Here is a 72089-nt window from a genome sequence, read left to right on the forward strand (position 1 = left end):
AGCGGGGTACGTGTATTTCTGGGGTGCGCGTGAAGTTTCACACGCGATTTTGCTCTCAGAGCGGGGTACGTGTATTTCGGGGGTGCGCGTGAAGTTTCACACGTGATTTTGCTCTCAGAGCGGGGTACGTGTATTTTGGGGGTGCGCCTGAACTTTCACACGCGATTTCACTGTCAAAGCGGGGTACGTGTATCCAGTGTGGTGCGCGGGGAGTCCTACACGTGAATTGGCAGTGTGGGTCCTCCCAGGTGTCCCCTCTACCCCCTCCACGGCCCCTGCAGGCAGCCCACACCACAGGGGACTACCCTGCACACCTGGTCATGTCCCGCAGGCAGCCCATCCACCATGGGCATGCCCCCCAACCAAGCCACATGTCACGTTGCAATATGATCACCAACTCATGTCCCCCAGCACCCCCAACCCCCAGCAGTGAGGGGCACCTGCCAGCTGGCCCCCACTCATGTCCCACTCATGTCCCCCAGCCCCCCAGCAGTGAGGGGCACCTGCCAGCAGGCCCCCACTCATTTCCCCAAGCACCCCCACCCCCCAGCAGTGAGGGGCACCTGCCAGCAGGCCCCCACTCATGTCCCCAGCGCCCCAACCCCCCAGCAGTGAGGGGCACCTTCCAGCAGGCCCCCACTCATATCCCCCCCTACATGAAATAAAGATGCACAATCATGGCCCACTTCTACACCAAAATACCACAGCACGCCACCCCATTCTTGAGACGCAATGATTTCCCAATCCACCCCACATTGACATGCCTATCTCAAGACACAAACCAAAAGTCAACTATGTACATCAACACATGTCTGTCACAGACACACACTGGTTGGCATTGATTGTGTAAACCCACATTTTCACATGCATTAACCCAATGAGCGAATCCCACACATGGAACTAAAATATGAAAATGTATTATGTACAAAAATAAAGCAATGAAATGAAAGCATAACAAAATAGCAAACATGAAATGAAAAGCATGTGTAAAAGATGAGTAAATGAAAAGTATAACCAATCCAAAGAAATCCGAAAGAAAAATAGTCCAAACTCTCCCTCCACCAACGCAAATCCAAAGGAAACGTAAAAAGAAAAATTCATGAATCCATGGTGAAATCAAAAGAAAAAGTTCAAAATAATCCATTGTCCAACTATGTACAATCCATTGTCCAAAAGAAAAATCCATGGTGAAATCAAATAAAAAAGTTCAAATAAATCCATTGTCCAACTATATGCAATCCATTGTCAAGGGTTCAAGAGCCCAACGAAAGAAATGAAACCTACCTAAGAAACTACCTAATAAAAAAACTATATACAAATGTGTGTGGCATAGTCCATTCACCACAAATCAAAGGAAAATTAAAAGAAAACCTGGCCAGGGCATCATCTTACTCCTGCTCGATGTCCCGGAGGCGGTCCTCTTCCATGGCCCCAAGGGTTCACAGGGACGATGACATGAGGACCTCCAACTCCCTGCGAATTGCCGAAGCACTCGGCCCGCCTCAGAGTCCTCCGCATGGAGTTCTCCACCCTGACCATTGTGAGCCGTGCCTCTTCCGCCCGCTGCCACTCCGCATCTATGGCCTGGCCCAACCGCTGCCACACGGAAGACACTTCCAATCCTGGGTCCTCCTGCCCTCTGGCCGATGCCTGCCCCTCCGATGTTGAATGCCCCGAGGCATCATGGATCCCACCTTGTTGCTGCTGCTGCTGCTGTGCCTGTGCCCTGGCTCTTGCTGCCTGCACGTCCTCCTCCGGCTGGGGTGCAGTTGTTGAGGTGGCCACCCCTGCTGGACGTCTGACTCCCGACTGTGGCAGGGATGTGTCCTCCACCAGCCTGGCCGCAGGGTCAGAGGCAGCTCCACAGGGTACCCAGGTGATACATGGGTGGGAAGATGGCATGGAGGACGACTGGCGCATAGGGGGTTCAGGTGAGGAGGGGGTCGGAACAAGGTCCAGCAAACGGAGGAATCCAGCCCTGGTGACCCGTCCCAGTAGGTCAACACGGTCAACGAGGCATTCGAGATGACGTGCAGTGTCCTCACGAAAACACTGCAGGTCACCTCACATGCCCTGTGGACGCAACGCCATCCAACTCAGGACAGGCTCAACCCGGTCCCAGATAGCCACGTCCACAGGGAGAGGAAGGCCAGTTGTTGTAAGCGGATCCCCTCCCTGAAAATGGGTCTGGACGTAGGCATCCCTGCTGGTGCAGGATCATGCAGTCACAGGATCGGGAACAGGATTACACACAGGCACCTGCGCGGCGGCCTGTGCTGCCTCCTGTGCTGCCTCCTGCCCCTGCCCCTGCACTGCACCACTAGCACCAGTAGAATCCCCATCTCCAGACCCCGTGTCTGTCCCTAGCACGGCCTGCTCCTCCACCAAACCCCCCACCAACATGGATGACTCCGTGCCATCTTCCTCCGTTGGACCCTGTGGGGTCTCAGATGCCCCTTCTGCTGCTGAGGAGTCCAACTCTGACCTCTGCCTCTTGGAACTACCCTCGGCAGCTGCGGCCTGGGACGCGGCACCGGACTCCTCACTCCCTGACGAGATGACAACCTGGGAGGGGAGCCGGGCCTTGCATCTCCGGCTGATGGTGCGATCCCTGCAGCCTTGCTCCACAGCACCCTCTCCGCCCTCTTCATCAGTTGACGCTGCAGACAGGGAGAGATAGAACACAGGCATCAGGGCACTGTACAATGGACTGATACACACATGACAGTTGCAAATGAGTGGCAGTGTCAAACTTCAGAAATGGCATCACAATCCGCAACACACATGTCATTTCAACTCACACACATGAGCAATTCCACCGCAATATCGCACCAGGCAGCACCATCCATACACATACAACAGCATGAGCAGCCGAAGGTGAGCCTGACATCACATGAAACACAGGGAGTGCACAAGACATGCACACACGCCACCACACTTACATGCATGTGTACATCTCCACCAACTGTTGCAGTGATGAGATCGTCATCCAAGTCACATCTGGCATTCAGCCTTCTACATATCAGTGTCACATGCATCCATGTTGCATCACAGTTGAACACTTGTCAAATACACACACATGCACATGGACACAGTGCAGATACTTGCAGCTGGAACCAACATCCATGTGTGACACCACACCATGCCAACGTACATACACAGTAATTCAAACATGTGTGCTCCCACATCTGCATTTGGCCTGCATGCTTACCCACACATACACCATCCACATACACCATCCATGTGTCTCACACATGAGAGGACTCGCATGTGTCAGCCTCACACCCCTGTACATACACATCCATACATGGCCCTACAAAAACACATGTGCAACGTGCGCACTACTGGCACACCACGACACGCACAGTGTCCAATCAGTATGCATGTACACTTACCGCTCGACTCCAGACGGGTCTGCGTCTCAAGGACCTGGACGTAGAGCGCTGGGCATATGTGTTCCATGACCCTCATTTGGTGGTCGGACAGGTGGCCCCGGCGCCCCTTGGATTCGCTGCCTTCAAGAGGCGCCGGGCCTTGTCGAGGGTCCTGGACCTGAAGTCCTCCCCGCGCTTCTTGACATGTTTGATGTCGCGGACTGCCACCCCCTCCTCGTTGATGGCAGTCATGATGTCCATCCAGATCCTGGTCCGTCCTTCATAGTCGGCGCGAGAACTTCCAAAGAGGGCATCATACTGCCCCAGGACTTGCTCCACCAGGACACCAACTTCCCTGGCACTGAAGCTGGTTACCCTCTGCCTCTCTGGCTGGGAGTTGCCAGTGGTGCCGGATGGTGGTGTGCCCGACATGGCAACCCCATAGGCAGGTGTGGGTGGGCAACTGGGTCCTGGGGCTGGGGCTGGGCTGTGGAGCGATGGTATTCCAGATGGGAGTCTTCAGTTCCAGAAGGGGTGGTCACAACAACTGCACCCCTGCAGATGGATGATGAGCAGGCAGCAAATAGCAGGGCACGTGGGCAGCAGGAAGGCAGGCAGCAGCAGATGGAAGGTGGGAGGGTGCTCGGCGCTCTGGGGGCAATAATTCGGCCTCTGGGCAGGAGCGTGGTCTTCTGTGTGTTGTTGCGTGGCCAGCATGATACGGAGTGATTTGGCACGTGAAAATCTTGCACGTCTGTGTGTAAATCGAGGAAAGTCCCTTAGCGCATAAGTGCGTCTGTGACGTTACGCGCGCGGGCGTTTCCCTCGTGATGTGGGCATAGTGCTTCAGGGCACGTGAAAAAACTGCACGTCCGTGTGAATGCGTATAATCCGAGGAAAGGGCCTACACGTCTGTGACATGACGCGAAAGGGCGTTTCCCTCAACACGGGTGCATGTTCATTGTACACGTGCAAAAACTGCACGTCCGAGTGTCAGCTCGTGTAATTGGAGGAAAGGGCCTTAGCGCGTACATGCGTAAGTGATGTGGTAGGTGTGGGCCGATTTAAAAGGTACGTGTAGGACGCCATTTCCTTGTACGTGCTTTTCGTGGAGAGCGAGTGGGTGAATTCTGTACTTCTTGTCGGTTCACACGTGATTACTTCACAGGGTTTCAAGTTCGTACTCCCTGTTACCTCTGACAGCGTTCATTTTTTTGTTGGACCTGTTTCCTCAAACAGCGTTCACTTCTTCTTTTGTCCTGTCTCCTCAGACAGCGTACAATTCTTCTTTTGGCAGGGGTGTTGCCAATGCGCACATATGCGTCTTTTTCACGTTCTTTTTCCAGGCAGACGGTGAGTCGCGCACGTATTTACCAACTGTGCTTGCCCCATGTGTCGCGTACCCCTTCAGAGGTCATTCTAGGCTGCGTGAAACACGCGTACGCTTATTTTTGTGTTTCTGGGTGCCAGAGCGTAGTGCGGGATCATTTTTCCACGCACATGGTCTATGAGGGGTTGCATGCACATTATTTTCTGTTTTTGGGGTGCCTGTGCGTTGCGTGACCCGTCATCTTCCCCCAGGGGTCACAGATTGCCTTGCTAGAGCACTAGGGTAGGAATTCCATCTAGTACCTTACCCCTTTCACCCCCAATTGCCCAGGACAATCTTTTTACTGCTACTCCCATACACACAACAACATCAGTGCCATGGTTGGGAGGCGACCAAGCCGTAAGGGAGGCAAAGGTGGCCGACCTCCAAAGGTTGGGCATGGTGGGTGCGGTAGGGGACATGGCCAGGATTTGCAGGGTGCCCGTAGACCTCCATGTGTGGAGGAGCAGTCATGCCCCCCCATGGTTGTGGGAAACGTAGCTGACACCATCCCAGCTCAGCCCTTGTTGGACCAGCCCATTGTGGCACCTGAACCGGCACAGGATGACTCCCAGGCTGACTTCCAGGTCAGCAAGTTTACGCCACGTGTAGCGGTGCAAGTTGGTGTCACCAGGCCACGTGGATCTGGGGCAGCTATGTCATCTGCTGCCCCAAGTAGGCAGGGTGGGGAGGCTGCAGGGGCAGCTGCAGCTCTATCCACCCCAGCTCTGAGTCTCCCAGCTGGGACAGTGTCAGTCCCGGTCCATCAAACAGACATTGCCCCTACCAACATCACCCTGCAGCCAATGCCTGCACCAAGACCTATGGTCATTGTGCATTCGCACACTCCTAGTACCCAGTCCACCGGCGCTTCTGCCCCTACTGACCAGAGTGGCGTAAGCCACTCAGGATCCGCACCACCTTTGAAAAAGAGGAAGAAGTTGCTCTGGCACTACAGGCTGAGACCCCAGACATGGCTACATACTCCGGCACGTCAAGGAAGCCTAGCTTTAATGACGCGAACTAGATGCACTAGTGGCTTATGTGTCAGCATATAGCTGCGAAATGGTGGTGACTGCAGGGTGCAAGACCGTACCTGGTCAACGTAAGGCACACTGGCAGACCATCGTGGACATCATTAGTGCCCTTGGATTTGTGAGGCGCTCAGCTGATTTTTGCTACAAGCGGTGGAATGACCTGAAACGCAGAGCAAAGAACAAGCTGGCCTTAAATCATGCTTCTACTCTTTTGACTGGCGGTGGGTCTCCACAAGACGACAACCAACTCACTGAACATGAGTCTGTTGCTGGAACCTTCGTCGCAGAGAAACAGATCCAAGGCGTGGGAGACCTACCACATTACGACGCATTGTCCGGTGAGTGCCCATGCATGTGTGTGTAATCCATGTGTATGTTGTGTGGGTGAGGGGTTCTGATTGAGTGTCAGGTGAGGGTGTGTGCACCTGAGTGGTATGGGTCACCCATGTGCTTCCTCCAAAACGTTCACTGGCCTTGGATTTGGGTATGACACTATCCTTCTGTCCACAGTAGCCATTTAGCGCCACGTTACTGCAGTTGCCCTTGAACTGTCATCTTGCAACAACATTGTTCAGAATTTTTCAGTGTTCATTCAGGCTGATTGTTTTAATTCTCCCACTTTTGCAATGCATTTTTCAGCCCTATTGTCACATATGTGACATGCTTCTGTCATTGATTACACCCACATTGGCCCACATCTGTTACCTTGTTATGTGAATGATTAGACCATTCAGGCTGATTGAGTATTGGCCTGCTCACATTGATTTTTTGTGCCTGTTTGTATGTGGTACATGATAGTTGTTTCCTGTTACGTTTAAGTGACCAACCATTGATGTGTACATCTGCCTGCAATCACTGTATTCTTGTACACTGGATGTGTTGCAGTGAGTGGAACATGCGTATTTTGTCACACTATGTAGCATTTTTCAGCTCATCATGTCCATCTGACATGGATGGCTGACAGTACTCATTCACTGACATATGGCTGTACTTGTGAAATGTACCATGGCTATGCTACATGCCATCTGTGTGCTGGCATGTGTCATGCATGTGTATTGGACATGCCACTCACAGGCTAATGTGTGATGCCAGTGCTACCCAGAATGCAGCAAATGTGTTGCTTTTCCATCTTGGTGTCATCAGTGTCTGTTTTTTGCCTCCCCTTCCAACTCAGTGACAGTGCATGCATGCCAGGGTTATAGTCATGTGGGACATGTGTAAATCATGTACTGGATCTCTGGCTTGTCAGGCCTATGTGTTTGCTATGGTGCTAATGCCTGTTTCCATTTTTTGTCTTTCATGTTTTTGCAGGTGATGACGCACTTGATGCTGTTGAGGTTGAGGATATGGTGCAGACCCAGCAGGAATCTCAGGCACGACCGGGCACCAGTGGGGGACGTGGTGTGGTGGTGGGCGAAAACCCAATCTTACTGCAGACCATACTGTCCAGGGTTGCCTCTAGGGAAAGCTCCCCAGACCTCTATTCAGGTGCTGAATCGGATGATGAGACTTATGTGCCGTCGCAGGTGAGTGTTTCTGGCAGGGATTCTGTTCTGTCCAACCCACCTGCGCCAGGGGTAGAACCCTCTATGGGGATGCCAGTGTTGGTAAGTCCGCCTTTGGCGGTTACGGATGTAGGGTCACACTCCACAACATCTGATCCTGTTCCTGGGCCAGCAGATCAGAGGGGGAATGCAGTCCTGCAGCCTCAGGCAGTGCCAGCACAGCAAGGTGCAGATCGCCCTGCCCCGAACAGGTGTGGTGCCCGCCGACGCGGTGGCCATACGCCACCAGGCAATACTGTATGAGAAAACTACATGTACGGTATGGCAACCCAACAGGCAGCATCAGTTGAAATGATGGCTCAGGCAATGGAGAGGGTGGCCACTTCCATTATCCCCCCTGAAGGCAGATGGAGCAACAACAGCAGGCAACAGATCCATTTGCCAATTACACAGGGAAGACATGTTGGCGTCCAACAGGGACCGACGGGCAGCACTGGAGACTCTGCGGGAAGCCATTTCTATAGAGTCACAGGGCCACAGAGAAGCCCTGAGGGTAGAACTCCACAACCTCAGGGAGACCCTTTTTGAACTTGAGGCTTCCACAAATTTGAGGACAGAACAGCAGCTGGAGCGGCTCACACGTTCGCTCTCAGCTGAGCTGCAGGCAACTCGGGAGGAGATCCGGGCATCACGGGAGGCCATGCGTGCAGAAATGCAGGCAACCCGTCAGGTGCTGCATGGGGATCTCTGTACTATCATCCTCCAGAACGAGACCTTCCACACCCGCATGCTTGCTGCCATGGAGGACCATACCAGGGCATTGCGTGGGCTGCCTCCCATAGCACCACCACCCCCTGATGCAGCAGCAGAGGGTGATGAGAGCGACAGCAGCACTTCTCCCACAGTAGCGTAGTCGTGCAGGCCATGAGCCCATGGAGGTATTTTTTTTCTCGCAACATCCACACAGATGGGTGTTGGTGTGCACCCTGCCCTCGGACCTCCTGGGTGCCCCCCCCCCTCTAGCACCCACATGGCCATTTCTGATTTTTCTTTTTTTTTTTTACAGTGTGTTGCCTTGTGTGGCTCCCGTGGGCATCCACTGTTTATTCCGGCTGGGCACATGCAGGCTTGTCCTGTGTTTGGGTTAGATGCTTGGGTTCCTGACACACACATCCCTCCTGCTTCCCGTTTCCATGGGCTCGCAAAGGGTGTGACAAAGTGACAGTGACTTACACAGTTACACTGGGCTCCCATGAGCTGTGTGGGCAGTCTGTACTCATAACTGTGTGGACATCCCTAGTGGGGTTTGTTTTTGTATTGAACACTGCATGGTGTATTGATACGTGCTTGTGCATCCATGTCTTCCTCCTTATCCGCAGGTACCTTCTTCATGTCTTCACAAGGCCGTCTCCTTTGCAGATGCAGTTTATGTTGTATGCAGAACACTGACACATTTGCCTGACAGCAACACTCTGGATTTGGAAGGGGTCGATGTGCTGGCTTATTGAGGTTGTATGATTTACATTACTTTGAGTTTGTACTGTCATATTTTGGCAATGTTCCATGCTGTGTTGCTGTATTGTGTTGCTGGTAAGTATTTGGTCATGTGTGCTGTTTGTTATTGATTACTGCGAGCATATTTTCTGTGGCCTGTTTCCATTTGGGACAGTGCACTTTGTGACACTTGTGTCATGTGTTGTGCATTCCTTTGTTTGCTTTCACATTGCAGGACATGCCATGGTGTGTTGGGTGGCAGAGATGGGGAGGGGTTGGGTGACATGAAGCTATTTTAATGTTGTATTTTTCAAGGGGGTAGTCATTCATGTTGCATAAATGTGTCTTTTTGTGACACAGCATTGGTTGTCTTTGGGTAGGTAGGGATGCACACAATGTAACACTTGCAGGTGACCAATCTCAGGCTGGTCTGGTAGTGACAGTTGACTGTCCCTTATGTCATCATCATTGATTGTCAGCTGGTATGTGCCAGGGCTGTGTGCACTCCACAGGGGTGTGATTTTAAGTGAAGTAATTAGCCATGCTTGTGGTTTGGGATATGGGGGCACCACCATGTCCACTGGCAGGCCCCTGCGTGTTGCAACCTTGTGCAGGACAAATGCTGCCACTATGATCCTTCACACTACTGGGGGCGCGTATAGCAGCTGCCCACCAGAGCGGTCAAGGGAGCGAAAGCGTGACTTGAGCACTCCGAATGTGCGCTCCACTATGCCGCGGGTTGCAATATGGGCTGTGTTGTATCTTACCTCGGCTGGTGTGGTGGGGTTCCGAATTGGCGTCATCATGTGGGTGCTCAGAGGGTAGGCATTGTCCCCTGTGAGGTGATGATGGGTATCATTAGTGGGGTTGTGACATTACTCAGTATCTGACATGCATGCATGTGCAGGGGCATTTATACGCACCAAGCAGCCATGTATCGCCATTCCGCCCAGCTTCTAGGTCCCGGTTTAGGGTTGACATTCTGTAAATGAAACTGTCATGGGTGGACCCTGCATAGTTGGCATATACTGAGGTGATGATTCCCTTGGCATCACATACTACCTGCACGTTGATGGAATGCCAGTGATTGCGGTTTCTGTAGATGTGCTCAGTTGCCCTAGGAGGACGTAGAGCCACATGGGTGCAGTCAATGGCACCTAGCACTTTGGGGAAGTGTGCCACCCCGTAAAAATCCTGGACGATAGCCTGCCTTTCTGCAGGTGTTCTGGGCGGGTATATGTGCCTGTGGACTGATGGGCCAACACCTGGTGCAGGCAGCGTGACTGCGTGGCACCCCCCCACTATGGCACTTGTCCGATGAAATGAACCAGTGGCCAAGAAGTGCAGTACATTGAGCACCTTTCCCAAGGGGCTCAGTGCTTGGGAGCACAGGGTGGGTGATGTGAGGTCATCCTCCCACTCACTCACCAGGTCGAGTATTATGTGAGGTGGAAACCTGTACCTCCCATACACCTGGTCATCAGGCATCCCAAAAAGGCTGGTTCTGGGTGTAAAAATTCTGGCCCTGACTATCCTCCTCCTCCTCCTGCGGTATCCCACGACCACTGTATTCATCTTAGCGTCTGAGCTTGTTTATTGTTTGCGCGCACTTTTATGCTGCGCGGGTCCATGTACACCTGCTTCCTGCTGGCATATGTGTTTCCGGATTAGTGCGTCTTATTTGGTGCATGCTTTAGCCCCGTTCGATTCCATGAATAAGTTTTGTAGGCGCGCGTGTGGCCGTTCCGCGCATTTGCCTCCTGTACTTCCCCCGTGACGCCGACATTTTCACGCGTTGTTCCCCATTCCGCATGTTACGCACTGTGTTACGCCTACTTTTGTTGTGTACGCTGTGCTATGTGCGCTTTCGCTGTGCGCGTAGCGCACGCTGTTTGAAGACGTGTGTGCCAGCGTGCGCCACGCTGGATTTTAGCGCACATCCATGGATTTACACGCGCACGGACTTCCATGAATCGCTGTGCGCGGGTTTCGCTGCGATTTTCACACTTGTGCTGCGATTCGCACGCTTTCGCACGCTTGCGCAGAAATTTTCACCGCACATTAATTCCATGAATCGGCCTGAAAGTCTGCAAGATGGAGGACAATGACAATAAAGTCGGCAACATGAATGTTTGGCATGCTGAGCGTGGTGAGTCTTAAAGCCATCGGAGTACAAGTCATCATTGAGCCCGGAACAAAATATGTTAGTGGAGACAAATAGACTGGGATGCTAAAAGAGATGATTTCTGTGGAGAAACGCCAAAGTGTGCCAGGCTGAAAGAATTCCACTGAAGGGATGATGTAATGGAAATTTGGCGATCAGGACATCTCAGAGGTGCGGTCATGAAGATGGTGAACGCCATCAATCGAACAGTTAGTTGAACTTAATTGTGCAGCGTTGCTGGTGGAGCATAGCATTGTCCTATGTGACTGAAAATGGGAATAATGGAAACCCACAGGTTTGTTATTTTATTTCACTGTTTTAGTTAGTTATGTTAGTCATTTGTTTTATCTATTTATTTTATTTTATTGTTGTGTTGTCATACATGTACACTAATAAGAAATGTTGATTTCATACATATATAAAGACTATGATTGAAAAGACATTCAAACATACGTGGACACTTCGGTTGGAAATCTATGTGTACAATGTTCCGTTATACATGCACATGCACATGTGTGTGAGAACTGATGGCCCCATTTGGGATCTGTTTCGCTTTTGTTATGATTAAGCAATGGTTTGTTATGAAATATTTAAATATTCATTTTATTAATATGCTATTATTTCAACTGTGATTCGTCTAATAACAATGGAAAAAGAGAGATGTACATTTTAAGATGTTTCCTCCAATTATGGGTGTATTAGCCAGAATTGTCAGAAAAAGGAGGGTATGTAAGAATATATATGGGGATTTTATTGCCAGTATACAGTATGGAAGTGCAGCCAGGCCCAGTTTTTCAAACTGTAGGCATTATTTTTAAAAGCAATTAGTCTGTGGGCAGTATGCAATATCTAAATGTAGTCATTACAAAATAGATGCACAATAGGTGCACAGCAGTTTTCAGTAACAGCCAGCAGGCAATTTTTCAGAACATTTAGTAAATTTTTAGCACAGTGTGCTGTCATTTTAAAATGAAGAGGTGCACATTTTTACAAATTGGATATTTTCATGTGTGTGAACTGCATTAGAAATACACAATTTATTAACCTTATACTAACTGCCTTACTAATATATTAATTTCAACCCCTCTAACTTTATTAATGAAGTTTTTGTGCACAATGAAATGCATTATATGTTTTTACATGCAAGATTTGAAGTTCACTTTATTTTCCATGAAGAGATGCACACTCAGTTCATGTGAGCGTTTTTTTGTATTTTTCGTGGAGAACAGAAATATGCACCAGCAGGAAAGGAAAATTAAACAGTTATTTTGCGGGGCTGAAGTCTTCATTGTTCTAAACAGGCGAAGAACTAATGCAGCACATTTTTTTATTCTGATTGGTAGGGATTGGAGGTGGATGATACATGTCAATAGAGAGCTGACCTAGGGGTGATAGGCAGGTGGAGTTTTCTTAAGGAATAAACAGGGGGAAGCATTCAGATCATGCTAGGACAGAGATACAGACAGTGCTTCAAAAGAAATGCTGCTGGACTCCATGTGGGTGTGAGTGCTAGCTACAAACTTAAACAGCTGGAAGCTCCCCACACATGCGAAGGAGTTCTTGGCACTGGGTCTGCAAAGCGACAAGGTCGTACAGACAAAATCCTGACAATGAGAGTTTCAGACTTCACTGGCCTGGGTGAGTTAGTGCCAAGTGAGGAAAAAGTATGAATGGAAGGTGACTTAATTTGTTGGCAGTGCAGGGAGTTAAATACTGCATGTTCATATCTCTCTATATTTAAAAATGCTGAACACCAAATTTGTTTTTTTGCAATGTGCCTGTTTCTTTTTCTGTTCTCTCTTATATTTTGTAGGCGATGCTGTGATATCATGTGGTAAGATGTATTTCTGTTTATAATTGCTATTTAATACAGAGTGTAAAAAAAAACTAAGGCTGGGATTTTGGTGTCATTCATGCATCTGTGAATCATTTCTGTACAGGGGAATCACAAGGGTTTGATGTTTATACCAGAGCAGTAAAGCATTTGATAATTTATCACTGGAGCTAAAATAGCAAGCAACAAAAAGTGAATACATACCGGCAAGGTAGGAAGGCGTATGTAGGTGTTGTCCTTCCCTCATCTCCGACTGTCTGTCTGCTATCCAGGAATGGTGTGCCGCCAATGACCTCTGCCTTAATGCCAGTAAGACTGAGATTCTACTCATCGGTACACCCACTCCGTCCTTCCCTGCAGCGCTCTGGCCAGCCTCTCTTGGCCAGCTTCCTGCTCCTACTTACAAGGCAAAAAACCTCGGGTCATCTTCGACTCCACACTCTCCTTCTCTCCTCATATATCTGACGTCTCTAAGAAGTCACACTACCAGCTGCACCTCCTCAGAGGTATTCTTCCCTTCCTCTCCTTCCCCCAGAAGCTCACGGTCTCCAGAGCCCTGGTTCTCTCCAAGCTGGACTACTGTAACAGCCTCTATCTTAATCTGCCTGCCTCCACTCTCCGCCCTCTGCAACTCATCCAGAACAGGACTGCGAGACTTGTCCTTGGCCTCAAGCCCAGGGACCGTGTCTCTCTAGGACTGAAATCTCTAAACTGGCTCCCTGTGGCTGCGAGGATTAAGTTCAAAACCCTCTGCATTGTCCACAAGGCCTTCTGGGGCCTGGGGCCTAAATACCTTCAACTCTCTCTTCCTAAATATCTTCCTTCCCGAGCCCTTCGCTCATCTGTCTCCAACTCCCTCAGGGTCAGCCGCTTCTCGAAGCAACGAGCTGGGGGTAGATCTCTCTCTGCTGCAGGGGCCTCCCTCTGGAACAGCCTTCCTGCCTCCCTGAAACTTGAGGAGAACCATCTTCGGTTCCGGAAGCACCTCAAAACCTTCCTCTTTGCTTCTGCTTTCTCTCTCCCTTTCCCCTGCTAAATTCTTCACTGAAACTGCACTGAACCTGCACCTGGGCCACTCTCACCGACCTCGGTCCTTGGCCCAGCCACTCTCCACTTGCACTGCCTCCCTGGCAACCCCTGAACTGCGGGACTGTCTCTGCATCACTACAGCCCCCCCCCCCAGCACTTGTCTGAATTACCTTGCACTTGCCACCAGCTGGCCCTATTTATTTATTTATTTTTTATTCTACTTACCCTGTTCAGCACTTCCCCCTCTCCCCTTCCCCTTACACTTTTTCCCTTCCCCCTACCCCTGCACTTGCGCGATCTGAATGAAACCTGGCCTAGTAGGATTGTTGTCTGTCTTTCCCCCATGTTCCCCCCTCCCTGCCTCGTCACGCCTTGAAACACTTGTGTATAGGCGCGTTACAAATGCCATATCATATCATATCATATAATTCCTTCTTTGTATGCTGAGAAGAAGACAGTGTCAGATGAGACATAAAGATTACTGGATGTACATAAGCCAGTAATACCAGCCACAAACCATAGGTGGCGTTCTGAATTCATTCATTGGTTCTCTGAAGTGTGATAGGTCTGAGGGTTCTCTAGAGGCAACCAATAGACATTCTAATAGAGAGGAAAGATTTGTTTATGATGGGGTTGTAGTATAAAAAAAAACATGCTCACCACTATACCACAAAAATAAAGTAATTCTGAAAATACCACAAAGATACCACTAAAATTGCCACCACCACAAGCTAACATTATGTTATCACAAAAATAGGGTAATAATAAACTATCTCTAAATGGAAGGCCAATTTACCACCAGTTTACCACCAAAATATCACAGTAAGAAAATACCGCCAAATCCAAAATTTACTCCAATAAAACAAAACCTCCTACAACTCCCTGCTTTGATTAGGATAGAGTGCATTTTACTAACGCAATGTGTCCTTGAAAAAAGAGCACTTTAAAAAATGACAGTATTTAAAATAGGTTTACATCTGCAAAGTGCTCTTGTTTACAGGGACGTGCACTGTTTTGAAGCGGTCTTACTCTATTTAAAGGGGGGGGAAATCGCTGTGGTCCTCATCCCAATGAAGCTACCTGGAAAATTGTGTGAAATACGTTATTTTAAGATAGATACGTTTTTAGTTTGGTCGTTTAAGCTCTCAAGAATCAAAATTGCAACCCTGTCTTCATAAATGAAAATCTTCCATGTCTAAACTGCACCAGTGCTATTGAACTCTTCCAAGTCTTCCAAGTCTAAACTGCAACAGTGCTATTTAACTCTTCCAAGTCGTCCAAGTCTAAACTGCAACAGTGCTCTTGAACTCTTGAACTCTTCCAAGTCTAAACTGCAACAGTGCTATTGAACTCTTCCAAGTCTTCCAAGTCTAAACTGCAACAGTGCTATTGAACTCTTCCAAGTCTAAACTGCAACAGTTCTATTGAACTCTTCCAAGTCTTCCAAATCTAAACTTCAACAGTGCTATTGAACTCTTCCAAGTCTAAACTGCAACAGTGCTATTACACTCTAAGAGTCTCACCACACATCCAAACTGCACTAATGCAGGAGATTCAGTGATCGAGAAACTGGCACAGTTTCGGCTGCATTTTCCCATAATGGCAAACAGCCAATGGGAGCCAGCACATGCCAACTATACCTGTATATGATATTTGGTCAAATCCAGTGTTATCCATCCTCAGCACAAATCCCATTTCTCTAGAGGCATGAACTTGGCCAAGAATGGGAAACGCAAGTATTTCATGAGAATCCATGGGTTTTAGTAAACAGCGTAAAAAAATATTTTAAAGGTGCAGTACCCCTACCCAGTTGAGCCAGGGCATCCTCCCCCATTACCGCTTGAGCAGGAACATATGCCCCCAGCTGACAACATAGTTATCCTCTTCTCCTCTAAGGACAGGCAGAGGAGTAGACAGGGTAAGGCCTGAGCAGGTGAGGCCCACACAAACTCCATAAATGTTCACTCAGCAGCGCTGTGTGGGCATTTACAGATGTTAATGTCACTGTGGTGGGCCCAACTACATTAGCTTCAGTCCCTACTTGTTCGACAATCCTGGCTATGCCTCTGAGGACAGTGGAATCCTCTGCACCCAACTCAGTGTCGCTATAAAGAAGCAGCCCACGGCTGAACTGTCTTAAACTTCTGCACAATGATTAAATCACACACACACACACACACCCACCCAATCACTTTACGTGCATACAGGCATTGACAAATCGATGCAAAGTCATATGCTCGTGCAGTAGCCCTCGAGCGTGCGGAATGGTTTTCTAGAGGCCACTGGAGGAAGATACATAGTGACTGGACATATGCAAGCCAGTCAAGTACATCTGTGCAGTGACTAGCAAACAAATGGGAGACCAGACAGAGACAGCAGTGGAAGTGGAATTCATTGAGCAACTAGGGGTCTTGGAAAATCTCTATGTTGAGCATATTCAGCATAGCTGTATCAGCCATGCCCCTGCCTAAATACACTCTCAATACTTGGTTTATTTTGTAAGCCTTGTGCCGCAGATGGTGTGGTCCACAATTTAGAAGGACCACACCTGAGTTCCCGCTAGACACGTTCTGCCAGATCTCAAATCGGGCAACAACCAACCCCATTATAGCACTGGCTATGAAGACTTGATCTGTGAGGACTGACATAGCTAACTGTGAATGATGGCAGGGAGGCTGTGTGCTGGCACAAGGACTGCAAAATGGGGCTCTGAGGTATGCTGCAGAGAGATTTGAGGGCAGGTGCAGTGGGTGTTATCCTGTGGCTGTTCGGTGGCTTTTGGGTTATGTTGTGTTATGCACAAGGAAAAAAGTACATGAATCGATAACTCGTACCTTGACACCAGCTTACCAAAATATATTTGGCAAAAAAGGTGTGAAGCTGTAAATAATCTTCCAGTGACAGCTATTGTTATCTGGAATGGCTGCAGTATAGAAGCCATGAAAAAGAAAGCCTAAGAATACCATATACACCATCCAAACTTTATTGCGGAAGACTCTGTTAACGCGTCCGTTAATTGCTACCTCTGGAAGAGGAGAGGATCTTGTGGGGTATAATCAAAGGCCCCAAACCAAAGGAACTGAAGGACCCACTGACAAAAATGGCCTGCCAGCATTTTTAACAACATTTTCACAATGAAAACGGGCCTATTAAGGGTGACTGTGGGATTTTTGCAAGTAACACAAGGAAGGGCCATGTGAAAAAGTCCACCTGGCATTACAAAAGGAAAAACAGCCTTTTAATTCACAAAGGTAGAAGAAATTCAATGGTCCCTTTCACATGAAAAACATGATTTTTAAGTACTGACACCAAAACGGCTTTGCACGATGGTGTGCAAGACATGGGAAAATGTACCCCTGTTAGCATACAAATGTCAGGGAAAAGACAAGGTGCGTGTATTCACAAAAAGCAATGTATATTATGCTTCACATGCAAAATACCAGCAAACATTTGAAAAGAAAAGCCACCTTTGTTGCTACGAAAAGTTCATGTAGCACTGAGGCAAACTATGAGGGTGTATCACTGCAGTGGAAGTCCAGAGAGAGCAAAAACAAAAATGTAATCCAGGTGCAGATTGGAAAAGCACATCACATTACAGGCTGAGAAATTAATGCAGCATTTTCAATGTAACGGCCACCCATCAAAAGGTGGAGCACTGTGACGATTCAGACCCACCTTTCAGTGGAAAAACAAACAGCAGATAATTAAAAGTGTATTTAATCAATAAGTGAAAGAAACAGCCCTGTACATTCAGCGCAAAAGTAAAAGTGAACCCTGATCAGTAAAACACACTATAAGTCAAAGAATCAAGGCTGATGTTAGAAAATGCAATACGTCAGTTGCTTTCAGCCAAGACTAATGGTTGGTCTCTGGGCAACATTCACAAAGGACACCCCCCCTGAACGCCTGGCTTGCATGCCAACAGTTTACAACTGCATTAATATGTGGCCGACTGGTGTCGAAAAGCAGGTTTCCCTGGACCTGCTGTCTCTGAAGGCAATCCTGAGCAGGCAAATGTTCTAGCCAGTGCATGGCAGGAATATGGGGAGGGGGGACCTCTGTGTTGCCAAGGCCCTAGATGTTTATGACTGGCAACTTCCAACTTCAAACAACAAAGAGGATAATACACATTTTGTTAAAAAAAACATGTATAAACATGTATGTTTCATTTTTTTCATAATTTCCAGGCGATTTTGTTGATATAAAATATATCCATCTGCGAATAGGGAATTGTAATGGCAAGCTAAAAGGTGTTCTCCGCTTCTCTAAACATGTTCCAAACGTGAGAGTTGGCATGCTGGTGGAGGGTAAAATTAGGAATGTGGATAATACTTTGCATGTTCCTAATGATTATGCTTTTTGTAAAAATGACATCAAATTGCCAAACACCAGGCCATCTTACAGCCACAAGGAAATACCAAAGTAAAATTGAAATTGCATCTGGCTGGAGCTGTCTGTTGCTGGGAAGGCCTAAAAGCTGACTGGGTGATATGGTGAAGAGCTGGGCGCCATCCTTGAGAGTGGAGTGAGCACTGGAGTGGCCTGTCCTCCAAGAGGGTCCTGAAATGCAGCTGTCTTTTTTGAACTTTAAACAGAGGTTTTAAATGTAAGTAGGATTGTGCCATTTGAAACCAAAAGCCGAGTAAGTCTGCTTTCCTTAAATCCTTTCCCTTTATAGTGGGCAGGGGCCAAACTGTGTCGATCCTTAGACTATTTTCCTAAATATATGAATTCAATGTATTACCCTTGGTAGAACACCATTGGTGATTTTTGTTAAAATTAAAAATTAAAAAATCTCATTCCCAGTGTGTGCTCAAAACTATAGACTGTAATTTAATTGGGAAATCCTATTGGTCCAGCTTTACCAGCACATGCCTTTAATTGAAGGGATGTCTGAAATCCATATTATCAAATCATCCCAATTTTTTTCTGTCCAGCTTCCCCACCACAGGCCTTATAGTGGAAGGGAGTGTGAAAACAAACCACTAAATCACCCTTTGTTTATTTTAAACCAAAAGTGTGGGTGAAATCATAATTGCTGTATGCATTTCTACCAATCTCTAAACCCAACTGCTTGCCTTTTAAGCATACAGTAAAATCAAAATTGCACAGCACTACACATGTAAATGACTTTTGTTCATTAACCAGTTTCATTATTTCTTAAAGTGTAATCTGTAAAAATGTAAGAATTGTGATTTCTATTTTCCCTAACCAATTTGTGTGATTTATTTATGCAATAAGAAATTTAATTGTGAGACACAAAGAAGGTGCTGTGTGTTCTTTTAGTGTGATCTATATTACCCATCTTCAAAATAAATACAAACATATTTCCTATACCCCGGCCTGGTTCTTGGCTCACTGTGGGCACAGGGAGTGCGGGGGATTGATGTGACCCTATATGAGTCTTCAATAAGGCCAGCGCTAAAAAACATAAGTGAGTATTGCATGGCTCCTTGATTGGTGGTGGGAAGGAATTCCCCAGGTTAAGGGTGCTTTCAATATAATGCTGTAATCCACCATAGCAGGGTTAAGGTTTGGGTGGGAAGAACTTTGGAAAATTTGCTATTTTTTGGATATCCGGGAATCATATATGGATTGTTGGTGGCGGGGCTCTAACCACACAGCTCCTTGGGCTTTCACTATGGGCTCCACCTACACTATCACACATTAGCGGCCCACAGGAAGAAGGTGTAAACTTCAGTGCAACTCAAGCAATGCTGGATGTGACTGCAAAAACTAAAAATATATTTTGCATCATTTTAAAATGTAGACGCGGCACATATGAGGCAGGGTAGACAACTATTTGAATTTAAGACCAGTTGATGCAATGAAGTTTTCTATTTTATTAACCAGTAATAATGTATATAATTTCCAAAGTTATATTTGGAATATGTAAGGTAGCTAATCCCTTTCTCACTACTTTAACTTGAAGGGATATCCAGTCCTTCCTCCAGGCACGCACGTATACCGGAATACATCCTTCTTGGTTCTCTCCCTCTTAACAGGGACCTCCGTTTCCACTCATCGTGCTCAAATTAATGCCTTCCAAACCGTGACATCATACTGAATGACTTGGGATGGAGTGATGGGCAAATGAAATGAGACTGGTAATAGTAGCAGCAATGGATATTACCCAACGTAATTACCCCCTCACCCTAGTATTTGCACTTTGAAAGAATACCAATGCACTCAATAAGCAAGGAATACAAAAAAATCCAGGAATAACATCCAAGTTGCTACAAAAATATGTCTGATTTATTTAGTACAAACCATCATCATAATATTAAGGACTCTCACTCAACAGGTTAACACACTCAAAACCCCTTCCCAAAAAAAATGTCAGTTTCTCCCCAATTCTCAACTTAAAGTGAGATACAAAATGATTGTGTAGGCCCAAGTAGCCGTCCTGCATTTCTCCAAAGAAGTTAACATAATAATACTCCTAGGTACCCACATCTGAATTAAAGAACCTTAGTTGGGCTTGTAGGCTGTAGTGTCTTGGAACCCATCCTCGTCGCCAGTGTAGTAATTGAAAGTTTGGACACTTAGGTGGGTAGACACAGGTTCCTTTATTAGGGTTTACTACATAGGTTACAAGTAGAAGGGAAAGAGAAGACCCACCGGTCCCCACCACCCAGGTAGCTATCTCCAACTGTATCTCCTAGAACCTCTTCGAAGGATCCTTCCATAATATGCATGCATTCCATGACTAACTCATGACATTACAGCAAAAGAGCTAACACACACACTGGGAAGGGTTCTGAGACATTTAATAGGCCTTTGTATTTAGTGATGTAAGCCCTTTGCTTATTTAAGCATTCAAATAGTGTAATCCTCAATTATTTGGCTAAAGGATAACAGAGATTCTGAGTCACCCAAGTGTGATACCCTATTAAAATGAATCAACAGAGCCTTGCATACATGCAAGCAATGGAGCCCCTCCTCTTTGGGCGATACTGGGTAAGGAAAGCATTCTTTTAAGACACACTTCTGGCTAATGTGAATGGCAGATCATGATTGATAACTATTGACTGGCCATTGGATAAGTATAAGAGGTGTGCAAGAGACGGGAGTGTCCACTATCTAAGGACATTGTAATCTCTTTTATTCAGATAATGATTTTTGGACATACAATAGGGAGCTATCCTTAGAATTATCCTATCTGGGAAAGTTTGCAAATATATGAGTAAGAAACCTATATGACTCCTCAAAGTTCCCCCAGGTGTAGTGCCAAAGATAATAACACAGAATTCCTCCAAAAGTTCAAATACACTGAACAGAGACTTGATGGATGTGGGCTCTAGGTGATGATCATAGCTAGTGACTGTGGTCATAGTCCTTTAATCCAAAAGGGGGTTACTGCTCTTGTTGGAATGGTGGCAGGGTTCTCCCTGCAAGTTGATGTTTTGAAGGGATCAGGAAATTCTGATCATATATTTGCTTCAGCGTTCTCTATGGAGCTGCCATTGGAGAGGTCCAGACTGAAATATTGGAGGTCCTCTGGTTCTGGACCCTCCATCCTGCGAAGACTGTCTTGGTTAGTATTCAAGTTGCTTTTTGGTGCTTCAATCGATGGCATGCCTTACAGCCTCTTGAAATGAGGGGCATTTTGTGTGATGGCTCCTTGTGTGTTGCCTGTTGTTATGAGCATCCCCTAATGGTGTACCACTGTCAGATGGGTCGTGCTGATGGAGGGGTCTGACTGCGCACAGTTGTGATGGTTCAATTGTTTCTATAATTTTAATGTTTGGTTCATAAGCATGTCCAACAGTGCTCTTGTGATTGTTGGCTTGTTGACGGTGCACAATTACACCTTCTAGAATTATGGCTTTTTTAAGTCTAGGAAAGGTGTGTGAAGATGGTCATGTTAACAGTCTGGTTGGCAAGCAATGTTGCTGGGCTGCCCCATGTCAAAGTGTGGATTGTTGTAATAGTTGCGCAGGAACTGCCATACTTCACACTACATAGATGAAGATGTTCATTGAGTATGTGGATCACCTTGTTCAAGGAGTGCATGAAGAACTCGGCCTCACTGTTCACTTGAAGCAAGTAAGGGATTTGCAGTCACATATTCCAATATGATCAAGCTACTCATTGAATTAATTCCATTAAAAAGGGGTCCATTATTGGTCTTGTCAGGAATGCCGTGGGTGGCCAATATTTTTTCGATGTTTCATACAAGTGTTCTTGCAGTGGTTGAATGAATAGGTCCTATCTCGGGCCTCTATCTGCTATTTGTCAAGGAGCAGAGGTCAGCTTAAACTTTGCTTGCGGGTCAGGGGCCTCAGTCTTGTGTTCAGAAGGGCTGGATCTTCTTTCCTTTTCACATGACTCAGTGGATCTCATTACTTCCACTCACCTGTCAATTTTTGGGTACCATACACATGTTCTCAGTCGTGCTTTGGTTTTATTTAATACCGAATGGTCTTTGCAGCTAATGGAATGAAACGGTCTGTGAAGGTAGCTTGTGTAATGACTGGAGGGGAGCATCTGTACTTCTGCCCACTATATAGTTGGGGTAGAGGCACAGAGCAGCCTAACCTAGGTTCTCTAATGGTAGCTATGGGTGAACAACCAAGGCTGAGACTCAAGGGAGGTGATGCGGGAGTGTTCTTAGGTAAAGTGAATCCCCAAGCTCCCCACAATGAAATTTCCACACAGTTATGTTAGATGATAACAGTCCTTACACCCAGCGTAGCCCGGGTCTGTAGATAACATGCACACGGGTGTCTGCTATACCCTTGTGTACGCTTTATTATGTCATAACTTCCAATTTTTTTGTAATAAACAGAAATCGCCTCTACTGATATCACAGGGCCAGACCCGTGTAGGGGAGTAGTGGTCCAAGGGACCCCCCTGGCCTACATCTCCACCCCAGGTGAGGGCCATGGCTCATCGGGCGTCCCCTCCTTACCACCCGGGCCCAGGTGGTGGATGGCTCACCTGCTGAAGACATTGCCCACACGTATTGAATTTAGCTAGGCCTCAGAAACCATTTTGCTTAATAAAGATGGTGTGAGCGTGGCGCACTGTAGCGCGGCCCCCACCCTCGGAGAGTTTCAATTATCCCTGTTGCCGCAGCACCCTGGCAGATCCGCTGTGAGCACGTTCCCACGAACAGGACGGACATGAGCTAGCATAAGATACTAACACTGTAACATTTCACCGTCCGCAGTGTATCACTGCTCCCAGAATGACCCGGTCAGCAAGGCCTGGGCGATGGGAAGATCTGTAGAATGGTCATCTGATGAAAGCAGAAAGGTACCCAAATATGAATGTCAAAAACCACTTTTTCCTTTCCATACAACCACTTTTACTAAAGAAACCTGTAAAATTGTGTAATTATCGTACATGACATCAGCCGTGAAGGACCCACACCCCTGCAGGGGTGTGCAAATGATAAAAGCATTGCGGGGGATTATTCTTTATATGTATCATTGAAAGCCGTACACCCCGCGGTCCCGCGCCATAACTGAACTAATGCTGCTAGAGTACACAAGAAAACGAATGTAACCGTACAGAGGGCACATGTGAAGAGTGTGCGAGAATGCACTCGTCACGCGTGTATGTCTAAGCCCCTTACATGCCACCACCGTCACATACGGTGGCGGGTCATTTTCTATGTACTCCACCAACCTCAATACTACCTCACTTACTGCAAATATATATGCATATAGCTAAATACTGTAATTGTTGAAACATAGTGTACGAATAAGGTGCTCAGACTGGATATAATTGAGATGCCTCTAGCGAAATGAAATGTATGTTTTCAAGTAATTCAAACAAATATTATAAAGTGTTCTAATGATTGTGATGTCTTCGCCTCCAAAAAACCGGCAACACGCGAGGAAGATACCTTTGTGAATATGTGCAAGGCCATTTCCCCTCCCACCCTGCGAAGACTGCCAAACATGAAAGCAGAGGCCCGCGCCGCGCTGCTCCACCTCCCCCAACTAGACTGGAGCCGCTTCAAAGATGTGTAGCCCCCTCTGCAGCACCCAAGGCCACGGGCCGCCACCTGCATTATTTACAGCACAGCAGTAAACCCCTGCCTGAACCCACGCTTCCAAAGGCGCCCCCTCGTAAACCCCACAACCCACCAGATCATCTTAGACTTATGGCCCTGTGCAATCAGGACACCCAACACTGTGGCAACACACAGCGGCACATTTATAACCACATCTAACAAGACAGGGAGGCATGTACCGTCCGTCCCATGCCCTGAAGCTTAGCCCCTCAACCTATGGCTCCGGTCAACAGGACGCCGGTAACCATGCCCTGACGAATGACCATTAGACCCCTCACAAGGTGCATTCCTCCTGTGTTGCATTACCCTGTAGAATAACCTACTGGAAGATTTACTAAAGAAGATAATATTGCAATGACTGAATGACTGCGGTGTGCATGGCCTAGGGCAAATAAGTCAGGAAAAGACATTCATCTCTGACACTGGCCGCGATGGCACAACAACACCGCCCGGATGAACTCTGCCAACCTGCCAGGCCCAGCCCAACCCACGAGGCTGACCAGTGACGTTCTCCAGCCACGGCCAACCACATCACACCAGCACCTATAGTTAGTCGTCGCCACCCAATCCCATTGAACTTGTGCCCCCTATAGTGTGTAGGTTCTTATGACGTTTTTTTGTAAATATATACGCCTGTCTTTGCTATTGTCAGACAGAGCGCTCTCGGAGTTTGCAGAGTTCTTTGCATGCCCTATTCTGATTGATAAACTCCCATTTAAGCTCACCCGCACTCTGTCTTGGCTTTATTCCCAACCTGGGAGAGTCCGTCATTGTCTCTCATTGCGGGGAGGATCGTGCTGGCTGGGAGACGTTCGCCTTCAGTGGTGACCCCGAAAGCGTGATTATTACTATTATTTTTTCCCGATCTAACATTACCGTCCCCTTTTGGCACGAGAATCCCCGGTCGAAAAGGGATACGTACGGTGAGCCGGCTCCGGGAGGCTGGCCGCCAACGGCGACCGGTACACTAAGAAGTGCGCACTCAAAAGAGAGAGGGTACGGGATCCCAGTTGAAAAATCCCCTTTGAGTACCGCTCGCCGGAGCCGGGGCTGACTGTTGAGCTGACGGCGACACTGCCTGGACGGACCCAGTTTCGGAGACTATCGGTTCAAGACGGGCACGTGAGTACTGAGTGCGAGCGATTGTAAAGGGAGTGGGGGAAGAAGTGTAGGACAGGTAAGATCCTACGCAGATCTACTAAGGATCATCCTAAAATTTCCTTGCTTTTTCTTTGCATATGGCCATTAGGATTAAGAGGTGAATAAGAGATAAAAGTGACGGGAACCTAGCTCCGAAAGGGGGTGGAAGGCGGCGCCGCATAGTGCTATCTTGACTAGTACTGGGAATATATGAAGAAGTGGAATATAAGATAAAAGTGTCCAGCAAAAGGGGGCACTGAGAATATATTAGTGACCGCTATTACTTCTTTCTTTTCTTTTCTTTTCTTTAGGGTTAGGGGGGAAAATAAAAGTGAGATTAGTACAAAACTTAGGGAGAAAGTAAGAAAAAGAGAGTCCTACTATAAGAGGGAAGAGCAGACCAATATATATATATATATATGCGCATCCATACATCCGAATAAGAAGGACAGGGACAGCCGGCTAGGGAGGAAAGGGAGGACAGTTTGAATTGTGACTAGAGTGTTACCAGGAGGTGTGTGCGCCTCGTATGTGTCAGATGACAATCTGATGTTGTAAGTGTGTAAAATGGCTATAAATGTATAGAAATCGAATGGTCATGGTAAGTGTGACCGGATAGAACTTTTTGTAGAGAAGAGCGACAAGGTGAAGAGAGTGTGTACCTATTTGATTTCCGGGTTAAGGTTGTCGAAATAACTGATGGTTTGCTCTTGTATGTGCCCCCCAAAGAGAATAGAATAGATACTGTGTACAGCGAGTTTTGTATTGCGCAAGTAGGGGGCAGAGCACAAAGGAGCCCATTAATGAATGTGAAGTAAAAGACGAAACCCATAGTGGTAAGAGGTTTACATTGTAATTGTGAACACACAGAGAGAAACAAGTACTAGGAAAATACACAAGATGGGGGCCGAAACACCCTTATCACATATTTGTAAAAACCTACCAGGCTATGCGGAGCGAATTAAGAAATATCATGATCAATGGATAACCGAGTTGAAGGGAGAGGGGTTACCCCAGATATGGCCCGAGGGAGGGTCATTTGATAAAAGTGTTCTGGATATGGTGGCCACATGCATTTGTTTGAAGTACAAGGGGAAGCAGTTGCAAAATAGGAGAGAAGTATTAGATCTCTGGAGGTTATTTGAAGAGACACCACCACCTAAAACACCAGTATTAAATCCTGATCTCCCGTCCACCACAGACAATCCACTGATGATACAGAAAGATGTTAAAGAATTGTCAAGTGTAGCGCCACCAGTAGAGGTAATAAGTTTGTACCCGATATTAAACAAGCCTGTGCCTGCAGAAGGATACAGTGACACCACTTATGTGCCTCCCCCGACAACTACTACACCCCGCCGGCCCACGGCACCCCCGCCATATGAAAGTACAAGGGAGCGAACCCAGGCAAGTACACAAAGGGTGGACATAGAGAAACTCAAAGATGATTTACAATCAAGACTCTCAATAGCAAAAGATGAGCTCTCGAGGATAAAAGACATGTGTGAACAAACAGCACTTAATGCGGCTAGATCAGGGCGCACGTCTAGAGCGCCAGGTGAGAATAGAAAACTTGAAGAGGGGTGGAAAAAAGGCGAGATACTGTTCAGAATTGAAGAAGAACCGACACGAATAATCGAAGTAGGGACACGAGAGGGAGATATTGACAATGAAGAAAGGCCTATGGGGGACAGAGAGGAATTACTATGTGATATAAGGGACGATTTAGAAGAAAGCGACAGGTTGAGCATGGCAATGGGAGGGGGAAGCGAAGGGGGGGATGGTACATGTTCAATGAGAACACTGGATGATGAGTGGACGGGGCGATTAAGGAACAGGGTGGGGAAAATGGCATCACTGGGGACCTCAGCAGCCAAAACGGGTCCAGATGCAACGACAAAAGGAAGGCTACAGCTCCCATTGATACATAGGGGAGGAGGGAGGCCGAATTATATCCCATGGGCCCAGATGGATAAAGCCAATTTATTAAAGCTATTGCCCCCATTATCAGGTGGGGCAAGTAAGTGGATATACGCCTTTGAGAAGCACACTGCCGGGGTACCCCTAGCAATAGGAGATGTGAAGAGCTTGCTCGTATCAGCAGTGGGGGATCAGGCTGATAGAGTATGGGTCAAGGCTGGTTTCCCGGGAGTAACATTAGACTGCGACCGCCATGATGGGGCCTCCTTTAACACAGTGCGTGCAAGGGTGTGGGATGCCTTGCGAGAAACGTTTCCAGACACGCCAGACTTACAGTTAGTAATGCAGTGTACAATGAATGACGGGGAGGAGGCTATGGATTACATTTTCCGGGTCCAAGAGATGTGGAGAGCAGAAACGGGCACGCCCTGGTATCAATCGACATCTTTATTTTATTTCATTATAAAAAGAGGGCTCCCCAAAGAAGTGCAAAAGGCGCTCGACAAGATAGCAGGTATTGAAGCAAAGGGATGGCCTGAGATTCAGAGCATAATAGTACACCATTGTAAGCGAATAAAGGAAAGGGAGAAGGAGGTGGCGCAGAAAAGATTGGCAGACGAAGCGAAATTAGTACAGACAAAGTTGGTGAAGGTTGCAGCAGCAGTAGCCGCGCTCCCACACAGCAGTGAGGGAGATGAGGAGGAGGAGGGGCCGATAGCAATACAAGGAAGGGTGGCAACTAATTGGGTTGGAGCAGGACAGCGGCAGTGGAATGAGCAGGAGCAAGTCGGAGGTCCGCAGTGGCAAGAGTGGACCCCTCGAGGGGGACGAGGTGGGTACAGGGGCCGAAGAGGAGGTGGATCGGGATACGGAGGAATGGGAGGAAATGGATGGCAGGGCCCTAGAGGTGCACAAGGGAGTTGCTGGAACTGCGGAAGATGGGGGCATTACTCTAGGGAGTGCAGAGCTAGACCCAACAACGGGTTCCAAGAGGTAGAACAGTATGGCCATCCCCACCCGGGGAGCCCATATGGTCTTCCAATGGGACAACAACAACTGAGAAACCCAGGCCAAGGTAATGCTGAGCAGCAACAGGGGCACCAGTATAGAACACAGAACCACCCACAAAACAATGACAATATGCAGTATACGCCAGGCAACCCTTTCGCGACAACAGCAAACGGGGCCCCCGCACCAGCACCTTACAACGGCATGTCAGTGGTTTCAGGAAGTGTCTTTAATCAGGGGGGGGCGATGAGACACCCCGCATAGGACAGCCCACAGAGAACACTTGCGTGTCCAGTTCTATCTACAACCTACAATGCAGCAGAGGAACCATTGGTAGGGGCGCAGATAGGAGACAAGCAGTTCATATTCATGGTTGATTCGGGAGCGGAGAAATCATGTATCCGAGAGGGCCGGTTCCCGTTATCTAACAGGAAGTTAGAGACGCAGGGGTTCTCTGGGGCTGTAATTGAAGTTCCTTACACAGAAGCTTTGGATGTAACAGTGGGGGGTAAAACTGTAAAGACACCCTTACTGTATTATGAACACTCACCAATAAATTTATTAGGGAGGGATCTCCTGAGTAAACTTAACATGACCATATCATTTACCGAGCGAGGAATAGTGTGTTCTACACCCGGGATATGCCCCGTGCGTGCGATGTTGGTAGTGCAAGCCTACACAACCACACAGGAAGTACGAGGGCTGCCGGAAAATGAGGAAATGTTTATTGAAGGGCTAAAGACTTTGGCCCTCATAATTCCAGAGCTAAGAAGAATGGACTGGAGGATTCCAGCGGAGTTCCTCTTCCGCCCCATAGTGTGTCCCGACACAGCACCAGGATCAGTGGTATCATTAGACTTGCACGCTGTACAGGTATCAGCGAAAAGGATCGCTGCGATTGGAGTGGATAGGGAAGGATGTGAGTGGCGTACAGTGCTGTGTACAAATGCCAACATCGCCCTACGAGAGTTAACAGATGAGGATCTCTTTTCAGACACAGAAGGGGATGGTGAGATAGTAATGGAAATAGCGATGCCCTGTGACATTTTGATTCAAGCCAGGGAAACCCCAGTCCAATTGATGGCAGTGGTAGGAGCACCGCCGTCATTTTTTGATGACGACATGAGGCTCGTACCAAATAATTTGTGGACAACAGGCCCCCATGATGTAGGGCTGTTGCATGGAGTACAACCTGTAGTAATAAAGTTAAAGCAAGGAGCAATTTTACCCAGAGTGAAACAGTATCCATTGTCCCGTGAGGCTGAAGAAGGGATAAAAGAGACCATAAATGCACTACTAGCACAAGGGATAATAGTGCCTTCAACCTCCCCATGTAACACATGTATTTATCCAATCAAAAAAGGAAAAGGAGGGTCTTGGAGGATGATACAGGATTTACGCCCCCTAAATGATGTAATTCAGAAGGAGTTCCCTCTGGTCCCGAATCCTGCATCAATATTATACAGCATCCCGAAAGTGGCATCACATTTCACAGTAGTAGACTTGAAAAACGCATTTTTCTCAATACCCCTGACTGAAGAGAGTAGATACCTTACAGCATTCACACTGGGGGGTAAAAGATATGAACACTGCAGACTACCACAGGGATACTGTGAGAGCCCGAGCATATTCAACCGCATATTGCATAAAGACTTGGGAAACCTATCAGTTGAGAGTACGATTATTTAGTACGTAGACGATTTATTAGTGTGCGCACAAGACGAAGTGACATGTAGAAAGGATTCAACAACGCTCCTGACTCTACTGGCCAACAAGGGGTACAAGGTAGACAAGGAGAAGTTACAGTACTGCCTGACAGAGGTCTTATACTTAGGACAACTGATATCAAAAGATGGAAAAAAAATAATCCCCGACAGGGTAGAAGCGATAAGATCTGTAGGAGAACCCACAACAGTGAAAGACATGCAGAAATTCTTGGGAATGTGCAACTATTGCCGAGCATGGATATTAGACTATGCAGCATACACAAGGCCCCTACTACAAGCACTCAAGGAAGCACAACAGGAAAATAAAAAAATACAATGGTCAGAAGAAATGAGCGCGTCATTCCAATCATTAAAAGAGTTAATTTCAAGCGCTCCAGTGCTAGCAAACCCTGATTATGGACGCAAATTTTACCTATTCTCACACTGCAAGGGAACACTCATGACAGCTGTACTGACACAAAAGACGTCCCTAGGACACAAGCCTTTGGCTTACTATAGTGGTACTTTGGATGCCGTGATGCAAGGCCATTTCGCGTGCGAGCAATCACTCGCTGCAGCCGCGTTCGCGATTGAGAAAAGTGCCACAATAGTAATGGGTTGCCCTGTAACATTGTTTGTGGAACATTCATTATTTGCAATACTTGAGAGGTCAAAAAGCACACTGACAACACAGCGGGCAACAGCCTACGAGATCATATTGTCTAGCGCCAATATCCATGTGGTGAGATGCAAGACAGTGAACCCCGCCACATTCATTACAGAAGCGTGCACACTAGAGGACATGCAGGACCACGATTGCGCAACCTACACAGGAGAAAGAGGGGAGGACACAGTGGTGTGTGAGAACGCTCTGAGCGAGGGGGAAGTGTACTTCGTGGATGGGTCTGCATCGATTGATGTGGATACGGGAGAAAAGCATGTTGGTATGGCGGTGGTGAGATTAGAAGACGTTGAGTATGAAACATTAGTTCAATACCGCCTCCCATCACATTATTCCGCACAAGCAGCAGAACTGATTGCGCTCATAGAAGCACTACATGCAGCAAAGGGTTGCACAGTGACAATATACACAGACTCAGCTTACATGACGACGACAGTACATGGAGGTCTAGCGAGATGGGGGCGGAGGGGATTTCGACGGGCAGACAGAACACCAGTACAGCATGCGGAATTGTTGAAAGAGTTAATTGAGGCCCTACAAAACCCTACTGCAGTAGCAATAGTTAAGTGCCAAGCACATACATCCAACACAGACGTTGTGTCTTTGGGGAACGCGGCAGCGGACGCTGCCGCCAAGGAGGCTTCCCATTTTCAGAAATATGGCGCAGGTGAGTACATGCTGCAGCATAAGACAAACGAAGAGCCCCCAGAAGGGTACAACATGATGCCCTTATCACAAATACTAGAATTACAGGAAGGAGCTAGTGAAGACGAAAAATTGATGTGGACAAAACGAGGGTGCAGCAAGTCGGGAACAGACTTGCTGTGGCGGCAAAATAACTCAGGAAAAGTGGTAATGCCAATCCAGTTACTAGAAATTGCGTTTCAACAACTACACTTCCCTGCACATAATACCAAACAGCACATTGCAGCAGAAATACAAGAAGAATGGTTCGTGCCCTGTCTCCAGGAGCACGTATCTCGATTAGCAATGGAATGCACAACATGTCAGATCTACAATTCAGGAATGACATTACGCACACTCCGGGGAACAATTCCTAAACCCATTGGCCCATTCAGAGAACTGCATATTGATTACGCAGACATGGGGGAAAGGTGTAATGGCGCACGGTACATGATCGTGGTTGTGTGCCCATTCTCAAGGTGGGTGGAAGCAGGACCATGTGCACGACCTGATGCCAAAAGCGGCGCCAAGTTCCTAGTGAGGGAAGTGTTCCCGCGCTGGGGAATTTGTGACGTGATTCGCTCAGACAAAGGCACTCATTTTGTGAATGAACTTTTCAAGGAAGTCACTACATTATTGGGAATAAAACATAAATTGTGTTCGATTTATCATCCTCAAAGTAATGGCGTAGTGGAAAAGATGAACGGACTGTTAAAGGGCAGGTTATCAAAACTATGCTTTTCATTGAAGAAGAATTGGATCTACTGTCTGCCCCTTGCACTATTTGAACTGAGAAATCAGCCAAGTAAAGATCACCATTTGTCCCCGCACGAAATCGTGACTGGGAGACGAATGCACACAGCACACTCTCCACTGCTCGAACACTCAGATGCACACAGGAGCGCCGCGATATTGGGAGAAGAATTCACGGACTATTTGAAAAAATTAACAAGGGCAGCGCGCGCAATATCAAAGCAGCTCTCCCCACCCTTCACTAGAGAGGAGGGAAACATAACAGGGTCTGTCACAGAGCCTGAGCAACAGCTACACCTAATGCCAGGCGAACTAATTTATGTCAGGAGTTTTGTGCGTCGATGGAATGCACCACGGTTCCACGGCCCATACGAGGTAGTGTTCTGCACGCCCACAGCTGTAAAAGTGAAGGGCTTGAGGTACTGGGTACACTTGACAGATGTGCGATGAGCTTATAATAATGTGCAAGAGGAGGCAGATGAGGAGGCACAGACAACAGCAACCGATTCAACTGAACAGAATGTCTGAATATTAACTTGTGTTTGTGCGTCAGCAATGAACGTGAATGGGAAAGTGACTGAGGAAGTATTGCTGCATTCTCTTTTTATATATTACTGAAAAAAAGAAAAAAAAAAAGTTTTTTTTTTGGACTTATATGTAATTAATGAAGTGATCAAATTATGACATGTTTACACCCTTGTCTGTGAATACCCTTCCCTACAACCCTACCCGCTTCCATTACCCGTCAATATATATTGGCACTAATGGTGCCAACAAAATGTTTACATGCATGCACTTAATGCACTTTTATATCTCAAACAGGAACTACCATGGCATCTAACAGGCAGCCTGCAACGGATAGAATTAGTAGAATGAGAGAATTATTAAATGAGAGATGCAGATATTCGTATGAGTGCGGATTATCTGTGTGCATTACGATGTTTTTTATGCTAATGTTTGGTCTGGTTACATATTGGTTTGTAGCGTTCATCTCTATCGAGATGAACGAGGGGGGTGGGATTATCAGCACTGGGATTAACAGCACCACTGGGACCAATGTAACTGCAAGTGTCAATATGAGGGAAGGTGATTTTCTGGTATGGGATGGAACTAAACTTGTATGGGGTTATCACACCACACCATCCAATGCTGTCATATCAGAAAAGAAAGAGCCACAGGGTGGAATGCAAAACAACACAGTGTCTCCACCAGTGATGTATAGGTATAATCCTCGCAGTTTAAATGACCGAAACCCGTCTGCCATATCGTGGTTGTATGATACCCCCACCAGTCAACCTGCCCCCGTCTTAAAAAACAACCTGCAAGATAAACTCAGGGACGAAAAAGAAAAGATGCTAGCAGCACACGAAATCTCATACGATGAATGGGCCAAGGGGGGCGGGAATGAGAAAGGGGGGTCTATTTTTTCCCTCGCCCAGGAGGCTGGGAAGTACATAAGGAACAAGAACAACAGACGGAAAAGGGAAACCGGGAGGAGGAAGTATGATGAGTATTATGGGTTAGGATTAGATAAAATGGAAGACCCACGACACCCCCACCAGACAAATAAGTGGTATGCAGATATGAGTGCCACCGCAAAACAAACAACAAATGAGAGCTGTTATGTCTGCTCCCTCATTCCTCATGCTTCAGGTACACCCAAAGTATTGCTACCCAAAGAGTTGCCAATTATAGATGCCCAATGTCTCCTTCATCTCACGTTATGCAGGATTAAGAACACCTTCCAGGCACATGAAGTTACTTTTAAAATGCTGCAGAACGAGAAAACTTGCTACCCAAAAACGGCAGGGGTGGTATGTCTGGAGGAACCATTTTTTGTAATACAAGGGACACTTTTTTCAGACAACAAGTGGAAGGATGAAGAAGTAATGTGTAAAGCTGATGCACTGAGAGGTGTGGCACCAGAGAAACTGCAGTGTATAGAAGAAACATGCACACCAGTATGGAAGGAACACATTTCAAAACTAACTTGGGTAACCGCCATTGAAAAACCCTTCAAACTACAAAGTGAAATAGACTATGAACTATGTTTCAAAGGAGAGGGGAAAATCACCATGGGAACAAACAAGAGCTGCAACAAGACCCTCACCATCCCAGATCTGAGAAAAGGGACAGCGGCCCTAATGGACACGTACTTGGTATGCGGCAATCAGGCATACCTGCACCTTCCCCCGTCATGGAGTGGCAGCTGCTCAATGGCCACTCTACACTCAGCCCTAATGGTAATACCAGAAAGCCACATCGATGGAAGCAAAAGGACACAGGAGCGCATACAACAGAGTGCAGCCCAGCCGACTGCGGAGTCACAAATGTATGTCCTGTCCTCCGGAAACAAGGCAGTGGTGCTGACCCGTAACAGAAGAGCATCAAATTACATATCAAAGGCATCATCAGAACTGTTGGCTCAGATCCCAGACAGATATCGATTATTCAGCTCAGCAGAAACATTCTTCGCCTCACTCATCTCAAGTGTCCAAGCAAGGGCAAACGCAAAATGGCTCCAGATAACACGTTGGGAACTGATTCAGCTGGCCAATGACACTGAAGAAGGGTTCAACGTAATAAAAGTGGAACTAAGGGCTTTACGGCTGATGACAATGCAAAACAGGTATGTCTTGGACCTGTTGACGGCGATGGATGGAGGTGTTTGCCGAAAAATTGTGAGTGCCTGTTGCACTTTCGTACCTTCCGAAGATGCAGAAAACGGCTCCCTGTCCCATGTGATCGAAGCAGTGCACAACCTAGGAGAAAAAATGAAAATGGAAGGTGGAGCAGAAGACAGTACGTGGTTCGATAACATTTTCTCCTGGGTCCCCTCGTGGCTTGGAACAACTGTGAAATTTTTGATGCCAGCTGTGGTGTTCCTCCTTTTTGTTTTTTGCCTGTGCCAGGTGGGTCTTCGATGTTGCGCTAACGCAGTACCTAATGGTCCAATGATGATGGTGACAATGGGCAACACTCGTGGGACAATGCATAACATGCAGGAAGTGCAGGTACAATCAGGAACAGATAACACACCAAGATATCAGCTGGTGCCTATCTATCACGACAAAGATATCGTAGATAAAGCATGGCACACCACCATTAGGGAGCCCCGTGTACTAGAATGGTACCAAGAGGTGTGGGTAGATCTGGCGGGAGATGGCGGATGTATATACCTGACTTGTACCCCAGACGAATATGCCAGAAGAGGGGAAAGTTTACGGGGGGTGTGTAGAGCATGGATGCCCATAAAAGGCACACCTGCATGGGATGAGGCGGTGATGGACGAAGCAGAATGCAGAAGGCTGGAGGAGTTAAAGTATTCGTTACTTAAGTAACGAAAGGGGGGAAATGTAGGGGAGGAGTGGTCCAAGGGACCCCCCTGGCCTACATCTCCACCCCAGGTGAGGGCCATGGCTCATCGGGCGTCCCCTCCTTACCACCCGGGCCCAGGTGGTGGATGGCTCACCTGCTGAAGACATTGCCCACACGTATTGAATTTAGCTAGGCCTCAGAAACCATTTTGCTTAATAAAGATGGTGTGAGCGTGGCGCACTGTAGCGCGGCCCCCACCCTCGGAGAGTTTCAATTATCCCTGTTGCCGCAGCACCCTGGCAGATCCGCTGTGAGCACGTTCCCACGAACAGGACGGACATGAGCTAGCATAAGATACTAACACTGTAACATTTCACCGTCCGCAGTGTATCACTGCTCCCAGAATGACCCGGTCAGCAAGGCCTGGGCGATGGGAAGATCTGTAGAATGGTCATCTGATGAAAGCAGAAAGGTACCCAAATATGAATGTCAAAAACCACTTTTTCCTTTCCATACAACCACTTTTACTAAAGAAACCTGTAAAATTGTGTAATTATCGTACATGACATCAGCCGTGAAGGACCCACACCCCTGCAGGGGTGTGCAAATGATAAAAGCATTGCGGGGGATTATTCTTTATATGTATCATTGAAAGCCGTACACCCCGCGGTCCCGCGCCATAACTGAACTAATGCTGCTAGAGTACACAAGAAAACGAATGTAACCGTACAGAGGGCACATGTGAAGAGTGTGCGAGAATGCACTCGTCACGCGTGTATGTCTAAGCCCCTTACATGCCACCACCGTCACATACGGTGGCGGGTCATTTTCTATGTACTCCACCAACCTCAATACTACCTCACTTACTGCAAATATATATGCATATAGCTAAATACTGTAATTGTTGAAACATAGTGTACGAATAAGGTGCTCAGACTGGATATAATTGAGACGCCTCTAGCGAAATGAAATGTATGTTTTCAAGTAATTCAAACAAATATTATAAAGTGTTCTAATGATTGTGATGTCTTTGCCTCCAAAAAACCGGCAACACGCGAGGAAGATACCTTTGTGAATATGTGCAAGGCCATTTCCCCTCCCACCCTGCGAAGACTGCCAAACATGAAAGCAGAGGCCCGCGCCGCGCTGCTCCACCTCCCCCAACTAGACTGGAGCCGCTTCAAAGATGTGTAGCCCCCTCTGCAGCACCCAAGGCCACGGGCCGCCACCTGCATTATTTACAGCACAGCAGTAAACCCCTGCCTGAACCCACGCTTCCAAAGGCGCCCCCTCGTAAACCCCACAACCCACCAGATCATCTTAGACTTATGGCCCTGTGCAATCAGGACACCCAACACTGTGGCAACACACAGCGGCACATTTATAACCACATCTAACAAGACAGGGAGGCATGTACCGTCCGTCCCATGCCCTGAAGCTTAGCCCCTCAACCTATGGCTCCGGTCAACAGGACGCCGGTAACCATGCCCTGACGAATGACCATTAGACCCCTCACAAGGTGCATTCCTCCTGTGTTGCATTAACCTGTAGAATAACCTACTGGAAGATTTACTAAAGAAGATAATATTGCAATGACTGAATGACTGCGGTGTGCATGGCCTAGGGCAAATAAGTCAGCAAAAGACATTCATCTCTGACACTGGCCGCGATGGCACAACAACACCGCCCGGATGAACTCTGCCAACCTGCCAGGCCCAGCCCAACGCACGTGACGTTCTCCAGCCACGGCCAACCACATCGCAGCAGCACCTATAGTTAGTCGTCGCCACCCAATCCCATTGAACGTGTGCCCCCTATAGTGTGTAGGTTCTTATGATGTTTTTTTGTAAATATATACGCCTGTCTTTGCTATTGTCAGACAGAGCGCTCTCGGAGTTTGCAGAGTTCTTTGCATGCCCTATTCTGATTGATAAACTCCCATTTAAGCTCACCCGCACTCTGTCTTGGCTTTATTCCCAACCTGGGAGAGTCCGTCATTGCGGGGAGGATCGTGCTGGCTGGGGGACGCTCGCCTTCACCCGCTCCACCCCGCTGCAGGGCAAATGGGTGGGGTAGGTCAAATTTCACTATTGCCAGTACACCCCAGACTGGTATGCTGACCTCTAGTCAAATTCTAAGCCCACTAACTGTTGTGGGGCTGGATCCAACCATCACAAAATGGGCAATCTCCTGAAACTGCTTATACTGATGGCACAGATCCGGTGCCACCCTGTGGCGGGCGAATGGATGGGGTTGGTAAAATTTCACTATTGCCTCTACACCCCAATTGGTATGCCGACCCTGGACCAAAAGTTCAGCCCACCAACTGTTATGGTGCTAGAGCCAACCACGAACATACAAACATTTTCACAAATATATATAAATAGATAAAAGCGAGGTAGATATACACAAATAAATAAGACTCACTTTGTACTAGAAATGTAAACAAGTAACTTATATATTAGAGGGCCTGCACTAGCAGCCCTGTAGTTATGGTTAAGTTGCTCAACTCATAGGAAGAGCACTTTTTGGGCAGCTTATAACTTTGCTCCCTGTTAGGGAGAATTCTCACCCAAGTGCTAAATTCCCTCTACCTTAGAGCCCTCCAGCTCTTTTGCTATATTTTGGGCTTTTGAACTTTTCATTTTCAGTGTGTTTTACTTTTGTGTTCTTTGGATATGGGGTTTTAAAACAACTCCATAGGCATCATCTTTTTCTTGTGTGTCACACAGCACCCTTAGTGCAGTAGCACAGGGGTGTCTTTTAGACTCCCCAAGGTTTAAATACCTTCCCTGGAACTGACTACTGTCTCCCAGAGCATGTGAAGTTAAATTGACTTTACTAGTCCTATTAAATTCATATACCCAGCTCACACTATCTTCCTACAGAGTGCTGGAGGAGTTGCTTAGCATTCCCTGTGTCTAAACACTCATCTAACAGTCAAATGTCACCCTTTCCTCTTCTAATGGCCGGTGGCAGTGGTTTTAGAACAAACTACCATGATATTTCCTGACCACGAACACCGTGACAAATCGCGTCAGCCATGTTTTTCAATATGGCGCCCATGACCCCTCTGTAAAAACAGACTCTGGTCATCTTTTTTCACTGTTTCTTTTAGGAAAGGTCCTTCTAGTGTTTGTCTCTGCCCGCCAAACCAGGTTTGGTCCTTTGTTCAGTGGCCTTTTGCGGGCTTCAGTGCTGAAGCCCTCCTATGGCGCCTGAGTGTCTGGGGTGGACAGGATGTGAGGGAGGTGCCTGAAACTCCCTGTGCTTAATCTCCTACGAGACCTGAATGCACTCTGGTGTGATTGGCTTGCTGACTGTCCGGCAACGACAGCAACTCTGCTGGGTGAGTGACAAGTAGGCTGGAATTAATGGGGGAAAACTGTTTAAAAGCTGGTATCTGTGACTTGGAAAGGAGAGTCGACCACTGGAACGAAAGAAGACGAGCTGAAGAAAGCCGACTGCTGCAATTCCTGGTCCACCGGTGAAGCCCTGCTGCAGGTACGAATTGCCTGAAACTCCATAGACAGAGAAGTCCTTCAAGGATAACTTCTTCCCTTGAGTTTGGTGGGAACAACCAACTCGCAAGCCACCTGGACCCCGTCCCTATACTGGTCGAATTTTCTTCAGAGTGCTGTTGAAAACCATATAGCCAGTGGGAAGGACACCACTTTGTGGTCTTTAAGGCACTCACACCTTAACCATTTAAGTGCCAAGGACGAGGTATCTCATCCTTGGAAGTGCATACGCAGTGCCAAGGACGAGATAGCTCGTCCTTTTCGGCACCTTGTTTTGAGCGATCCCTGCAAAGCAGGGATCGCTGAAAACTGTAATCCAACCCCCGGGCTATGTGAGGGGAAGGTCCCCCCTCACTGCCAGGGGGCTGGATTACCTTCAGTTTCACGTCGGCGTGCGTAACGCACGTCGGCGTGAAACTGAAAGTAAATTCCCCGCAGCAGCCATTTTCGGCTGCTGCAGGGAAGAGAGAAGGTAAGAGACCTTCTTTGTCCGCCTCGATCTCCGGCTGTATTTCAAGCCGGAGATCGAGGCGGGTATCGTTGGAAAGGGGAGATTCTCCCCTTTCCAACGATACCCATTGTGTGGCATTGCTGCCCGCGGATCGGGCGCAGGGCGTGCGATCCGCGGGCAGCAATGCCACCGGATCAATACAGATCCGTTTGTGACGCAGGGGCAGGAGGGGGCTGCTTACTAGGTAAGCGCCCCCCCTCCCCCGTGGCCCCAAGGCATGGGGCCACAGCGGCAGAGACCCCTGGGGGCAGATGATCACTGCCTCCAGGGGTGAATACGGGTGGGGAGGGAAAAAAAAAAATCAGAGGGAAGGGGGAGGTGGGAGGGGGTTTGGGGCCCTGGGGCCCACTAGACCACCAGGGATTTTGTAAAAAATGGTGTCCTTGGAAAGGGGGGGTTCCCCCCTTTCCAAGGACACCACATATATGAGGCATTGCTGGTCACGGATCGGCGCAGAGCGCTCGATCCGTGACCAGCAACCCACTAGACCACCATGGATCCGTTTGTGAGGGGGGGAGGGGGCTGCCTCAAGTAAGCATGGGGGCACATGCATGAGAACCCTGGGGCAGATGGCTGCCCATCTGCCCCAGGGGAATGAAAAAAAAAATTGAAAGTATGTGGAAAGGGGGTGGGTGGAAGGGGTGGGGGTGGGGGGCCACTAGCCACCATCGATTTTTTATTGAATGAAAGGGGGGGAGGGATGCCCCCCCAACCGAAGTAGAAAGGGACACCCCTTGTAACCCTCCCTGGGGGCAGATATATGCTCCTAGGAAGGGGCATCTGACCCCAGGGAGGGATGCATGAGGTGGGGCCCCCGCTATCTGCCCCCAGGGTGGGTTGCATGAGGTGGGGCCCTCCATTTGGGGTGGGGGGGGTTGAGGGCCACCCCCCGTTGCGGTACATCATTCTCTGCCAATTTAGGGTGGCCCTCAGCCCCCCCTAAAAAGCAGCCTATGAATTTGCATTTTGTTTTTTGTTTACCCTACTTTGCTTGGTGCAGATGGCCACATTAGTGTGGCTATCTGCCCCCAGGGTACCCAAACCCTTCTGCCCCATCTATTGGGGGTCCTGCCCCACCTTTTGGGGTGGCCCTCTCCCCCCTCACCCCAAATGGAGGTGGGGTGTACCTCACGCAGCCGTTTGGAGGAGGCCCAGGGAGGCCTGCATGAGGTGTGTCCCCCAGCTATTGGGGGTGGGCCACCCCAAAAGGTGGGGCAGGACCCCCAATAGATGGGGCAGTAGGGTTTGGGCACCCTGGGGGCAGATAGCCACACTAATGTGCCCATCTGCACCAAGCAAAGTAGGGTAAACAAAAAACAAAATGCAAATTCATAGGCTGCTTTTTAGGGGGGGCTGAGGGCCACCCTAAATTGGCAGCGAATGATGTACCACAACGGGGGGTGGCCCTCAACTCCCCCCACCACAAATGGAGGGCCCCACCTCATGCAACCCTCCCTGGGGGCAGATATCTGCTCCTAGGAAGGGGCATCTGACCCCAGGGAGGGATGCATGAGGTGGGGCCCCCCCTATCTGCCCCCAGGGTGGGTTGCATGAGGTGGGGCCCTCCATTTGGGGTGGGGTGGGGTTGAGGGTCACCCCCCGTTGTGGTACATCATTCGCTGCCAATTTAGGGTGGCCCTCAGCCCCCCCTAAAAAGCAGCCTATGAATTTGCATTTTGTTTTTTGTTTACCCTACTTTGCTTGGTGCAGATGGCCACATTAGTGTGGCTATCTGCCCCCAGGGTGCCCAAACCCTACTGCCCCATCTATTGGGGGTCCTGCCCCACCTTTTGGGGTGGCCCTCTCCCCCCCCACCCCAAATAGAGGTGGGGTGTACCTCACGCAGCCGTTTGGAGGAGTGTCATGATCTCTGCTTCCAAAAGATCAGGACTTGCCCGACTCCCTTGGAAGCAGACCCATAACCCCGGTTCCGAGTGCCAGCCAGTCCCAATTGGGACCTTTTGGACCCTGTCCTGGCGCCAGTGGCACCAGGCTCATAAAGATGCCCAGTCCCAGCGCTGGAAGCGCCGGGCTCATAATGCTTGGGTGGACTTACCTGCAGCAGACCATGCTGCTTACTTACCTGCCAGTTGAACCCCTGATCCTCTTCTGTTTGGGACTACTTTTCCTGTTGGGTGGGGCAGGAGCCACTCCCTAGGTTCAGAACACTGGAACTCTTCTGGAAAGCAGGAACTTTTCTTACCTAGGCGTGGCTGTGGAAGGAGACACCTAAGCACTACAGGAGGCTATTTAAACCACACCCGATGGATGAATCTTGCTTTGCGTTATTCTGCATTCTCTGCAGCAGAACGCTCATCGTGTCTTCTGCTTCTGATCCTGGGCCTAAGGGAACAAAGGCTTACCATCCTGGAATCCAGTCTTCAGCAGCACCTGTAAAGACAAAGAAAGAACAGGTTAGCACTACGGTCTTCAGTGGCAGCGCATCTCTTACCTGGTCCATCGGCTGTCACCAACGCCTCGCGCTGCATTCCGGCATCTGAAAGACAAAGGCTTACCTACTCTTCGCATGCTCCGGAGGTCTTCGCACTGCATTCCGGCATCTGAAAGACAAAAGCTTACCAGCTTTTCGCACGCTCCGGAGGCCTTCGGCGCTGCATCCCGCATCTGAAAGACAAAAGAAGGTGCATTTAAAGTCATTGGGCAACTTTATTACTCACGTGCCATTACTCCTTCCAACGCCGAATCCAGTGGGTATTCCAGCACCCTTCAGCTTCTCTAAAGCTCCGAACTTGTACCTGCAAGATAAAAGGGACAGTTAGTGCGCATCGTGAAGCAGGCTACAAGCGCTTACTTACGTGCTTCCAGGCGCTTCTATTCCTCACGCGGGTTCGATCCTCAACTCTCATCAGCCCGCCATCCGCCATCGCCGGAACCCTGCAAAACAAGAGATATCATTACAAAAGACTTTTAAGACATTTGAAGTGTCCAGAACTTACCGTTCGTGCAGTTAACGACGGACAGCAGTCCTCTGAGGTCAAGAGGCCTGCACCCTTATCCAGTGAAGAAACTGGTTACGGCACCCTGCCCCGAGGCAGATGGAGAGCTCGGCGTTCACTTACCTAAGGTGAGGGCGTTAACCTTTGGGGTTCTACAGGAGAAGAGAAAGGGAAGAGGAGAGAGGCACCCAATAACCCCAGTTCATTAATCCCATATTTTCTATCTGCAGACATCTTACTCTTCGAGTCAGACATACAGTGCACAGAGGTCCAGCCCAAAGAGCCAACCGTGTGTTACACATCACCATTGAAGATACGGCATTCACCCAGTCAAGACCGGCGCCTCTGCGGGAATCAGGTGAGCGTTACAGAACGCAAAGCCTAAGGCAAAACTCCCACCCAGGCGCTATGGAAACCTCGGATACCGACCAGCTAGCCCAGTTACTTGGGGAACTAAGAGCAGAAGTGCATGCAGCCCGTCAGGAAACGAATGCTCTAAGAAGGGAACTGATTATTTCCAAGGAGCGAACAGACGATCTCGCTAGACAATTGCTACAGTCACAAGCCGGACAAACTCCGTTACCCGCATCAGGGGCAAATCTTCCTTCAACATCCTCTACGAACCCAGTGCAGATCCACCTACCTGGGAATGTACCTCTGGCTCCGCCCGAATGATTTTCTGGTGACCCAAAGAGGTTTGCAGTATTTATTAATCAGTGCCGGTTGCACTTCTGATGCCGGCCAGCAGCCTTTCCAACTTATCAAGCTAAGGTAGCTTTCGTGCTTTCGTACCTTAGTGGCAATGCGGCAGACTGGTCGATCCCTCTAGTTAATCAAGATGATCCGGTTCTCCATGATTTTCAAGCTTTTCAGCTCAGTATGGAAAAACTGTTTGCAAGACATTCACAGGGGCAGGCCTTGGACAATGAGCTCCTTTCATTGCGACAGGGTAATCAAGACCTTTTGGCTTGTATTGCGTCTTTCAACAGACTGATAGTGGAAACTCGATGGCCTGAGGACAAAAGGATTATGCTGTTTTATAGCGGTCTACGTGGAGAGCTCAAAGATGTGTTAGCCCAAGTAGTGAATCCCCCGCAAGACTGTTCGGACTATATTGACTTAGTCGTTCAAATTGACCACAGACTGCAGAACAGGAAGGCCGATCGTTCCAAGTTTGATGCTCGAGTATTTTCCAAACCACCAACTCCTACCAAAGGAGTAGACTCCGGGGAACCCATGCAAATAGGGGGCCTGAAAGGACCACTAACACAAAAGGAGCGGGAAAGGAGAAAACAGCTGCAATTATGCCTCTATTGCGGAAACTCGGGGCACTTTCTTCGAGACTGTCCGGTGAAACCAGCCAAGAAGGCAGTAGGAGCTGCAGTTACCAGGGTCACAAACTCTGAGCAGGGAAACGACCTCGCCCGACAAGAATAGAGGTCCTCTTGCCGAGCGTTAAAACCAGTTCCGTGACCTCGCATTTCGTGATACCTATGGTCCTCATTAGCCCTGAACATCCGGATCGATTACATGCGATTGAAGCTTACGTCGACAGCGGTGCCATCAGCAATTATGTGGATCATGAAATGGTTTTGAGGATGAATCTGACTCTTTGTCCAAAGGCTGTAAAGGACGTCATTACTACGGTGGATGGTACGGAGATAGCCTCCGGACCAGTAACGCATACCACCCAAGAAGTGACGCTAGTAAGTCAAGATGGACACCATGAGAAGATCGTGTTCGATGTGATCAAGGCCCCTCAGTTCCAGATTATTCTAGGAATTCCTTGGTTAGAGAAGCAAAATCCTCAAATCGATTGGCGAGCAAGAACGGTTCAGTTTCCAGAATGTGTCTCTACTTGTCACCCTCGACCTGGTGTTGCTCTGGCAGCAATTTCCTCGGAGGCTCCCCAGTTACCTCCTGAATACCTAGAATTCCAAGATGTTTTCCGGAAGGATCAGGCTAACTCTCTACCTCCTCATAGGTCTTATGACTGCCAGATAGACCTGATACCTGGATCTACTCCTCCTTGTAGTAGAATTTATGCCCTCACCGAGCCTGAGAATCTTCACCTCCGACAATACCTGGATCAATACCTAGCGAATGGGTTTATTCGTCCTTCCAAGTCCCCTGCTTCCTCAGCTTTGTTCTTCGTTCCAAAAAAAGAAGGGGACCTTAGAACTTGTATAGATTATCGCGCCCTGAACCAGATCACCGTTAAGAATAGATATCCGTTACCTTTGATCCCTGAACTCCTGGACCAAGTCAGAAAAGCATGCATATATACAAAGCTGGATCTTAGAGGAGCCTACCACTTGGTACGAGTAAAAGAGGGCGATGAATGGAAGACGGCCTTCCGCACCAAGTATGGGCTATTTGAATATCAGGTCATGCCCTTCGGACTTTGCAATGCCCCGGCCGCCTTTCAATATTTTATGAACGATGTCCTCAGAGAGCTCATAGATGTGTGTGTTGTTGTTTACATTGACGACATCCTCGTTTATTCTTCATCGGAAACTGAACATCGGAAACACGTGAAAATGGTCCTCGAGAGATTGCGTCAACACAAACTTTTCGCTAAGTTGGAAAAATGTGTTTTCAACGTGACTGAAGTTGAATTCTTGGGATTCATATTATCACCTAGCGGAGTGCGTATGGATTCAAAGAAGGTCGATGCAATTCTCAAATGGCCATCGCCATCCTCCGTAAAAGGTGTTCAAAGCATGTTAGGCTTCGCTAACTTTTACCGCAGGTTTATCCCCGAATTCTCTCGAATAGTCCAGCCCATCACCGCCTTGTTAAAGAAAAACAAACGTTTTGAATGGTCTACCGAGGCGGAACAAGCTTTCCAGAATTTGAAGACTAGATTTATCTCTGCACCGATCTTAAAACATCCTCGCCCAGAACTCCCCTACATCATTGAAACTGATGCTTCGAGCCTTGCCATGGGGGCAGTTCTATCACAAAAGGACCCAGTAACCAATCAGTTGCATCCCGTGGCATTTTGGTCCCGCAAATTCTCGCCTCCTGAAATCAATTACACTATTACTGATAAGGAACTTCTAGCTATCAAGTCCGCCTTTAAGGCTTGGCGGCATTATCTTCTGGGGGCCCGACACACCGTTACTGTGATTACAGATCACCGAAACCTGCAATATTTGAAAACCGCAAAAGCTCAATCCTCTAGGCAACTCCGTTGGGCACTATTCTTTGCCGAGTTTGACTTCATAATTACCTATCGACCTGGTACAAAAAACAGTAAAGCTGATGCCCTTTCTCGGATGGGAGTGGAAGAACATTTGATCAATCCTAAACCTGTACCTATCATTCCCGAACAAAGAATTCTAGGTGTAATCGCCACACAAAAATACAAAAAAGGTAGCAGGCGCCCCTCTCTCGAAATAACAAGGCATGATAACCTGTTCAGTGGTTATTAACCACATTGAGAGTTCGCAGCCATTGCTTTTTGCTCACTGTACCTTCACAGATGGGAAATATCCATTTGCATATCAGTCTTTGTCCCGCACACAACGGTAGTCCAGCACCGAAATGCTATGGCAATTTCGCCACAAAATCCATAGAGGAAGTTAAGGATAAAGCCAGGCTACTGGTAACTCCAGCAGACATACAGAATTGGCATCTGCAGGGAAAGGACTTTACGGTGAAGGACAACCTATTATATTTCCAAGAACGGTTATACCTGCCCAGCACAGATTTACAGAAAAAGGTAATCTCTTGTTATCACGATTCTTTAATGGAAGGACATCCCGGTATGACCAAGACCTCGGAAAAGATCAAGCGCTACTTCTGGTGGCCGTCTTGGAAAAAAGATATCAGAGACTTTATAATGTCCTGTGGAGTATGCGCCCAAAACAAGAGTCAAAAGGAAAAACCAGCCGGCCTCTTACGCCCTATTGACATCCCGCCTCGCCCTTGGCATACGCTTTCTATGGACTTCATCACTGATCTACCTCCATGCTCTGGATACAATACGATCCTAGTAATCGTGGACCTATTCTCCAAGATGGCGCATTTCATTCCACTCAAAGGCTTACCAACAGCAGCAACTTTGGCCCGAGAATTTCTCGAAAACATCGTCCGACTGCACGGTTTTCCTTCAGTTCTAATTTCGGATCGAGGTAGTCAATTTATTTCTCATTTTTGGCGAAGTTGCTGTCGGTCGGCTCAAATTGATGTGAGACTTTCGACCAGCCACCACCCTCAAACTGACGGACAAACCGAGAGGACCAATCAAACTCTGGAACAGTATTTGCGCTGCATGCTACAACAAACTGAAAAAACTTGGAAAGATATCCTTTGGATAGCCGAATATGCCTACAATAACTCTGTCCACTCAGGAACTGGGAAGACCCCGTTTTTTCTTTTATACGGTAGTCACCCTCGAACCTCGGAGTTGGATCCACTCCAAGATCTTGGAACACCAGCAGTAGACCACCTGCATTCTACAATCACCCAAGCCTTTAAGGAAGCCGTTTCTCACCTTCAAAGGGCTAAAGAACAATACAAGAAAGGAGCAGACCAACATCGGAAGGAAGCCCCCCAATATCAAGTAGGAGATCAAGTCTGGTTATCCACCAAATATCTACCTCTAAAAGGACCACGCACATTCAACCCAAGATACCTTGGTCCCTATTCCATCACTACCATAGTAAATCCAGTAGCGGTCAAGTTGGACTTGCCCCCTCACATGAAGATACATCCGGTCTTCCACGTCTCTCTATTAAAACCCGTGCAACCTCAAACCCGACTAACTACATCTCCAAAACCTATTCTAGTTGATGGAGAACTCGAGTTTGAAGTCAAAAGCATCCTGGATTCCAAGATCTCCAAATCTAAACTATTTTACCTGATTGACTGGAAAGGCTACGGTCCCCAAGAAAGATCCTGGGAACCTGCAGAATATGTCCACGCGCCTCGTCTAATCAAAAGATTTCATCGAATATTTCCTAACAAGCCCAAACCCCCGGAGAAGCCCGGTTTGGGAGGGGCCTTGAGGGGGGGTGCTGTCATGATCTCTGCTTCCAAAAGATCAGGACTTGCCCGACTCCCTTGGAAGCAGACCCATAACCCCGGTTCCGAGTGCCAGCCAGTCCCAATTGGGACCTTTTGGACCCTGTCCTGGCGCCAGTGGCACCAGGCTCATAAAGATGCCCAGTCCCAGCACTGGAAGCGCCGGGCTCATAATGCTTGGGTGGACTTACCTGCAGCAGACCATGCTGCTTACTTACCTGCCAGTTGAACCCCTGATCCTCTTCTGTTTGGGACTACTTTTCCTGTTGGGTGGGGCAGGAGCCACTCCCTAGGTTCAGAACACTGGAACTCTTCTGGAAAGCAGGAACTCTTTTCTTACCTAGGCGTGGCTGTGGAAGGAGACACCTAAGCACTACAGGAGGCTATTTAAACCACACCCGATGGATGAATCTTGCTTTGCGTTATTCTGCATTCTCTGCAGCAGAACGCTCATCGTGTCTTCTGCTTCTGATCCTGGGCCTAAGGGAACAAAGGCTTACCATCCTGGAATCCAGTCTTCAGCAGCACCTGTAAAGACAAAGAAAGAACAGGTTAGCACTACGGTCTTCAGTGGCAGCGCATCTCTTACCTGGTCCATCGGCTGTCCCCAACGCCTCGCGCTGCATTCCGGCATCTGAAAGACAAAGGCTTACCTACTCTTCGCATGCTCCGGAGGTCTTCGCACTGCATTCCGGCATCTGAAAGACAAAAGTTTACCAGCTTTTCGCACGCTCCGGAGGCCTTCGGCCCTGCATCCCGCATCTGAAAGACAAAAGAAGGTGCATTTAAAGACATTGGGCAACTTTATTACTCACGTGCCATTACTCCTTCCCACGCCGAATCCAGTGGGTATTCCAGCACCCTTCAGCTTCTCTAAAGCTCCGAACTTGTACCTGCAAGATAAAAGGGACAGTTAGTGCGCATCGTGAAGCAGGCTACAAGCGCTTACTTACGTGCTTCCAGGCGCTTCTATTCCTCACGCGGGTTCGATCCTCAACTCTCATCAGCCCGCCATCCGCCATCGCCGGAACCCTGCAAAACAAGAGATATCATTACAAAAGACTTTTAAGACATTTGAAGTGCCCAGAACTTACCGTTCGTGCAGTTAACGACGGACAGCAGTCCTCTGAGGTCAAGAGGCCTGCACCCTTATCCAGTGAAGAAACTGGTTACGGCACCCTGCCCCGAGGCAGATGGAGAGCTCGGCGTTCACTTACCTAAGGTGAGGGCGTTAACCTTTGGGGTTCTACAGGAGAAGAGAAAGGGAAGAGGAGAGAGGTACCCAATAACCCAAGTTCATTAATCCCATATTTTCTATCTGCAGACATCTTACTCTTCGAGTCAGACATACAGTGCACAGAGGTCCAGCCCAAAGAGCCAACCGTGTGTTACACATCACCTTTGAAGATACGGCATTCACCCAGTCAAGACCGGCGCCTCTGCGGGAATCAGGTGAGCGTTACAAGGAGGCCCAGGGAGGCCTGCATGAGGTGTGTCCCCCAGCCATTAGGGGTGGGAGGGGGGCACCCCAAAAGGTGGGGCAGGACCCCCAATAGATGGGGCAGTAGGGTTTGGGCACCGTGGGGGCAGATAGCCACACTAATGTGGCCATCTGCACCAAGCAAAGTAGGGTAAACAAAAAACAAAATTCAAATTTATAGGCTGCTTTTTAGGGGGGGCTGAGGGCCACCCTAAATTGGCAGCGAATGATGTACCGCAATGGGGGGTGGCCCTCAACCCCCCCCACCCCAAATGGAGGGCCCCACCTCATGCAACCCACCCTGGGGGCAGATAGGGGGGCCCCACCTCATGCATCCCTCCCTGGGGTCAGATGCCCCTTCCTAGGAGCAGATATCTGCCCCCAGGGAGGCCTGCATGAGGTGTGTCCCCCAGCCATTGGGGGTGGGGGGGCACCCCAAAAGGTGGGGCAGGACCCCCAATAGATGGGGCAGTAAGGTTTGGGCACTCCGGCGCCAGATTGGCACACCAATGTGCCACTGTGCACAAAGGGGAATTGGGTTACCAAAGGAAAAAAGTGAAAATGTTGGAACATTTTTTAGGGGGGGCGGTGGGGCACCCCAAAGGGTTGGGAAAGTTTCTAAAGGAATGGGGCGTTAACCCCCTACCCGCCCACAATGGAGTGGGTGCCATGTCATGCAGCCCTCCCTGGGACCAGATATCTGCTCCTAGGAACGGACGCCTGAGCCCAGGGAGGAGTGCAGTACAGCCTCCCCCCTTATCTGCCCCTTGGGAGGGCTACATGAGATGGGCCGCCCCTCAAATTGGGGTGGTGGTGGAGAGGTGCAACCCCCTTCACGTTAGAAAATTCCACAGCGGTGTAGGGGGCCCCTCCGCCCCCGCAAAAGGGCAGCCTGCCATTTTGAATTGGGTTCTTCGTTTACTATACCTGCCTTGGCGTAGAGGGGCACATTGGTGTGCCAGTCTGGCGCCGGGGTGCCCAAAACGTACAGGCCAATGCAACAGGGGGGCCAATATGGGTGGTCTGGTATTTGGGTGGGCTGACACAGATAATATATGTTTTGTTATTCCCTTTACAGGGCTTGAGCAGTTCAAGCTTCTCCCTTGTTATGTACGTATGAAATTTTGCTTATTCCAACATTTTATAGTGGGTGGAGGGCACATTGCTATTGGGATGGGGGTGAACAGGGCCTGTAGTGTTCTGTTGTGAAGGAAGTGGGTGCTCTGGGGAGGTATTGGGGTGGACAGGAACACACTTGCCAGGGTTGCGGACAAAACGCCCCCCAGTGCAGCTGAACAGTGCTGTTTCCCTGGGAGGGAAGTTTGCCACTTAGCCATCTGTGCAATGATTTTTTTGTGTGCTGGGGGTTGCCATACACTCATTGGTCTTATGCCAGTTTGCTATCACTGTGCAGTCCAGCCTTCTGTGGAGGTAGATGACTGAGAAGTTTCATGTATGTGGTGGAAGGAGCTGAAAAATGTACAGATAGTTGCCAGACAGTTTGGATGTGTTATTGGTAGGCAAAGCACTGAATGTAATTCTTTTATGTTTCTGTTGCAGTTGCGGCTACTGAAAAGCTTATGCTGACTTATGTAAGTACCACATATATTACTTGGCAATGTGCGGGTGGAGGGTTACTGTGGTGGGAGAAACTGTGGCTGCAGTGTCAGTGGTATGGGTGAGAAAGGGTAGTAGGGCGGTTCGGGGGCCAGTGATGGGAGTGCCTTGCATTGAGGAAGGTGGCTGCTTTGCAGAAGGAAAAATTGGCCGACATAAGTAGCAGCTCCTTTTCAAAAATGTTGCCGGTAGTAATGCAGATGGTCATTTTGTTCTGAGCATGGTACGCGTACTTGATACAGAGAACACTACTTTTACTGCAACGATCACCATTTCTGTGGTCCTTTTCCAGCAGTCGTCCCAGTGAGCCCCGCCAGGCTCCCCATCCTTTTGCAGGGGGAAAAGCTGTAACGCAGGGTAGCTAGAGGGGCAGGAGGGGTGGGGGGTGAAGTCATTGGCCTTGGGCGTCCATCTCCCAGATGGATATTTTGTCCCTCAAAAGCAGCAGTGGGTGCAGGGTGCCCCGGCACGGTCCCCATCCCGTCCTAGAGGGGAAAGCTGCAGTGCTGGCCAGGCAGAGATGTAGGGTGGTGGTGGTTGATGTGTGTGACCTTGGCTGCCTCTCTGCCTTGGTAGTCGAATGGCCCCAAGTTCACCAGTACTTTAGGAGCTGCGCCCCAATTTCTCACAATCAAAGTGTCCAAATTTGCATGCATGTGTAATGAATGGCGCACATTCTGTCAGAGTAACAATATTCGGAGAGGTTACAAAGCACCCTTGCTGCACAGGTCATATCCTCTGTCAGACTAGTCACCCTGCCAAAGTGTAATGGTGTAGCATGTGGAAGTCACCTTACCACCGTGCAGTGCAGGCGGTGGGCCACAGGAGCGGACAACCTTTACTGATTACAATTGCCCCAGCACAACTGTGTTATTGGCACAAGGTGACATACTGTCTTCTTCACCTCTTTCCCACCTCCTTCCCCTAAAACACAAGTGCCAATTACGTAATGACCTACTGTAAATTCACATGAGAGGTGCATGTCCGAATGGGTGAAGTGTGTGTCTGGGATTGTTACAAGAGCCATGTGTTCACGCAATCATTCAGCTAGTTGGTAAACTGTATGTATAGGCATAATCATGGGGGTTCACTTGTTTCCATATCATAGTGACGATGACGGTTGTCTAGATAATTGCCTACTCTTTCACCCAAAGGGCTGCACGATTTTCCGAGGGCCAACCACATCTGGCTCTCAAAGGGATGCCCTCCTGGTGCATTGGTTTGGGGTTAGGGGGAAGTGCTTTCACCAGCTCAGAGGAGCCATCAGCGATGTCCATGCAAAAGGAGATGCAACCCCCCCACCCTACAGTGGTGCAACTGGGAGGAAAAGATTTAGCATCTGTGGGAGGGGAAGGGATATATGAGCTGCTAATGGAGGAACTGGAATGGATAGCACAGATGTTTCCAAACAGTGATGGTTTGGTGCCAGATATCCGGGATTTATTTATTTTTATTTTTTTTCTGCAGGATGCCATATGCCCACTTGTCTTATTTCCATTTCCAATCCGTGTGCAGTCTAGCCTTCCGTAGTGGTAGATGACTGAGAAGTGTCATGGAACTGGTGGAAGGAAGTGAAAAATGTACAGATAGTTGCCAGACAGTTTGGATGTGTTATTGGTAGGCAAAGCATTGATTTTAATTCTTTTATGTTTCCTTTGCAGTTGCGGCTACTGAAAAGCTATTGCTGATTTATGTAAGTACAACATTTATTACTTGGTAATGTGGGGGTGGAGGGTTACTGCGGTGGAAGGAATTGTGGCTGCATTGTCAGTGATAAGGGTGGGAAAGGGTAGTGGGGAGGGTCGGGGGCCAGTGATGGGTGTGCCTTGCATTGAGTAAGGCAGCTGCTTTGCAGAAGGAAAGGTTTGGCCGACATAAGTAGCAGCAAATTTTAAAACATTTTTTCCAGTAGTTATATAGATGGTCATTTTTTCTGAGCATGCTATGCACACTTGTTACAAAGCTCATTCCTTTCACTGCAAAGTTCACCATTTCTGTGGTCCAATTCCAGCAGTGGTCCCAGTGTGCCCTGTTAGGGTCCCCATCCTTTTGCAGGGGGAAAAACTGTAACGCAGGGTAGCTAGAGAGGGGGGGTGTCATTGGCCTTGGGCGTCCATCCCCCAGGTGGATATTTTGTCCTCCAAATTCAGCAGTGGGTGCAGGGTGCCCTGGCAGGGTCCAATCCCTTCCAGGAGAGGAAAGCTGTAGTGCTGACCAGGAAGCGATGTAGGGTAGTGGTGGGTGATGGGTGTGACCTTGGCCACCTCCCTTCCTTGGTAGTGAAGTGCCCCCAAGTTCACCAGTGGTCCTGGAGCTATAGCCGAAACACTCACATTGAAAGTGTCTGAAGGTGCACCCATTTGTGGTAAATGTGGCACATTCTGTCAGGGTACCTATATTCAGAGAGCGTACAAAGCACACTTCCGGTGGACTTCATATCCTCCTTGAGACTAGTCACCCTGCCAAAGTGTAACGATGTAGCATGTGCAAGTCACCTTACCACCGTGCAGTGCAGGCGGTGGGCCACAGGAGCAGACAACTTTTACTGATTACAATTGCGCCAGCACAACTGTGTTATTGGCACAAGGTGACATACTATCTTCTTCACCTCCTTCCCCTGAAAATAATGTGGCAATTATGTGTCGACCTACTGTTATCTCAAATGAGAGGTGGTTTCCGAATGGGTGAAGTGTGTGTCTGGGATTGTTACAAGAGTCATGTATTGGTGCAATTGTTGTGTAATGTGGTAAAATGTATGTGTAGCCATAATCATGGGGGTTTTCCTGTTTCCATTTCCTAGTGAGGATGAGGGTTGTGTGGATTTTCGGCCACTCTTATATCCAAAGGGCTGCACGACATTTCCGAGGGCCACCTACATCTGGGTCTGGAAGGGATGGCCTTGCAGTGCATTGGTTTGGGGTGGGGGGATGCGCCTTTACCAGCTCCGAGGAGCCATCATCGCTGCCCAAGCAAAAGGAAAGGCCCCCCCCCTGACCTTATAGTGGTTCACCTGGGAGGAAATGATTTTGCGTCTGTGGGACGGAAGGGGGTACGGGAGCAGCTCATGGCAAACCTTGAATGGATTGCACAGAGGTTTCCAAACACTGTGGTGGCCTGGTCCCAGATGATTCCCAGGATGGATTGGAGAACTCAAGGGAATAGAAGGGCCATCAACCGCTCGGTGTGGAAACTGAATGGCGAGTTCACTAGACTGACAGAGGGCAACACCAGAATATGGACCATTCACCATGGCAATATCAAAGGTGCTGTGATGTTTCACAGTGATGGGGTGCACCTTTCCAAAACAGGCATGGAGCAGTTCATTGGAAACATAATGGATTTTGCCCAGACGCTATTTTAGGGGGGGTTTGCCCAGTGACTGATGGACGCACTGGAAGATGTGAAAAGTGAATAAAAATGGTAGCAGTGAGACTTCCACTTTCTAGCAATTGTTTGCATTCATGGCATGTCAAAGCATTCAGCATGTTTCTGCTACTTATTTCTTAGGTACCCATCACTACTTGCTTCAGCCTACATCAATTTGCTTGGCCTTGCAATAATTTTGTCCTTGTGAGCTTTCCCCTTACAATAGACACCCCTATGTGAATGAGCAGGTGTTTTTATAAAAAGTGTGCCAGCAGTTGCCCGGAAGGGCCAGCCGTGTACTTTATTTATCTTCCCTGTCTGCTTCTTCATTGCCTATGGCTTTTCAACTCACCCAATCACTAATACGTTGCATGGTTCCTTCTCACCTCGATTTCCCATCCACAAGCATCCCATGGAGGAGGGCATGGTGCAAAGCATGTTGGCTGTTTCTGAATAGGTAGTGTGGCTGAAATCCTCGTCCCCCCGCTTGTATTTCTGTACAGTTTAGCGGAATAGTACATTGTCCATAGATTTTTTGTTCTCTTTCTTTTAGGTGCAGGTGTGTTGTAGCTGTCTACCCACTTGTAGGAAAGCAGTCAGCTGGTCCTTAGCATTTCACGTGAGTGTTTTCAAAGTACTACTCCGTTTATTGTAACTTGCAGGGAGTACGTCATATTGCAGAGGGCTGCTACAGTTTGTGAGCAAAGTCTGGACCTTTTGGTGTACTTGTGTGGAGTAGGTTTGTGGCACTGAATACCACTTACTGTGCTACGTTCCATACTTTCAGAAGCACACATACTTCTTGTTTCAGTCTTCATCTGGTCTTTGGGCAGTGAAGGGTTCCATAGCGAAGGTACTCATGGCTTCTCGGCGATTAATGTCTGGTGCGGAGGCATTAGCTGCAGTGATGGAGTCTGGCTCAGAGCAAGGCACAGATGTGTACATGCATTCTGAAACAGATAGTGCTTCTGAGGGGCAGGAGGGAAGTGATTGAGGAAGTGAGATGGCCATTGACGAAAGTCCCTCCTCCCACTCATCATCGTCATCATCTGATGATGAAGAGGAAGGAAGATTGCGTCCACCTTTCCGCACACTTCCCACACGCATGGGACCTGTAAGGGGGAGGGGACGTGCAAGACGGCCACGCAATGTGGCAGTTCCTGACATGACTCAAGAGTCGCTCTGGGTGGCTCCAGCAATGGCTCAGCCTGTTGTGCCCCCTTTCACTGGTATATCAGGGTGCACAGTGAATACAGAAGGGTTTCAGCCTATTGATTTTTTCAACCTTTTTGTTGATGATGGGTTCATTGCAGATGTGGTTGAGCAAACCAATTTATAAGATGCACAGTTCATGAGGTCTAGGGGTCCCACTCTGAAACCCCACTCCAGAGCACAAGCATGGGTACCCACAAACGATGTTGAAATGAGACAGTTTTGGGGTCTCATTTTGCTCATGGGGATTGGACACAAGCCGTCTGTCGCAATATACTGGTCTACTGTAGCACCACTTTATTGCCCGTTTTTTTCAGCTACAATGAGCAGAAATCGCTTTCAAGCACTGCACCGTATGTTGCACTTCAATGACAACTTGGCAGCATTACCCAAAACGGACCCAAACTTTGATAGGCTGTTCAAATTGAAGCCATTTCTGGACCACTTCACTCACCGATTTGCAGAGGTGTATGTTCCTAGCCAGAACATATCCATTGATGAATCGTTGGTGTTGTTCAAAGGTCGCCTTGTATTCAGGCAATACATTCCTAGCAAGAGATCACGATATGGGATTAAAATGTACATGTTGTGTGAAAGTACCACTGGGTATGTCAGCAGCATGAGAGTCTACACCGGTAAAGACTCTACCCTACACCCTCCGGGCTGCCCAGCCCATTTAGGGACAAGTGAGAAGATTGTTTGGGATCTTCTCACACCATGGCTCCACAAGGGACATCATTTGTATGTAGACAATTTCTACACTGGAATTCCACTGTTCAAGGAATTGTTCAATGTGGGCACACTGGCATACGGTACAATCCGCAGTAACCGAAAAGGCTTCCCCAGACAACTTGTGTGTAAGAAGTTGGCCAAGGGACAATGTATGGCATTGCGGCAGGATGAATTGTTAGCAGTGAAATTCTGTGACAAAAGGGATGTGTACATGCTAAGTACTATTCATGATGAAAGTACTTCAGCTGTCCCTCTGCGCAGGCAGACTCAGCAAGTGTTGAAGCCCAATTGCATTCTGGATTACAACAAGAACATGGGTGGAGTAGACAAAAATGACCAAGTGCTTGAGTCATACCACACTGAACGCAAGTCGCGTTTCTGGTACAAAAAGTTAGCCACACACATGCGCATATGGCAACGTACAATGCTTATGTGGTGTACCGTGCAGCTACTCCAGAAAACAAGCTCTCCTTTTTGGATTTTGAATTAGAAATTGTTCAATCGCTGGCTAATGTTCAAGTACAAATTCCCTCCTTTCCAGAGGTCGAAGATGTGGCCAGATTGCAAGAGCGACACTTTGGTGATTATGTTCCTCCCACTGCCACGAGGGCACAACCGTACCGAAAATGTAAGGTGTGTACAAAACAAGGAAAGAGGAAGGATACTCGGGTGTACTGTCCCCAATGCCCTTCCCAGCCTGCCCTCTGCTTTCAGCCTTGTTTCCTTTTGTATCATACAAAGGAAAATTATTGGGAGATCGACTGATTTCCGAAAATGCCCATCATTCCTTGAAAGGGACCCTTAGCCACTGAAATTGTGCATGTCTTGTAAAGGAATGGCACTCTTGCACCCTGCCCTGGAGGTGTACCTTCAATGAAAATGCAACAGGATGTCAACTCACTTCACTTGATTTAGCGTGCATTCACGAGCATCGCTAGTCCTGCTTCCTCCACTTGAGGCCTGCCTTGGAAAGGCAACCGCAGCCGTAGCTTTCCCTTGAGGCCTGCCAAGAAAATGTACATCAGTCTAGATCCCTCAGCTCAAAGCGTGACTTGCAAAGGAACGCTAATCAGGCTCCTTCCATTGGATGCGTGCCTACGAAATAGTAATCATTATGAGTCCCTGTACTTGAGTTGTGCCATGCGGGTCTTTCCCCTTTGGCGTGCTTTGGCAAGCAATGCTAGTCCTGCTCCCTCCACTTGAGGCCTGCCTGGGAAAGAGACATCACCCCCGGTACCTTTCACTTCAGGTCTGCCTCGTAAGGAAAAGGCAGTCTAGCTCCCTCTGCGCGTGGTGTGCCTTGCAAAGTAACGCAATGCTTGTTTCTTCCAAAGAAGGCAAATCTTGGAAAGAAATGCCACTCTAGCTCCCCCCACTTGAGGTGTGCCTTGGAGTAGGTGGGGACAGCACTCTGCTTTACTCCCCTTTGGCGTGCTTTGGCAAGCAATGCTAGTCCTGCCCCCTCCATTTGAGGCCTGCCTGGGAAAGAGACATCACCCCCGGTACCTTTCACTTCAGGTTTGCCTCATAAGGAAAAGGCAGTCTAGCTCCCTCTGCACGTGGTGTGCCTTGCAAAGTAACGCAATGCTTGTTTCTTCCAAAGCAGGCACATCTTGGAAAGAAATGCCACTCTAGCTCCCTCCACTTGAGGTGTGCCTTGGAGTAGGTGGGAACAGCACTCTGCTTTACTCCCCTTTGGCGTGCTTTGGCAAGCAATGCTAGTCCTGCCCCCTCCACTTGAGGCCTGCCTGGGAAAGAGACATCACCCCCGGTACCTTTCACTTCAGGTCTGCCTCATAAGGAAAAGGCAGTCTAGCTCCCTCTGCGCGTGGTGTGCCTTGCAAAGTAACGCAATGCTTGTTTCTTCCAAAGCAGGCGCATCTTGGAAAGGAATGCCACTCCAGCGCCTCTAGTTGAGCCGGGCCATGGAGAAGAAGGGTGGAGCACTCTGGGTCACTCCCCTATGGGAGTGCAGCTTGCTCCTGTTCGGAATTGCCTTACAAAAAAAAACGTCTGGAAAACCCCATCCGCTTCCGGCGTACTTTGGACAGGAACCAAAATCTGGCTCCTTCCACCTAAGGTTTGGCAAGCAAAGAAAGGCCAGTCCCGCTCCCTCTACTCAAGCCGTGCGTTGTGGAAGACCAGAACACCATTCAGGTTCCCTCCACTCAAGGGGTGTCTTTTCAAAATAATACACGCCACTTTGGCTCCCTCCCTTGAGGTCTAAGTGTCATGAAAGTGGTACTTGGACACCAACTATATGGCAGCGGTGTCTTGCGTACCTCGTAAAATCCTGCCTTGTTTATTGTTTTACTGCGAGTAATGTTATGTGTGGTGTAAGTGACACGTCTTCTGTAGGAATGAATTGGATATGATTGGTGTGTGAATTAGGTAAAGATACAAAGAACATGCAGATGCAATTTCTGTGAATGGACTTTTCCAGCACTGCCGAAATGATTGTCATGTTGCAGGATGGCTGTTTTGTGTGGGTACGGTGGAACATAAGAATGTTTGCCCATAGTTGCTATGGGCATACTCAAAGCTGGTGTGGAAGATAGCGCCTGTAGGGCAGGGTAGCGAAGTGAGCCAGTATGCACTTGCTATCAGTGTCCACATGTGATTGCAGGCACATAAAGTTTGCATGCAGACACAGTTGCTATGAAATTGATGCCAAATGATAGTTAAGATATTGCTAGAGACACAGTTGCATTGTACACACATGTCCACGTTGTATAAGTTTGTAGATATGCTCATGTGTAGATACACTTGCTCTGGTGCTAGTGATTTGGTAGAAGTGCAACTGCTGAAATGGATGCCAACTGACTGCAGACACGAAAGGGATACGAATGGCCAGTGATCCGGTGGGTGCCTTGTCGTGGCATCACTGCTCACAAGGACAAACCTTCTTGAGCTACACAAGGAGGTTTGTCCTTGTGCTAAATCCCACCTTGTGTGTCTAACTGCATTGTGTCTGGTATGTATGGGAAGTGTGAGGAAAGGTGCATGTGAAATCGCTTACTACCAGTACTTTACTGTTTCCTAAGCGCACTACAGCGAAGTTACTATACAAAACATGTACCCATTGTCACTCAGGTACCACACCTGCACACAAGAGGTCAGCCCCTCATTGGGACACGTGTGGCGATGCAGGAAGGTAGGCCACGTGTTGTTGGCGGTGTGTTTCGGTGAGTGGCCAGAGGGAAATATCTGAGAATTGTCTGCATTTCCAGCCAATTTCAGATACATTTCCCTGTGTGCACTCACCGAAACACGTCGCCACCAACAGATGTCATACCTTCTCGCGTTCCCACAGGTGTCCCGACGAAAATGGTACCTCACATGTGTGGGTGCACCTACCGGGGGCGCAAAAGGAAAGGGGTAACCTGCTAGTAACCCCAAGCCTTTCGCCACAGCACAATTTGTTCATGTGGGCAACCTACAGATTTGGGCCTAAGGTGTCGAAGCCAGCAAGAAAAACAGGGAGCCCCATGCATTTCCCAAAAGAGGACACCCCTGGAAATGCACAGAGGTCTGACTTGCGCGAAGCGGCCCAGAAGTTTTTACCCAGAACCCCAGACAAAGTGAACATTGTGTTTTTTCCCCACCAAATATCACACTTTGTCGGGGATTGTGGCTAATAAAAACTGGGGCAATTTGCGCAAGGCAGACCACTGTGGATTCCCACGGGTGTCCTCTTTTGGGAAATGCATGGGGTTCCCTGTTTCCCTTGCTGGCTGCGACACACTAGGCCCAAATCTGTAGGTTGCCCACATGAACAAAATGGGCAGTGGCGAATGGCTTGGGGTTCCCAGTCGGTTACCCTTTTCCTTTTGCGCCCCCGGTAGGTGCACCCACACATGTGAGGTAACGTTTTCATCGGGAGACATGTGGGGATGCGGGAAGGTAGGCCACGTGTTGTTGGCGGTGTGTTTCGGTGGGTGGCCAGAGCGAAATGTCTGAGAATTGTCTTCATTTCCGACCAATTTCAGAGACAATTCCCTGTGTCCACTCACCGAAACACGTCGCCAACAGCAGGTGTCATACCTTCTCATGTTCCCACAGGTGTCCCGACGAAAACGGTACCTCACATGTGATGGGTGCACCTACCTGGCCGCCAAGGGGAAAGCCTAAAACACAAGTAACCCCAAGTCTGTTTTCAGAGGGAAATCTCAGATATTCTGCCGACCGGCACAACGTACAGATATGGGCCTCGGGTGTCCAAGCCACCGAGGAAAACAGGGAACCCCATGCATTTCCGAAAAGAGGACACACGTGGGAATCCGCAGAGGTATGATTTGCGCACATCGCCCCAGATTTTTTTACCCAGACACCCCTGCAAAGTCCGAAATGTGGGGAAAAAAACGCTTTTTCCGCACATTTCGCTCGACGCACCCATCGAAACACGCCCCCAACAACACATGGCCTACTGTCACACGTTCCCATAGGTGTCCCGATGAAAATGGTACCTCACATGTGTGGGTGCGCCTACCTGGCCGCCAAGGGGAAAGCCTAAAACACAAGTAACCCCAAGTCTGTTTTCAGAGGGAAATCTCAGACATTCTGCCGACCGGCACAACGTACAGATATGGGCCTCGGGTGTCCAAGCCACCGAGGAAAACAGGGAACCCCATGCATTTCCCAAAAGAGGACACCCATGGGAATCCACAGAGGTCTGCCTTGCGCAAATTTCCCCAGTTTTTATTATCCACAATCCCCGACAAAGTGTGATATTTGGTGGGGAGAAAACACAATGTTCACTTTGTCTGGGGTTCTGGGTAATAAATTCTGTCCCGCTTCGCGCAAATCAGACCTCTGTGCTTTCCCACGGGTGTCCTCTTTTGGGAAATGCATGGGGTTCCCTGTTTTCCTCGGTGGCTTGGACACCCGAGGCCCATATCTGTACGTTGTGCCGGTCGCCAGAATGTCTGAGATTTCCCTCTGAAAACAGACTTGGGGTTACTTGTGTTTTAGGCTTTCCCCTTGGCGGCCAGGTAGGTGCACCCACACATGTGAGGTACCATTTTCATCGGGACACCGGTGGGAACGCGCGACGGTAGGCCATGTGTTGTTGGGGGCGTGTTTCGATGGGTGCGTCGAGCGAAATGTGCGGAAAAAGCGTTTTTTTCCCCACATTTCGGACTTTGCAGGGGTGTCTGGGTAAAAAAATCTGGGGCGATGTGCGCAAATCATACCTCTGTGGATTCCCACGGGTGTCCTCTTTTTGGAAATGCATGGGGTTCCCTATTTTCCTCGGTGGCTTGGTCACCCGAGGCCCATATCTGTACGTTGTGCCGGTCGGCAGAATGTCTGAGATTTCCCTCTGAAAACAGACTTGGGGTTACTTGTCTTTTAGGCTTTCCCCTTGGCGGCCAGGTAGGTGCACCCACACATGTGAGGTACTGTTTTCATCGGGACACCTGTGGGAACGCGTGATGGTAGGCCATGTGTTGTTGGGGGCGTGTTTCGATGGGTGCGTCGAGCGAAATGTGCGGAAAAAGCGTTTTTTCCCCCACATTTCGGACTTTGCAGGGGTGTCTGGGTAAACAAATCTGGGGCGATGTACGCAAATCATACCTCTGCGGATTCCCACGGGTGTCCTCTTTTCGGAAATGCATGGGGTTCCCTGTTTTCCTCGGTGGCTTGGACACCCGAGGCCCATATCTGTACGTTGTGCCGGTCGGCAGAATGTCTGAGATTTCCCTCTGAAAACAGACTTGGGGTTACTTGTGTTTTAGGCTTTCCCCTTGGCAGCCAGGTAGGTGCACCCACAAATGTGAGGTACCGTTTTCATCGGGACACCTGTGGGAATGCGTGACGGTAGGCCATGTGTTGTTGGGGGTGTGTTTCGATGGGTGCGTCGAGCGAAATGTGCGGAAAAAGCGTTTTTTTCCCCACATTTCGGACTTTGCAGGGGTGTCTGGGTAAAAAAATCTGAGGCGATGTGTGCAAATCATACCTCTGCGGATTCCCACGGCTGTCCTCTTTTCGAAAATGCATGGGGTTCCCTGTTTTCCTCGGTGGCTTGGACACCCGAGGCCCATATCTGTACGTTGTGCCGGTCGGCAGAATGTCTGAGATTTCCCTCTGAAAAAAGACTTGGGGTTACTTGTGTTTTAGGCTTTCCCCTTGGCGGCCAGGTAGGTGCACCCACACATGTGAGGTACCGTTTTCATCGGGACACTTGTGTGAACGCGTGACGTAGGCCATGTGTTGTTGGGGGCGTGTTTCGATGGGTGCGTCGAGCGAAATGTGCAGAAAAAGCGTTTTTTTCCCCACATTTCGGACTTTGCAGGGGTGTCTGGGTAAAAAAATCAGGGGCGATGTGCGCAAACCATACCTCTGCGGATTCCCACGGTTGTCCTCTTTTCAGAAATGCATGGGGTTCCCTGTTTTCCTCGGTGGCTTGGACACCTGAGGCCCATATCTGTACGTTGTGCCGGTCGGCAGAATGTCTGAGATTTCCCTCTGAAAACAGACTTGGGGTTACTTGTGTTTTAGGCTTTCCCCTTGGCGGCCAGGTAGTTGCACCCACACATGTGAGGTACCATTTTCATAGGGACACCTGTGGGAACGCGTGACGGTAGGCCATGTGTTGTTGCGGGCGTGTTTCAATGGGTGCGTCGAGCGAAATGTGCGGAAAAAGCGTTTTTTTCCCCACATTTCGGACTTTGCAGGGGTGTCTGGGTAAAAAAATCTGGGGAGATGTGCGCAAATCATACCTCTGCGGATTCCCACGGGTGTCCTCTTTTTCGAAAATGCATGGGGTTCCCTGTTTTCCTCGGTGGCTTGGACACCCGAGGCCCATATCTGTACGTTGTGCCGGTCGGCAGAATGTCTGAGATTTCCCTCTGAAAACAGACTTGGGGTTACTTGTGTTTTAGGCTTTCCCCTTGGCGGCCAGGTAGGTGCACCCACACATGTGGGGTACCGTTTTCATTGGGACACCTGTGGGAACGCGTGACGGTAGGCCATGTGTTGTTGGGGGCGTGTTTCGATGGGTGCATCGAGTGAAATGTGCGGAAAAAGCGTTTTTTTCCCCACATTGCGGACTTTGCAGGGGTGTCTGGGTAAGAAAATCTGGGGCGATGTGCGCAAATCATACCTCTGCGGATTCCCACGGGTGTCGTCTTTTCGAAAATGCATGGGGTTCCCTGTTTTCCTCGGTGGCTTGGACACCCTGGGCCCATATCTGTATGATGTGAGAGTGTGACATTTCCGGTGTGAAAACAGACCTGGGGTTACTTGTGTTTTAGGCTTTCCCCTTGGCGGCCAGGTAGCTGCACCCACACATCTGAGGTACCGTTTTCATCGGGACACCTGTGGGAACGCGTGACGGTAGGCCATGTGTTGTTGGGGGCGTGTTTCGATGGGTGCGTCGAGCGAAATGTGCAGAAAAAGCGTTTTTTCCCCGACATTTCGGAGTTTGCGGGGCTGTCTGGGTAAAAAAAATTCTGGGGCGATGTGCACAAATCATACCTCTACGGATTCCCACGGGTGTCCTCTTTTTGGAAATGCATGGGGTTCCCTGTTTTCCTCGGTGGCTTGGACACCCGAGGCCCATATCTGTACGTTGTGCCGGTCGGCAGAATGTCTGAGGTTTCGCTCTGAAAACAGACTTGGGGTTACTTGTGTTTTAGGCTTTCCCCTTGGCGGCCAGGTAGGTGCACCCACACATGTGGGGTACCGTTTTCATCGGGACACCTGTGGGAACGCGGGACGGTAGGCCATGTGTTGTGATTGTGTGGTTTTCATAACGTTTTGACCCATTTGCTGGAGCCCTTTGTCTCACAACCCTTTCTTTTCCCAAATGTGACCTACATTTAGTCGCTGCTTTAGCCACCATACACTTTTGTAACCTGCACAAGTCACCTACCCTTGAAAAGGTCTGCCTGTGCTCTTTCAAAAAAAATGTATGGCTGCCGTTCCTTACCACATTGTTTCTCCCAATTTACACATGCTAAGTGCGTCTGGTCAGGCCGTGAGCATAAAACTCCTGTGTACCATGGCTCAGTGTTTGGCTTGTGGTATTGCTTGTTTTGTAAAAATACTACAAAAATGGTATGCTCTCCTAACTGCAAGAGTCGGGGGAATGTAGCGGAGCATTGCTTTTCTCAAAATTCATAGAAGCCATTGCCGTACCAAGCCAACCATGTCCAACACATAACTATTTTTTCAGTCATTTTCCCGCTTTTCCCACATTCGATGGCAGTTTCCCCTACCTAGTTGTTGCCTGACCTATGCAAATCACCCCTTCCTAAACTTGGAATTTTGTCTACTTTTCAGAAATATATGCCTTTCTGTCCTCCAATTTGGCTTGCTTGCCCTTTTCTTCCATTCCGTCCATGCATGTCCAATTGGCAAAAATGGCAAAAATCGCCTACCTCTCACAAAACGGTTGATAACCCCATCAAAATATTTTTTTTCCATTTCCACTCAACCTGTTCCTGAAAGCCAACACGTTGGGGAACTCAGCACAGCAAACCATTTGTTCCTAGCTCTTACAAGGAAAAAAACCACAGGCTTCTTTGTACATCATTTTATTGGCATTTTTTGAAAAAACCCAACATTTTTGCACTTTTTCCTTATTTTCTCTCACCCCCCTACAGCAACCTGGGATTCCTGGGTGGCGTTACGACCGCCTACATGTGGGAAAAAAAGGAGGCAAATTTGGCCGAGATATCTCATGTAACAAAAAAGTTACAAGCCATTGAATGGCCACATACCAAAATCACCAAAAAAGGCTCTGGCACTGGGGAGAAATACCCATGGCACTTAAAGGGTTAAACTGATGTTTTGCCAAGCTTGTGGCCTCTTCCCTGGGCAGTGCAGGAACCTCCCGACGTCCTCCTTCTTGTCCCCACGACGGAAGCTCAGGAACAGCGAGATCTGCAGGACTTCCAGGAACGACTGTCTCAGCTACAGCTTTTCTTGATTTAAAAGGTAGTGTGCAAGTGCGGTCAAGAAATCCTTTCTGCCGCAGTGAAAGTTTGTGAAACTTTCCCAATTTTGGAGGCTTGTCCTTCCGTAAACCGACATATAACTTTTCGTCTGACCAACTACTTCTAAAAACAGTGGCAAAGACTTAACCGTTTACTACCAGAACTGTGCTATCCTATCCAAAACTCTGAACCATTGACTTTGGTCCAGGCCTATTGCATTGAATTGCTGGTTGTAGTGAACTGAAACTATTTGCCATACCTCTGAAAGTATTTGTACTTTAATTCTTTTAACCTTGTCTTTTTACCCCTTTTAAAAGTAACTGAAGTGCCATTTTGCTCCAACGTCAGGGGAGCTGAACTTGTCCAGAAACCTATGGGTTGTATATTGTAGAGTATTAGATTGTGATATTGAACTGCTCTTACTAGTGGAATGTTTTCCAAATGACTGTGTAAATAAATGTATATTCTTTTAGCAAGAAACCTTGAGTGAGTGTTTGTTTGAACCACTGTGATTGCTAGTCCTTTGTGTAACCTCTTGTACTGCTCACTTTACTCTTGAGCTAAGTCTGGCTGCTCAGCCACTGCTACCACATTACTGTGTAGTAGAGGCTTGTACCAAAGGTGAAATTGTACTTACACTTGTAGTCTTTTGTGATTGATTGATATTTTATTTCTATCACACCCGTTCACAAGTTTTTCAGAGCGTGACAAGGCAAGGGAGGGGAACAGGGGTGAACAAAACAGTGATCTTACTAAGCCCAGTGACATTGAGCATTGAAAACGCGCAAGTGCATAGGAGAGGGGGGAGGGGAAAAGTGCATGGAAGGGGGGAGAGGTGCAAAGTGCAAAGCAGAGGAGAAACAGATAAATAACTATAAATAAATAATAAAGGCAAGAAACAGTGGTAATGCAGCCAGCAATTTGCAAGTGCTAGGTTTAAGGCAGCAGACAGGGTAGGTCTGATAAGTGCAGGAAGAAAAAGGGGGGGCTGTATGGGTACAGATACAGACCCCAGTGCAAGGGGTGGCCCAGAGGCAGTGCGGGAGGGTGGCAGGATGAGCAGGTACCTGGGCCCAAAAGACAGAGGGTGGCCAGGTGCACGGTGGAAAGAGAGAACAGATCAGCAGGGGAGAGGGGGAGATAAGGCAGAAGAAAAGAGAAAGGTCTTGAGGTGCTTCTGGAACCGGAGATGGTTCTCTTCAAGCTTTAGAGTGGCAGGGAGGCTGTTCCAGAGGGAGGCCCCAGCCGAGGACAAAGATCTACCCCCAGCTCGTTTCTTAGAAAAACGACTGACCCTGAGTGAGTTGGAGGTAGAGGAGCGAAGTGCTCGAGAGGGGAGGTATTTGCGGAGGGATAGCTGAAGGAATTTTGGACCCAGGCCCCAGAAAGCCTTGTGGACAATGCAGAGGGTTTTGAATTTAATCCTTGCATCCACTGGGAGCTAGTGGAGAGATTGCAGAGCTGGAGAGATACGATCCCAGGGCTTGAGACAAGGGACAAGTCTCGCAGTCCTGTTCTGGATTAGTTGCAGATGGCGGAGAGTAGAGGCAGGTAGATTTAGAAAGAGGCTGTTACAATAGTCCAAGCTAGAGAGAACCAGGGCTTGAGATACCATGAGCTTCTGGGGGAAGGAGAGGAAAGGCAGAGTACCTCTGAGGAGGTGCAGTCGGAAATTTGACTTTTTAGAGACCTCAGAGATGTGGGCGGAGAAGGAAAGGGTGGAGTCAAAGATGACCCCGAGGTTCTTAGTCTCGCAGGTGGGGGTAGGAGGAGGGCCAAGGGAGGCCGGCCAGAGAGTGAGGGGAAAGGATGGTGAAGGTGTGCCGATGAGGAGGATCTCCGTCTTGCTGTCATTCAGACAAAGATCATTGGCGGCACACCAATCTTGAATGGCAGTTAGGCAATCAGAGATGAGAGAGGGAGAGGAGGTGGCAGAGGGCAGCCTGAAAATGAGTTGAGTGTTGTCAGTGTAGCACTGGATATTTGACCAGAAAATGCCAATGCAGTGGGTGAGAGTTGCCAGGTATTGGTTGAAAAGCCAGGGCGAGAGGTTAGACCCCTGGGGGACACCACAGGTAGAGAGGAAGATAGATGAAAGGAAGGACCCAAGTTGGACCTGGGATGGTCGATCTGAGAGGAAAGAGGTCAGCCAGGCCAGAGTCTGATTAGTGATACCCTGGTTTTCACGGAGACGGTTGAGCAGGATGGTATGGTTGACTGTGTCGAAGGCAGAAGAGAGATCGAGGAGGATGAGGACAGAGGGAATGTTAGAGTCAAGGTTGGTGAGCAGATCTTTACGGATGTTTAGGAGAGCAGTTTCCATGCTTCTGGCAGCTCTGAAGCCAGACTGGTGGTCATGGAGACAGCCAACAGAATTGGAATGAAGGTTAAGCTGAGAGATGGCCAACATTTCCAGGAGTTTGCCAAGAAAGGGAGTAATGGAATTGGGCGGTAGTTAGCTGGACAAGAAGGATCAGCTGTGGGTTTCTTGAGAAGAGAATGCACAAAGGAGTGCTTCAGAGGGGAGGGGAAGGATCCAGAGGCAAAGGAATGGTTGCAAAAATCAGCAAGGGCCGGAGCGAGGGTGTCAATGTGGTCCTTGATGGTTTTAGAGGAACAGGGATGAACCAGTTTTGAAGAGGCTTTCATAGATCAGACTTGTCTAGCAACCTCGTCAGGGGTGAAAGAGTAAAGGACGAGAAGGATGGTGGGAGGGTGGCTAAAGGAGGGTCAGAAAGCACAGATGGAGAGGGAAGAGGAGGAGTGTGGGTGGAGAGGGTGGACAGGATGTCCTGGCTTTTTTAAATGAAGTGAGAGTCAAGGGCATTGCAAAGAGCCTGGGAGGCAACAGGAGGGGGAGAGACTGCAGCAGGGTTGGCCAGCTCCTTGTAGATTTTAAGACTTCGGCTGAGTTGTTAGATGCCGCAGAGACACAAGCTTGAATGTGGACTCTCTTCTTGGTGAGGTAAGAGAGTCGGTATTGCCTTTGTAACAGGCGACAGGCCAGTTTGTCAGAGGATTAACAGGAAGTCCTCCATTTCCACTCAGCTGCCCTGCACTTACATGCCCTGCGCTAGGTCAGAGTCATACCAGGAATTGTACTTGGCTTTGGACTTCAAACGGATCCTCATGACAGGGGCAAGAGCATCAAGCGTATCAGAAATTGAAGAGTAGAGCAGAGACAGGGCTGTATCAGGATGAGAGACATCCAGAGGTGGAGGGGGAGGAGAGAAAGTGGCAGCAAAAGCCTCAACTGACACACGCTTCATGGGCCGGATGTCCGAGAACGTAGGTGGCAGTGTTGGGGTAGGCTTGTGGGGAAGAGAGGGAGAGATGAGATGAGAGGAGGGAGTGATCGCTCCAGGAGAGAGGAGTGTTCAGAGGGATGGAGAGGGGGAGGTCAGAGGAGATCAAGACATCGAGTGTGTGCCCTGCAGAGTGAGTCGGGCCAGAGGGAAGGATTTATTGTGTGTAGTGTTCCCAAAGGGTACTGCATGTGATTCTGCCTAACACTCCCCCTGGACGAATCCTTACCAACCTTTGCAAAAAAAATATATGGCCCATATATGGCCCTGTCTGAATTTTTTTGGCAAGTTTGGTGAGGGGGCAAAGTTATAGTGGGGTCTAAAGTTCTTTTTTTCTTCCATAGACACAATGGAAAAAATGTTTCGCTCATGTCTACAGCCCAAACCGCTGGACGGGGTAAGGGGAGGCAAAGTTATAGATGGGTCTCAAATGTCTTTTTTTTCCATAGACACAATGGAAAACATAGTTTGCTCACACCCACAACCCAAACCGCTGGATGGATTTTTACCAAATTTGCGGCAGACACAGGGTTTGGTCCTGAAAGTGTGCTTTTGTAAATTTGGTGTAAATCCATCCAGTAGTTTTTTTTTATAACATCACAAAATTAGGTACAAAAGAATTAGTGATATCTGGGTTCAGTCCGCGGACTCACTTCCCCTGTTCGGTCTGCGGATGGGTCTCCGATTGGTTCAGAAGGTGACGTGACGTCCGCGGACATCGGACGCTCCCACTGATTGGATGGTGAAAAGCGTGAAATGTGTCAGATTTTTGGAAACGTCCACCATGCTGGATTGTCAAGATTTTCCTTTTTGGAGGTTTGAACATGGTGAACGATCATAAAGATTGGAAAGGAGATTCGGGCGGAGGGCCAGCCATACACTCCATTACTGTTGCTGCCATCATGGAATGGAGTAACCAAGTAAGTAGATAGATTGAGGCTGGGTAAATACAGACTAAAACGATCATTGGCTGCTTCAGCCAAGTTCACTCAGCTCAATCAGTTCAATCATTTCTGATTGGACCCTCCTTGGCACCCCCCACCCGTGCCTCCTCCTCACCTTCTCATCACAGTGCCCGCTTCCCTTTATGGTGTTTGGGAGGCCTCCCAACGCTCATGGAACAGCCAAACAAGAATTAAACTCCCACGTGGTTGTTTCCCATGGGCTTTGGCCCTGCAGGAGTGGAATGTGGGCTTTGAAGGTGGGGGTGTGGACTCTCTGCTCCAGCAATAATGGTAGCCCAGGCTGACTGGGCCCTTGTTCTCCACGGGCTTCGGCCCTACTGGAGCGGGATGTAGGCTTTGAAGGCGGGGGTGTGTGGTCCATGCCCCAGGCCCCGGGTCGTACAAAGTATGGCGTGATGGAGGGCCTGGGGGGTTAGGCGAAAGGTGGGGGCAGAGAAGGCGTGAAACACACGGGGAGGGGCGGCCAGGCGGCGCCCCCCCGTCCAAGCGTTGCCATTGCAGCAGACAGCAACACAGGAAAAAGTGAGATGGCAACCAGTGGGGGGGGTGTGGGGAGGGCCAGTCCCCCACTGGAATAACAAAGGAAAGGGAGGTATAAGAAGGGCTCAACAAGGAGGAAGAAGCACAGCCAGGAAAGAAGCACACCTCGCTCGGGTAATCTTCTTGGGTCCTGGAAAGTGGAAGGAATCGTTGAACCACCCAACCCACCCCATAATTTTGAAAGAAGGAGACGAACCAAGGAGGAGCAGGAACACCGAGTACTACGTTCGGTACATGGTAGGGGAAGTCGTAGTCGGCACGTGTCTAGGAGCCGATGCCCGGGGGAGCCATAGACTTGCCAAGGCGAAGGATGGCATCTGCAACCCTGGACACGGTGTACCCAAAAGCACACCTGTCGTTAGATACGTTTTTTGTTTTGTGTAATTTCTGAAGAAAAATAAATGCCTACCCCCACTAATTTGTCCACAACAAAACTCTCTGTACTCATTCCATAATAGGAGGTAGGAATCAAGAGCAGGGGAGGACCACACCACTCAGCCTATGTGCTCCAGCAGCAACGGTAGCCCTGCAGGGCAGGCTGACTCCCAAACGAGAGTGAAACTCCTGCACCCTTGTTCCCCGTAGGCTTCAGCCCTGCAGAGCGGGATGCAGGCTTTGAAGGTGAGGGGAGTGGCCTCTGTGCTCCAGCAGCAACGGTAGCCCTCCAGGGCAGGCTGACTCCCAAATGAGAGTGAAAGTCCCACGCCCCTTGTTTCCCGCGGGTATCCTGTCTAAGGTGGATGTCCTCTGAGCTGGATCTTCACATATGACTTTTGCAAAATCTTGTCCAGAGAATACGCTTCACTGACAATTTAAACACACTGATAGACAGTGAGGCGGAGGAGCCTTTTCCCACCTTGGAAATGGAGATTGTAGAGCAGAGTCAGTTTGGAGCCTCTACTGTGATACCCTGTGCCTCCTCTTCAGTGAGCCCATCCTTGTACCCAGCCCTCCAGGTAAGTGGCGCATCTGCCCTTTTTATACATGAAAATCCAAGCAATATAGAGTGTTTTTTTTATTCGTATCATTACGCAGACAGGCTGCCGCAACTGTAGGTGCTTACCTATTTTGGCCTCTGAGCTCAGCACTTCAGCACCAAGCATTTTTTGCGACTTGACTCCACAGCACGACTCCCCTAGTTGAATGCATATGTGTAGGAGTAAAAGAAGGCCTTCTTGGTGCCACAAAAACCCATACCACCAAAACCCAAAAGGTAGGCAGTTTCAGGCAGCATTGTATCCACAGCCAGGCAGCAGAGGCGTACCAGGTGCAGACGTATTGTACACTGTATTATTCCCCTGCACCCCAGTGCTGCTCATGTTATATAATGGCGGCAGGTATTAACCACTATACTGCCCCCCACCTCCACACAGTTACCCCTTCAAAAGTATAATAACATCCTGCAGGTTCAGCATAAATGACAACACATCCTGAACATCTTGTGTCCAGCCCACACATAACAACTTTTTTTCAACACAGACTCGTCCTCCACTGACAAGAGTCTCAGGGCCCTATTCTCATACAGGTGTTAAGTGCTTAACAACCTTTTTGGTACTTAAGACCTATTCTGAAGGTGGCGCATTCCTCCGAAGTCGGAAGGAATGCGCCACTTTCGGAATATATGTGACGGTTGCTGGGATGGGTTGGAAACCAACCTAGAACCGCCACATTCGTAAACTGGCCTTTTGGAAGCCTCGTCTTGTGGCACTCCGGCGGTTTAATTTGTGCGCTAAACTAGCGCACATATCCGCCACCCTTTTGGTTGTGTTAAACTGGAGGAGTGCCACAAGAATCCTTGTTTGGAGCCTTCAACGTGAAGCTTCTCGCTTTAAATGAAAGTGTTCATATACACCACACGGGTGTATATGAACACTTTCCTATAAACCAAAGTTAGCAGCTACAACATCCTGCCATTTTGAAGCCGCTTACTTTGGTGTATAGGAACTGTGTTCTCGGCCACATTTTTGTAAATGGCCACAGAGTGATTCTCTGCAATTCAGAAATGTTGCACTTGTTAGTCCTGCAAATGCGATCTTGCTGATTTTCCTGTGCAATTATGTAAGATATTGTTTACATATGCCCCAGTGACTGATTGGCTAATCAGAGGGTGGTCAGCAGATACCAGTGCTGCCTCCATACCTGTGTGCCTGGAAGAAACTATGCTCTCACCTCGTGCAGAAAAATCATCGCACGGGATCCCTGCATGTTTTACTGCTTCTAGAAAGGGAATAATAATGTGGTGTTTTAAATAGTGCTTCGTATAAATATACTGCTTCTAAGCACTGTAATGATCAGTCAGTATGGTGGGTGACCCTCCCACGTGTGTTGCCCCTTTAAGGGGAATGTGTCCCTCCCCTGTCTATTTCCTTTTTAACATGGGCCATGAAGCTAATAAAAGGGGCCTCTGCAGACACGTGCGCCAGAGCGGCTGCAGACTCCCACCTGTGTCTCATTTATGTAGGCCTGTAGGCCTACACATGGAGGCACAGGCCTGCATGCCCTGATCCTGTGGGACCCCCGTGCCAGTACGGTGGCAGAGGTCTGCATGGTCCAGGGGCATGGCGTGCTGTGCCGCCACTCCAAATGGTGCTTGGTGTCCCATAGCACCATGGGTCCTGCCGGACGTCCAGAGCAGGCCCCAACCCCCAGCAGAGGCACTGGGCCTCCAGAGTGCTGTTGTCTGTAGCACCATGGGGCCTGCTGGATGTCCAGAGCAGGCCCCAACCCCCAGCAGAGGCACTGGGCCTCCAGAGTGCTGTTGTCTGTAGCACCATGGGGCCTGCTGGATGTCCATAGCAGTCCCCCTGTAACGAATGGATGAAGGACAGAGTTGGCCTGACTGGGGTTTTCAAACCATTCATGAGTCAAG

The sequence above is a fragment of the Ambystoma mexicanum genome, chromosome 4q (assembly GCF_040938575.1).
Source record: "Ambystoma mexicanum isolate Mex_15411 chromosome 4q, UKY_AmexF1_1, whole genome shotgun sequence".
Lineage (NCBI taxonomy): Eukaryota > Metazoa > Chordata > Amphibia > Caudata > Ambystomatidae > Ambystoma > Ambystoma mexicanum.